Here is a 72,089-nt window from a genome sequence, read left to right as displayed (position 1 = left end):
AATAATATTTGAGAGTTATTTCACTGTAGAACTTTTAACCAGATGATAGCAATAATTTCTTGTGAAAACAAATTTAAAATTAAATATCAAAATTCCATTCTATCAAATTTTGAAGGATTCTGACTAATGAGCAGATCTTCTGATATCTTTCCCTATATGATATATTTGGGAAGTGATTGAAACTTCCTTTTCGTTTCTCTCAGGATGGATGAAGTTACATTGTGGTAACAGGTAATTCCCAAATCACAGTGATTGAAACCTAAAATGAGATCATTTTAGCTTGCACTACATGTCTATCAAGGGGCACAATATGGGACTCAGCTTATCACCATCACCCTAGGTTCCTTACCAATAGAGCCACCCCCGTCACAACTGGTCCTAGTATCTGGAAATATTGCCTGACCACTATTTAGTTACCACCTCCAACCACCCCTTCCCTCCTAGTGAATTCTTTTCTTTCCCCTTTTTTTGCAGTTTTGTGTTCCTGTTTATTTTTTCTTCGTCATTCCCAATATCTCTCCTTATCTTTAACTTTATAGTTCCATCATCCCCAATTTTGAATTTTCTAGTTTACTTGTGATCTCTCCTTCCAGAAGTTTCCAGTTACTACTGAGGATAGAAGTACACCATATTTATGTATGAATCTGAGAGGATACAGAGAGTTCTGAATTTGGTTTCACTATCAATTAAATGTTCAGCCTTAGAATGACATATGCCACTTCTATTCACAATTTATTGCCCCTAGCTAGTTATATGACTGCATGTAGCAACAATAACCTAGGAAATACAGTACTACTGTAAAACTGGAATGAAGAGATACAGAAATATTTAGTGAACAACATCAATGCCAGACAGTCCACTTTATGCCTATCAACTTGGTTCATTTTTGTTTTCAAGGCAAAAGACATTTCCTTCCTTCCAAAAGGAGATAACCCTAAAATTCCATAAATTCAAGACCCATCCCTCAAGCCCATGATCTCTAAGTGATGAGCAGTAGTCACTACAGCAGGTCCAGTTGTGATCCTCTCTTGATCCACAGATATATCAGAAAACTGTATGCCCACTTCCAAAAAATCCACAGTGATTGAAAACAAAGCAAAACAAAACAGGACTATCAAAGTAAGCACTCCCATTCACAAGTAGTAAAAAAAGGAAAGGATGTTAATGGTCCAGAGCAATTCTGAAATCCCATGGTCAAAAGCTCCAAGAAGACCCTATACTGTTGTGGCAAGCATATCTCAGTTGAGCCCTGATTCCAATGTCAGGAAATTCTGGTCATTGGCCTCTTAGATCCTTAGCTCTTTCTCCAAAGATATCTTCTCTCTTCTATTATTCTGGCACTTCTGAAGAGGGTATTGAAAACTTTGATGTCATTAGGGACTGATCTGCTTTCTTAGCCTACCTCTCATCTATAGAAAGCTGAGGACTTCAAATAAGCACAGATATTTTTTAGCCTAGGCTCAGTGGTTACTTTGGCAGGATAACTCTCTCAAGAAGTTAGCTTCAAATCTGTTTGATTCCAGCCAGTCCCATGAGCCATGAGCTATATCCAGAGTTAATTTATCTCTCTTGGTTTAACTATAGGAACCTTGAGCCTCTTCAGGCACAGTGGGAGAGTTGTACCCTTAGACTCGTTCCCTGAACTCTTCTGTCCGATGAAAAGAATATACCTTCTATCACCTTAATCCATCAAGTAGTTTTAACAATGGATGTGACAGCCAAACCATTGATTGCATTCTTGCTGCACGGCTGAGTTTTAATCAACCTTTGTTGTTTGAGGAATTTCTCAATAGTATCTTTTATTGCTTGGAATTGAGAAGCAATTGCTTTTTCCAATCCTATAATTCCTTACATTTTTGGATTCTCTCTATGCTCTCTCGTTTCTGCTTACAAACTGGCCAGTTATTTTTTAATGCATTTCTTCATCTCTTCTTTGTATTTCTCAAATGCAGCCAATGATAGCTAGCACACATTACTAATATTCTATTTTCCAAACACATTCCCTAAAGTGACAAGGTCAGAAGGTTATCTGCATTGCACATTTTACAGCTTTATCATCATGTGTTTCTCCATTGTATATCATGGATGAATATCTTTCTAATCTCTAATAACAGTTTCCTCACTACTAGGCAAATTTCTTATAGCAATGCAAAATATGTTATTTTGTTATTATAGCACTTGTCTTTCAGTTCCAAATTTGCATCAGTTAAGATAGGCTATCTTAGGCCGTGAAAAAAAGAAAGCTTTTTTAGGAAGGAAGGAAGGAAGGAAGGAAGGAAGGAAGGAAGGAAGGAAGGAAGGAAGGAAGGAAGGAAGGAAGGAAAAGGAAGGAAGGAAGGAAGGAAGGAAGGAAGGAAGGAAGGAAGGAAGGAAGGAAGGAAGGAAAGAAGGAAGGAAGGAAGGAAGGAAGGAAGGAAGGAAGGAAGGAAGGAAGGAAGGAAGGAAGGGAAAAAAAGCCCCTAAGTATCAGTACTTAAGGAAACAAAGTTTTAGCTTTTGTTCTCCTTATATGTGCACTGTTGTTTAGCAAGAGTACTGTATACATACATAATCTTAGTTCAGGAAACTAATCTATAACAGCATCTTGTAAATATTGCTGCTTATGTGTTAGGGTTTTTTTTTTTTTATTGCTTTGTAAAAAATTACCACAAGCTCAATGGCCTAAAATAACACTGAAAACAATGTACATTTATTATCTTATAGTTTTTGTGAGTCAGGGCCTGGGCACAATCTAGCTGGGTATTCTCCCATCATATCAAAAAATGGCAATCAGCATTCTTTATGGAACCATGGTCCTCATCCAAAATTACATGGTTGTTGACAGAATTCAGTTCCTCGTGGATGTAGGACAGAGGTCTACTTATGGTTGTTGACTGCTACTCAGGGTTTGCTCTCAGGTTCTAAGAGTCACTCATAGTTCTTTACCACTTACCCCACTCACAGACAACATGTCCGCTCACTCTCTTAAGGTAAGCAGGAGAATTTCTCTTTTAAGGGATTCCCTGATTAAATCAAGCCTGGCCAGAATAATTTTTTTAATTCAAAGTCAACTGATTAGGGATGTTAATTATATCTGTAAAATCTCTTCAGATTTTCCATATAATGTAACCCAATCACAAGAGTGATATCTCAGTGGGTCTTCTCCACTTCAAGGGAGAGGGGATTGTACATGGAATGTATACTAGCAGCAGGAGCTTTAAGGCCATCTCATGCCTACCATGTGTTATAGAAAGAACAAGAGAAAATTTGAGGGTTCTGTCCTGCCATTCAATGCCCAGACCTTAGTTTCCTTCTGCTCACAACCCATTGGCTAGAACTAGCCTCATATCTCTACTGAAACATAAGAGGCCATAAAATCAATCGTATCATATTTCTGAAAATATTAAGTCTTTGATCAATGATTCCCACATAGCCTGCAGATAGAAAAATGTGTATAAATCACTATCTACTAAATCTTTTAGATATCTATAACACAGACTCAAAACCAGTGGTATGAGAAAGCAACATTATACACTTGTTTTTTGTTTTTTTGTTTTGTTTTTTAATCATACATATTAGTCTGAGTGTAGAGCCCAGATCTGGAATATGGAAGAGAAGGAAACAGCCTCTCTGAGGTTAAAGAACTTGCCTTTGGTCATACTAGGTGTTAGTAACAGAGTTAACATTTAACCTAGTTTCTCTATGCTCTGTCCACTGTCCAAGCTATTTTCTATGTACGTGGACTGTGTAGGAACACTGTTCTGTGAATTTCCAGAGTGCTAGAAATTTGAAGTAGAGATTTTTCATGCTTGATAAACAATAATCATCTAGTAATTTTTTTCATTGATTTACTCAAAAACAAGTATTGATCATCCACCACATTTCAGGCATTATCTTTGAAGTAGAAATAAAACAATATTAAGATACAAACCAGTACTTCAAATTTGTTTCATTAAATTTAAAGGTAACTGTGTAGAAGACTCTTCTGAAGTTTCACAGTAAAAAAGTTTCATAGTTTTTAATAGTAAAGGTAGAGACAAGGAGCTATCTTACCTCAGCTGTCCCTTTCCTTCTTAGTATGAGAATTCTTTTATTCTACAATGTAGGAACATAACTACATTCTGCCTGTGAGATGTAAGTATAAGCCTTGGAGTCTGGTTTAACAGCCAAATCTAATACTGACACCCTTCTACCATTCAATGTTCTTGTCATCATTCTTAGAGACTTCAGTACCCATGAAAATGATTTGCACAATATTATGACTTCTCAATTTCTTAGTCTTATCAACCCCAAAGATCTATGTTACTTCCTGATCTCACCCAATCATCCACATCCCCATCTTGATTCATAGTAAGAGTTTATTTCTTAAGCTTCTTTTCATTTATTATTAAAATGTCACATTACTTCCTCCCTGTACCTTACTCTCAGCTGATGACCTGACACACTCATTGAGCCTTTGCACTTACTGTTCCGTCTTCATGAGTGCTTTTCTGTGCATGACTGGTTTGTTCCTGGGACCTTCCCACAGAGTCAGTTAAGAACAGGAGTCTGAACAGGCTGGAGTTACAGTTGAGTGAAGCATGACCAAAAGCCAAAAGTGAGAATTGGCATTATATACAGAAACAAACAAACAAACAAGAAACCCTCAAGTTAAAAAACAATGCAATAGCTTTCTTACAAAGTAAACGATAGTTGAATAAGCAATGCTGGAACTGAAAAGATAAGACATAATAACACCTTTGTCAGAAAGATATTGAGAAAGAAAGGCCTGGAAAATGTAGTTGACCAAGGTCCTTACTCTCCAGCAACAGAGATGAGTTGTGTGAATTCCTCCTCAACTATATAATGGACTGAAATACAAATGTTAAAATATATATAACTATATTTATTGATTTAGAAAAATGTCCCTGATATATTTTTAATGAAAAAGGTTTAAAAAAAAAAAGAATGAAATCTTGCCATTTACAACAATGTGGGTGGAGCTGGAGGGTAATTAAGCTAAGCGAATTAAGTCAGTCAGAGGGAAGCAGATACATGATTTCACTCACATGTGGAATTTGAGAAACACAACAGATGAACAAAGGGGAAGGGAAGGAAAAATAAGATGAAAACAGAGAGGGAGGCAAACCAGAAGAGACTCTTAAATATAGAGAACAAACTGAGAGTTGCTGGAGGAAAGGTGGGTAGGGAGATGGGCTAAATGGGTGATGGGCATTAAGGAAGGCACTTGTTAAGATGAACACAGGATGTCAGATCTAAGAGATGAATCACTGGGTTCTACTTTTGAAGCCAAGACTACACTGTATGTTAGCTAACTTGAATCTATTTTATTTTATTTTATTTTATTTTATTTTTAAGTGTATTTATTTATTTTTCAGAGACAGCATGAGCAGAAGAGGGGCAGAGTGAGAGGGAGAGAAAATCCCAAGCAGGCCCTGCACTGTGAGCTCAGAGCCCAATGTGGGGCTCAAACTCAAGAAACCATGAGATCATGACCTGAGCTGAAACCAGAGTCAGACACTTAACTGACAGAGCCACCCAGGTGCCCCACTAACTTGAATTTTAATTAAAAATAATAATAATAATAAATTTTAAAAAACATTTTTAAAACTACTAAGAAAATAAACAATTATAGAGAAATCAGACTGGCAGTATGTAGTTCAGAGTGCAGGGGAATAGGCAAGGCCAGTCAAGTACAGTGAAAATAGCACTCTAAACTCTCAGGTTGAAGTCTGGCTTCAGCAGTAACTAACCGAACAACCTAAGAAAGCCACTTAATATCTCAGAGCTTCTGTTTCCTCATCATAAAAATGCCTACTTCTCAAGGTTGGTATGAAAACCAAATGAAATGATGTACAGTAAATATTTCACCAACACCCCCCCCCGCACACACACACAAAAGAAATCTGTATAATATACTCTCCTTTTTAAAAAACAATAGGAAGCCATAACCCAATATTAAAACTTAAAAACTTGGAGTAAAATTATGGGTTTTTCATGTCTTTCATATTTTGTTTTATACTGAATATACCAATTATGTAATAAGAAATGATGGAGAATGACTAGTTTGGAATAAATCATCCAAATGGTCCATATGCATCCTTCCATATGAAAAATATACATTGGGACAGCAGATGAGAAGGACAAGACAAGATCAAGAGTCATAATCTTCATTGTATGCATTAGGTATACTCTGATAGAAAATAATATCCATGTGGCCAGCCTGAAATGTAAGAAATAACATGTACAGAACCCTAGAAAGATTCACTAGTATAATGACAACAACAAAAAAGGCATTTTCCTAAATGCCAATATTTCCTAAATGCCAGTTATTTTTATAAGTTCTAAAGCTCAAAATAAGTTTGATAGATCATAGTGTTTGTTTCAGTTCTTTATATTACCAATTCTTAGAGTTTACTTATTGGGAGGTATGTTTCAATGATACCTTCAAAATCTATAAAAATTATATTAGAATTATGTTTTTATTAATTTAATTTTTATTTATGGGTGGAATTAGTATATCTACCTTTTTTTTTCAATAGGACTATTTATAGGATGCCTGGAATATAGGCTATTACTAGGAAAGAATGTGGTGACAAGTCAAGGAACTAAAATTTTTAAAAAAGGGTTTGGTTCCTTGGACAATATGACCTTTGCAGCAGCCCAGTGCTCAGTGGGCATCTGCACTTGATTTAATGCTCTGATGTTGCCATCTTGAAATTCTTAATAATTTTTTAGTAAGAAGCACTTAATTTTATTTTTCCCTGAGCTACACAAATTATATAGCTGATTCTGCTTATAGTATAACTTGTGATTTGCATTGCTCTGAGATGAGATGGGAAAACTCACACCATCAAACATAAAACATTAATTCATTGGATGTCAAATATACAGATACTAGGAATAGTCAACTGACAATTTGGGCAATGACCAAAGGAAATATTGGTTTGGAAGATATCGGGAAGTTTAGTTTTAAAACTTGATAATTACATAAAGATTATCGTTTAAGATTTGTAGAGAGCAGGATATCAAAGCTATGCATGCATTTATGATTAATTTCAAAGGTGTTTTGAAATTGCTTTAACTATTTCCTGGTATAAAAAAAACTCTTTTGCAAAGGATTTAAGGTAACAGAATCAGAAAATAAAGTAGGATTTCTAGAATTACGTAGATTATTTCAGCATGACTTTGTCTATGTCAGGACTTGTTACCATCAGAAGCTGGCAGTTACAGGCAACCCCAGGACCTTGTGAGTGGTAAGAAGCAATTGAACAATTTTATGTTTATTTATTGCCTATAGGATTTACCCAAGTATTGTCCCTGTTGCGTCAGCATTTTTTACAAAGTCTTTGGAAAAACAGGTCATAGGGGACAATGGCAATCTTTAAGAAGAACATTTTTTTTTTAATGTGAAAAGGTGAGAAAGAAGAAATTTTGTTTTTCTAATAAAAACAGAGCACAGCTTGGTGAATATGATACCTTCTCACAAACCCATAAAGAACTTAAAGTTTATGCAATTTTAAAATACCTCAGGAAATGTTCATGAATATCTTTTAATTCCAAGTCATTTAACTTGCATTTAAACATGCTAGCCTAGCAAAATCATATTGGTAATTTCGTTGGTACAAATGAAATAGATCTGAATGGAGTGGGATTTGGGGAAAAGAAAGAAAATTAAAATTATTGCCTTTAGGAAATAACACTTTTATGACATAAGAAAATTTTAATAACTTTAAGTTTATCTACCAAAAAAATCTTTTTAAAGAGTTTGAATCCAAGCAATTAGTTGAGCTGGAGAGACTATTGTAAAAATTCTTACTCCTTTAGTTACAAGCTGACCTAGGGTATGTGATACAACCTTTCTCAAGAGCACACTGTTCATCTGATTATAATGCTTTTTTTTTTCAATGCTATTGGAGACTGAATGTAAAAATATACGCAAAATGGTTGGCCTGTTGATGTACAAAAGATGCAACTTCTTGATCTCCATTTTTATTTAATAAAATTATATATCCATATGCCACATGTATACATATTTGGCAGTCAGTTTGTTGTCTATCCACTCTGTGGGCATAAAAGAGAACCCAGGGTCCATCTTTCTCCCTTCTCAACTATCCTCTTAATTCCTCCAGTCTCCCCCAAGATCTGACTTGTTCTTTTCTCAGCCTCTGGCCTAATGTCAGTCCCATCAGGTACTGGAAGGGTTTAATGGGCTTTAGCAATCCCAGGTGGGAGGGGAAGGAAAAAGATATATATTTTTTTTCCCAATCCAACTTTAAAATGAAACAACTAGCAGGCAAATATATCTTACCATACCTAAGTTTGTTTGGCCACTTAGCATTAACTTTGGTATGTTCCTATGCTAAAAAGAGTTCCGGTTTTTCTTTTCCAACCATCCTAGAGGCTCCCTTCTGCTCTCCTAGATTGATCAGGTGGTGGGTAGGAGGTAGTGTGGTGGTACCCTGCACTGAGAAAGGGATAATCCTGGGAGTCAGAAATTCTGGAAAATAAGTATTTAGAGAAAGGTGCATAGTTAGAGTGTATTTTATATAATCAATTAGTTGGTAAGTGAGATACATCTTTGAACATTTAATGGATAAATGGACTATTCTGAGGGGTTTGGATAGTTTTACTGCAGGAAGATGAACAAAGCAAAGTATGCTCTATAAATACTGATCTCAGTGGAATCAGACACAGACTCCTCACTATTTAAATCTTCATAGGGTCCAAACTTCCTGCAAAAATTACAAATTATTTACATTAGAATATTGGACTAAAAGTAGTAAGGCTTTTTACAAAAAATGATTAAGAAAGCCTGAATGATTAAAAAAAAATAGCAGTGGAAAAGAATAATGATTGTGTGGTAGTTCTCCTCTTTGAATCTAAGGGTGTAAGCACTAAGGAATATAGTAGAAATAAGAAATTTTAATTTGTCCAAAAATGACAGAGAAAAGACAAGCAGTTATATTATTTTAAAAAATTACTTGAACAATTTAAGGTAGGAACACTTCAGTGTGCTTTTGTTTGTCGTTGGGACAGCACAGTTCAGATCATAAATTACAGGCCTGGGAAATGCTATAGTTTAGTGAGATTAATTTTTTTAATGTCACACAATGTTTTGACATTGCAATCTGTGCTTGTGTTTGTGTGTCAAAGGCCTTTACATTACTTTGTACTTACTTTATATAGAGAAACTATGTTTGAACTTTGTCTAGGTGGTTAATTGCCCTGATATTCCTAAAGGAAGAATCTTTATAAAGGAAGCTCCCTTTCCTTCTCATGAACGCTGTATCAGGGACTGTGCTAAGCTACCTAAGTCCATACATTTGGGAATCTCTGTATTCTATCTAAGCCACATGTACTGTCTCTAAGTTGGCAGATTCAGACAACAACTTCTTCCTCCACATCATGGGAAATTAGGAAATAGATGTCTTTCATGGTTAAAGGCTAGTATTTATATGGTTCTCAACAATTAATCAATGAAAATAAATATCAACTTAGAAGTTTAAAAAGCTATGAGATATATCCAAAAAGTGCAATATCTTCCAAAGTAATAATAGTGTGTACCTCTCCATAGGTACATATAACATACACATTAACACATATTCCAAGGCACATACATACACACACCACACTCACACATATAACTGAAATAACATTTTTCAGGAAATCAACAACAGCTATTTTAGATATTAAATATAATATAGTCAAATACACGAGTAGTCTTATAGGACTAAATATATTTTAGGAAACATGTTCAGCTTTATTCTAACTGATTTATGTATGAATTCCTCACATAAATTATATCTATCCTAAGAAATTAGTGTGGTTAATACGCACCTTAAAAATGCTGATGGGAAATACAGAGAAAGTAGTATCTTCCTCTGTCAAAGGATGTGCATTTAAGATTAGAAAGCAATAGGGGCGCCTGGGTGGCGCAGTCGGTTAAGCGTCCGACTTCAGCCAGGTCACGATCTCGCGGTCCGTGAGTTCGAGCCCCGCGTCAGGCTCTGAGCTGATGGCTCAGAGCCTGGAGCCTGTTTCCGATTCTGTGTCTCCCTCTCTCTCTCTGCCCCTCCCCCGTTCATGCTCTGTCTCTCTCTGTCCCAAAAATAAATAAAAAACGTTGAAAAAAAATTTTTTAAAAAAAAGATTAGAAAGCAATAAATAGAATTTTTATAAAATAGAAAATAGTGTTTTTAAAGGGATTGTCAACTGAAGTTCAAAATACTAAATTAAATAACTTGGTAACACTCTTTAAAAATCATTCCTCTGTTTTAAAAAATATTTTTAAAGCAATTACTCATTCATTAATTTTATAAAATTGTTGGTGTAAATCAGTATTAAATCCTGTAACTGATGTAAAGGCCTTTGACACACAAACACAAGTAAGTAATTTATTTTTTTTTTCTTGCACTCGTTTCTATGCAGTGTCTCCACTGTCTGGGGACAAATAGAAATATGTACACCTAGAATATTATTATGAAACTATCTTATCTTAGACAAATACTGTATGGTATCAGCTATATGTGGAATCTAAAAAGTCCGACTCATAGAAACAGAGTAGAATAGAGGTTACCAAGGGCGAGGTATTGGAAGAAATGGGGAAATGTTGGTCAAAGGGTTCAAACTTTCAGTTATATGATAAGTAAGTTGTGGGGATCTAATATATAGCATGGAGATTATAGTTAATAATACTGTACTTGTACTTGAAAGTTGCTAGGAAAGAAGGTTTTAAATGTTCTTATTACAAAAACGAAATGGAAGTTTTGTGAGGTGATAAAGGTGTTACTTAATGCTATGGTCATAATCATTTTACAATATATAAGTGTATCAAATCAACTTGTACACCTTACACTTATATAATGCAATATGTTAATTATGTCCCAATAAGACTGGAAAAATAAAATAGCATATGATTATAATAAAAATTGAAAAGATAGATTGCTTGCATTCATCAGTTATTATGCATAACATGTGGCCCTAAAAGCACTCATTCATTAATGTAGGTGGTGCATCTTTGCATTTTATTCAGCATGTGACATCATGATAGAGTGATACAATTTCATAAAATGTAAAAATATGTAAATTTTACTCCATGCTATAAAAAATACTGTGATTTACTTAGTCTTTCAGAAATTCAAAATATGTTCAAATGTAAGTTTGGTTTGAACTAAATTATAATACAGAATCTAATTCTTTTTTCCTTTGCCAAATCTCAGATCTCCATGTGTGCACCAAGACCCATTTTTAAATCACGTTCAATAAAATAGCTAAATTTATGTTATTTTTCAGTTAAGGATGATGTTTGCAATCTAAGACAATTATCCAAGATGCAAATTGAAAATTTTACATGCTATTATATTAAAACCATTCTGAAGGACTTTCTTTATAATAATACAAAATAAATTGCAAGCATTAACATGGTCTGTGAGATGTTCAATGATATCTCATCTCCCTACTTCTCCATCCTTATCTCAAGTCTCCAGTTAGCACCTGCTTCATTCTTCATATCAGGGGCTACAGAAACAAAAGTCTTAAGAAGTTTGACAACTTACCTAAATGTGTGTCCACAGTTGGTCCCTCTTCCTTAGGTCCACCTCTGAATTCACCTGCGGCTATAGAAAATGGTTCTTGGCATGTCAGTAGCATTTCACTCTAAACACTGCATCTCTTTCCTTTGCTGCATGAGGGCTAATTCTAACCCCATGGAAGCTTGCTGACTAGGGGCAGTTACAACTGAAATTCTTGAGAAGGACTGCTTCAAGGGTGAACCTTCACCCAATGGTGAGTGTGGACAGGTGGAGGTTGGTGAATAAATGCCCGTCTCTCCATCTTCTTGTGAAACAATTCAGAAGGATGTTCTACATGGTTTCTCAGAGGGTCCCCATTTTGAGCTCCAATTGCTGAAAATGGAAACCCACTTATTAACACACACCTATTTGTGTTTCTTTCTGTTTCTTTTTCAGCTCTTTTTCATTTGTGCTTCTTAGGATCATCTCTCAAGCAAGCACCTATTCCCAAGTTCTTGTTCCCAGGTTTGCTTAATTTAACTTAAAAGGAATGGGAAGCATTGTGTTCATCTGAAGAATCAATGACCAACACCAAAACATTTGATTTCTTTTAAGCAAACGAAGGTGGGGAGGAGGGTGTCTTCAGAGGTATAAGTCCTTATGATTAAGCTTTCTGATACTGAATTGCTAGAAGTTCCCTGCATATATTGTTTTACTTCATGTTTCTATGTCTTTTGTGCTATTTTCTGAATGAAATGCCCTTCCTCAGCTTTTCACTCAGGTAATTTCTTACCTTTAAGAAGCAGTTCAGGTATTCTGAGAAACCCAGAGCCAAATTTCTTCCATAGAAACAGGCATGGATTTCATACTCTACACATTATATTGAGATGATCAGGCTAAGTTCTTGGAAAATAGAGGCCACAACTTATTCACCTTTGAGACTCCAGGATAGCACAGTGCCTGGTATGAACTCGGTACCTATAATACTAAATGAGTTAATACCTCCCCCCCCCACAAAAAAAAGCACATAGATGTCAGGCAATGCTTTAAGTGCTTTCCTATATTAACTCATTTAATCCTCATGACAACCTCTTGAAGTCTGTACCATTATTATCACCATATAAAAATGAAAAAGCTGAGGCAAAGCGAGGCCAAGTGACCTGTAGGTCACACAGCTTGCAATTTATGAGCCCAGGACAGACTAAGGCTAGAAGCTATGTTGTTCACAGCTCCTGTCATTGCTTCTCATGAGTTAAATATCAAACTATAACACCTAACCAATATAAAACACCATTTCCCAAGGCGCCTGGGTGGCTCAGTCGGTTAAGCATCTGACTTCGGCTCAGGTCATGATCTCATGGTCCGTGAGTTCGAGCCCCACGTTGGGCTCTGTGCTGACAGCTCAGGGCCAGGAGCCTGTTTTGGATTCTATGTCTCCCTCTCTCTGTGGCCCTCCCCCATTCATGCTCTGTCTCTCCCTGTCTCAAAAGATAAATAAACATTAAAATTTTTTTTAATTAAAAAAACACAATTTCCTATCATTTTTAGAGACCTCTATATCTAATCTGAGATAGTCCTTATTCTGTGTCTCTACCTAGTTTTCAAAAGAAGAAGCAAAAATCCTCTCTCAAAACACAATACTATTTACAAAAGCACTAGTAAAAAAAACATTTGAAATGCAACATTCCTAAACATCATATGATTTGTAAGTAATCATTGTAGATTTCCTTGTGTACCAGAAATTTATTTAAAAAATTTTAACATTCTATGAAAAATTAGATGCTCTGGGTGTTACTGGTTTTTAGAGGTCACTATTCTTTTGAGAAAAGATTCAATGATTATTTCTGAAAAGCGAATGACAAATGATCAATTCTCAATGCATTGTTTTGCTATGTAAATAAAACCAAAATGTTAGGCTCCTGCTACAGATGCTGTTAATGGCAATAGACTTGGTAAATTTCAAAGAACAAGCCTCAAGTGATACTGCAAGTCCTGTTTCACACTGTGTGCATCCTGTTTCCTGTCGACAGTGGCTGTAATGGGCACATAAACTAAAATTTACACACTATTTAGTCTGCAAATGTTCTGTGTCCTTAGCCTTTAGCAATGGAAATATGCCAGTATCTTTTTCTTACATAATACCCTATCTTTATCAGATTTGAGGCAATTTTATCTATCATGGAATTATAAACTGTTAATGTCATTTGTACATTAGGAGGCTCCTAATAAACTTAAATCCAGATAAAGAGTTAAACTTAAATTATACCACAGTTATCTGATCAGAAAAGCCTACAGTACATATCTAAAATATATTGCATTAAAAACAACTTTAAATACATAACCTACATAAACTTGAGAAATTATTTACAAATTTAGGAGTCCTTGGCCAAATCTCCACTGAAGGATGAAACTTATAAAAGCATTAGCTAAATGAATAGGGCAAAGTGAAGAGATTTATTTTGTTAGCCAAATCATATAATTTAACATTGACCTTTACTTTTTTCCTTTCCTAAATTTTCTATAATCTCATTTAAGCCATTATTTTAGGCATATGATTTATTCACCACATTCTTCCTTTCTAAGTAAATCTTAATAAGCAAACAAGATTTTTTAAATGTGATGATTATTTAAAATTTCAAACTCTTTTATTTTTTCTAATAAACATTCTAGTAATAATTTACCAGAAACTACCAAGCAGAATAAAAAGGAAAATTAAATGAAAGGCTATGACCATACGTAGAGTAGGATATTGACTTATTGACAGCTGAGTTTATATATCTCACCAAATACATTATTTTTATTTTTCTAAGAGTTATTTTCCAATTATGTTTGTCATAAAGCATGGTAATCTCTCCAGCATAGAGAACTACTCAATGAAACAATGTACTTTAGGTTTTAGGTAGAAATTTTAGAATTGTTATGAATGCCTTTCTTCATTTGTATGGAATTGGGGTTTATCAAAAGTGGGCGTACTATTTCTTGAAGGCTTAAATCAGGGATGAAATTTGAAGACAGATTTGGCTTAACAATTTTAAAAATTTTATCTGAGAAGTTATGAGGTAATTATCAAGTAGCATTAATGAGTCTATCTTAATTCTGTAAAATAAATGAATTTTAAATTATTTCTTTAATGTTATACTAGACAACTAGTAGATGGGAATAAAAAATCAATTTATTTGCATATTTATGTTTCAGAATTATCAACATGTTTTCCTCGTAAATTTCCAGATTCTTGCTTATTTTGAGGTGTCAAAAATGAGGCAATAGTATTTTGCAATGCTGTGAACAAAAATTGTGTTGTTGATGGAGATTAGGAAGATAGACTTGAAAGGCTTTTGACTTGTAGGAAGTGGTTTGCAATTTGCATTTACCATGTATTTCTGCAGTTCAGAGTTAACTACAAAGGACCTGTGAACTTGAATATCTATGTGTACAAAACTGCATAAAATGAATACATAGATAAATCACACACTTCTTGTTCCATTGCCTAAAACATATGCATGATAAGGAATGTAGATACTTACTTAAAGCCATTAATTAAATCACAGTATTTTTTGTTATGATATATTTCTCGATCAACATATGCTGTAAGTATCACAACTAACTTGGTATAAAATTGCATTGATATTATAAAAAAAAATCTTCATATTCAAAACACTTCGGAAACTTTCCACCAAGGGGAAGACTTGCCACCAAGGAGAAAATTATCTATACGTTCAATTTCAGAGTATTTACTGTTCATATTGACTGATGTAGAGAATAACTTCAGTATGTCATTGTAGTAAAAGAACCACTTTCTACTAGGAGTGAGGAGGTCAAGGACATGAATGGATTGTAGAAACAAAAAATTCCTCTTCATTCCACATTTACATTTTTACTAGAGATCTGAACTGTAATATTTAGGCATAAGTCAAAGAGACCATAGAAGAAAAAACAATTTAAACAATGAAATGTATGCAGACTCAAAATCATTCTTACTTCAAAAGTATACACTGTCATTAAACCAAACTCTCGACTATAAGGATAATTGAAATTTACCCTAATCCTGTTTTATGGGCTTTTCTTGTTGTGAATGTATGTGTGGTAGAGAGACTAATGGTCTTCCAAAAATGTCCGGGCCCTATTCCCTAGAGCTTTTTGATATGTTTCATGGCCAAGGGGAATTAAAATAATAGACAGAATTAAGATTGCTAGTCAGTTGATCTTAAAATAAAGAGATTAGCATGCATTATCCTTATGGTACCAGTGTAATCACAAGGGTACTTAAATGCGGAAGAGGGAGGCAGAAAAGTCAGTGTTAAAGTGATGCCAAGAGAAAAAAAAAAAAAAAAAAAAAAAGACGTGGGGCTCCTGGGTGGCTTAGTCAATTAAGCACCTGACTCCTGCTTTCAGCTCAGGTCATGATCTCACCATTCGTGAAATGGAGCCCCGTGTCAGGCTCTGTGTTGACAGTGTGGGGCCTGTTTCAGATTCTCTTTCTCCCTGTCTCTGTTCCTCTCTCTCTCAAAATAAATAAACATTAAAAAAAAGAAAAAAGGGTCAACTGGACATTGCAGTTTTTGGAGCAGGACCATGAGCACCTTTGGAAGCTGGAAAAGGCAAGAAGATGGATTTACTCCAGAGCCTCCAGAAAGGAATATGGCCCTGCCGACACTTTGATTTTAACCCAGTCAGACACATTTTGGACTTCCAACCTCCAAAACTGTAAGAGAAAAAAATGTGTGTTGTTTTAAGCCACCTGGTTTGTAGTAATTTCATACAGCAGCAATAGGAAACTGATAGAGTATGCTAAGGTCTATGCATTTGATAAATATATAAATTTTCATGAACATAGAAAGAATTCAAGTGAAATAACAATGAATTAGTTTAGCCCTCTCCCAACATAATTGCTTAAAGATAAGGACATTTTTTATATAATGAGAAAAGATGCCCTGCTTGTCCTTAGAAAAGAACATTTGAGCCAGTAGGATGAGGCAGAAATCTGGATAGGTGTAACAAGTTTATGGGGGTGAACAAAGCACTGGGCCAAAAATGTTCAATCAGGGCCATTCCAGGACCACCTGGTGTTTGACTTGATCATCACAGCACTGATTCTGCACAGAGACAGGCAGAACAACTTAATGAAACTACATGATTCATAGGCAAGTGTGAATACTCCACAGGAGATAATGGGACTTTCTGTGGGAGAAGAAATCCCTGGGTAGGGGGAGGTAAAGTTAGAAAGGAAATTATGAATTTATTCTGGAAAAGGCAGAAGCAGCTCTAAGTGTAATTTTATTATTGAAAAGACTTACATACTCAAGGGTAGGAAGGGCTAGGCATTTGATTTACATTTGAACATGTCTCAATGGATTAATTAAGGAGGAAAAAAATGCAAATAATAAACGAGGAATGTAATTTATGTGTTCAAAACCAGAGCACTTCTTCCCTGGGTCTTCTGTCAAGAGCACTTCCTTTACAGTGCCAAGGCAACCAGGTACTTGAAAGCTCGTGTTTGCTTCATGGACAGAGAATAAGAGCAAAAGAAATAGATGTCCTGAAAGAATATTTTATCTGGTCATGAAAAAACACAATGAACTATCCTTGCTCAAAAACCTTGCTCAAAAACTTTCTAGTGAGTCAAACACTAATGTCACTTGAAATACTACAATATTTCTCTCAGTGTCTTGGACTTAGACTGACCTGGAAAGAAAATGTCAAATTTTAGTATTTAAATTGTTAGAATAAGCAGTTAGTTAGGTCTAACAAGATGCCTGGAGGCCAGCAAGGAGGAAGTCATGGCTACTTATGAGAAAGTTAGAGGACTGTCCTGGTAGCATTCCAAAAGAAAGCCACAAGAAACGAGATCAAACCAGACAGGCCCAAAGTAGCTGACAAAGTAGGCTGGAATCCCCTGAATAAACAAGGAAGAAAAGGCACATAACCCACATTCTTGGAAGAGACCACCCTGCTTCAAAGAAATCCCCACCTGAAGTAATGAATATTCCACCCATCTGTTAACAACTGTCTATAAAAATAGAAACTTAAACCAAGCATCCAGCTCTCCCTTGAGCTTGTCTGATCTATGCTTTCACTTTAATAAGTTTTCCTGCTTGTACTGCTTATCCGCTGTGTTGTCTGTCCTTTTAATTCTTGTGACAAGACCAAGAGACTTTGGCAAATCTTTTGGATGGGCTGGGTTGAGGCCTCAGGGTCTAGGTCTCCCAAGTTCACCTAGCAACAGAATCACCTTTATGAACTTATATGAACCATATTTAAACACAAAGTTATGAAAAATGGCTTAAAACAAAAATATAATTTGTTATATTTTATATTTAGTTTTATTTTTGTCCTAAGGGTAAAACCTGGTCAGCTGGAATTTGAGAGTCTCCTGTCTTCATTAGGAATTCAATTATATAAGCAATATTTTAAGTTGGATTTCTAAAGATTGTCTGTCTCTCTTTTTAACTCTTTCTCATTCTTTCTCCCTGGATACATAGGTACTTTGATTATTATCGGTATCCTTTTCAATTTTGACATCAGCTCCATATCCTAGATATTTTATTTTGGCCATCTATATTCTAATATGAAAAAATAAAGCAAACAAACAGCAAAACTTTTTTGACTAATGCTTAGGGAATATGCATATGAAAGTTACCAGGTTCCAAAAGCAGAGTAAAACTAAGACCAAAGAAAGTTTTCATTAAAACTGTTTCTCAGAGGTCATTTCTTTCACACACTTCCTAAGAATGACAACATACTGATCACAGAAGGAAACTTAGAATCATAGGTAATCAGTGATAAATGTCAGCACGTCCAATCAAGACCACAAAGGAAATGTAGAAACATCACCCAAACGGTGGCCATTTTTACCCTTAAAAGAGTGGTGTGAGTAAATATGTGCATGTGGAGCTGGGAGGGAATTTCATTATAAAAACACTCCAGGACTCTGTGTGAAATGTTCATGAAATTAAAAATAACAGAATTATGTGTAAATTTCCAACAGAGATGCCTACAACTACAATATATACTTAGTCATTACTGGCCTCCTCTGACTGAGACACTCAATTATACTAAATGTGAAAAAATCACCACAATCAAGCTAAAACACTTATCCACCCCTCCATATAGTTACCATTGTGTGTGTGTTTGTGTCCATAAGATTTAAGATCTATCCTCTTAACATATGTAAAGCAGACAATGCAGTATTATTAACTATCATCACTATGCGGTTCCTTAGATCTCCAGAACTCATTCATCTTGTATAACTGAAAATGTGTACCTTTGGGAGGTACAATATAATTAACTAAATTATTGACTTCACTCAGATTTCCCCTATAGTTCCCTAAATACCCCTAAATGCTTGTTTAATTTTCCCTCGTCCAATGACTAAGACTGAGCATAGTTTCATGTATTTAAATCCCACTTACATTTATTTTTCTGTGAACTCTTTTTATAGTCTTTTCCATTTTTCCATTGAGTTTAATCTTTTTTATTTTTAGTAGCTCTTTAAATTTAGAGATATTAACCCTTTCTATGTGTTCTATATTTTATTTGTCCCACAGTTTGTTTTTTGGCTTTTGTTTATGGTTTTTCAGTTTATGTTTGAATAAAATTCTGGTTTTATTTTAATATACTCAAATTTATTAAACATTTTAAGAACTAAAACACTTTCAGATTTTGAGTTATTTTTAGGAAGAATTCTATACTCTCCCAGATTTTAATGAAATCTACCCATGTCTTCTTTTAACTTGTAAAGGGTTGTATAGTTTCATTTTTAATATTTAAGTCCTTGGGGCATTTGGAATTTATCATCTTATAAATAGCAAGGTAAGGATCTACATTTATCTTTTTATAATGGTTATACATTTGTCTCACCATAATTGTTTTTAAAACGCCAATCTTTTCCCACTGATGTAAAAGGTACTATTATTAAATATTGATTTTCTCTAATATTTAAGTCTACCTCTAAACTTCAGATTTTTTTCTATCAGTCTATCAAAAAATATAACAAACACATTTTTTTAAACTGTGGAAACTTTATGATTTGTTAAGCATAGGCTTCTTCTCTTTGTTATATGACTTTCTTGACCATTAACATGTATTCTTTTTTGTCTGTGTCATTGTTTAAATAGCACTGGGTTGGGAGGCAGGGGCACTGTTTGGATATAACTGAGATTTTATTAACATCGTGTCCATTTTTTTTAATTAAAAGTAAAGTCTTTATTTGTATTTCAGGAGTGTTTTAAAGTTTTTCCCCAGATATATTTTACATATTTTTATTATTATTTTATGTTATATTTCAAAAGGGAACAAAAAGAATATAGAATGTTTTTCTTGAAAATCATCAGTAGGTGGGAATTTTAGAAATTTTATCACAATGGTAATGCATATATATATACTATACCTCAAAATGGAATTGAATTATTTAAAAAATAAGGACAGGGTGCCTGGGTGACTCAGTCAGTTGTGCATCCAACTCTTGATTTCAGCTCAGTTCATGATCCCAGGGTTATAGGATCAAGCCCCACATCAGGCTCTATGCTTAACATAGAATCTACATAGATTCTCTCTCTCCCTCTTCCCCACTCCCCAGCTTATGCTCTCTCTACAATAATAAATAAATAAATAAATAAATAAATACATACATACATACATACATACAAGGACATAAAGGATAAATAAAGTGTGGCAACACATTGCTAGTTTTAAAACTGAGCATTAAAGTGTATGGGGAATTATGATATTCTAATTCCAAACTATAGCAAACATTGTATGTTTTTTTCTCAAAGTTTTTTTTGTCAGCAAAATCCATCACATTAACTTAAAAAGTTATTTCAAGATTTATTGATATTAAAAAAATTTTTGCTTCCCATAGTAACAGTTAAGAAATGAAGTGTATTTAATTACTTAAAAATCCTGCAACAAGGAACTAATTTGAGTTACCAATGACAAAAGCTGGAACTATTGGATATCAAAATAAATCTGCGGTTACTAGATTGTAACTGAAAATGTAAATACACATGAGTCTGTATTGATGGAATAAATTATTGAATAAATAAATGTAAGAGAAGAGATAAATCTTCCTTACAAAAGAATTAGAAATAATTTGTGTGGATACTTCCTCTTCCAGAGGTCGAACTTAATTCTGCCCCCCTCCCACTTGAAGGCAGGCTGAACTTAGTGACTTGCTTCCTAAGAATAAAGCATAAAAAGTTTGGGAAAAAAACTTTCAGTGGAAAATCCTGGCAAATTCTACCTAAGCCAAATGATCAAGGTTAGCATCACCAATGCAAGTCATGTTGATAGTATATACCCACTGATAGGTTGTGATAAAAAGGCATTCCACTTCTTTGGTATTTTTTTCCTAAACTCATCCAGTCTAGTCCTGGTAAAAACATCAGACAAACCCAAAGTAAGAGATACTTTACAAAATACCTCACCAGTATTCCTCAAAACTGCCAAAGTGATGAAAAACAAGGAAAGACTGAGACAATGTCATGGATAGAGGTAACTAATCAGGGATGACTAGTAAATACAATGTGGAAAAAATAAAATAAGTGCAATGGGGAGTTCTTGATTGGAACTTGGAACAGAAAAATGGCATTAGTGGAAAAAAGTGAAATCCAAATCAAACCTAGTTTAGTTCATCATCTAGGCACCAATAGTGATTTCTTTGTTTTCACAAATATACTATGGTAATGTAAGACATTAACAACGGTGGAAACTGAGGAAAGAATAGGTGGGGAACTCCTATACCTTTGAATATCTTTGCAATATTTCTATAAATCTGATTCTTTCAAAATAAAATGTTTATTAAAAATAAAAATTTCTAATCAAATTGAAAAACTTAAAATATATTGAGTCCTAGTATAATTAGCAATAAAGGATCAGAAAACAAGCCTGTTACAGGTCTGCAGGTGGGGAAGACCACCATCAAACTATGATGTAATAGTAGAGCAAAAAAAGTGGGAGAATTGTCAGAGGACTAGAGGCTAGAAGAGAGGCAGAATAATGGTTGCTCTTTCTTTTAATGTTTCTTTATTTATTTTGAAAGAGAGAGAGAGAACGCACAAGTAGGGGAGGGGCAGAGAGAGAGGGAGAGAGAGAGAATCCCAAGCAGGCTCCATACCACCAGCACAGAGCCCAAAGCAGGACTCGAACTCATGAACAACGAGATGATGACCTTAGCTGAAGTCAGACACTTAACTGACTGAGCCACCCAGGCACCCTGGTAGCTCTTTTTTTAATCTAGCTTTTTTTTTTTTTTAAATCCAGTTGCAGGTTAAAGCCCCAGTGGAAGAAAAAAAGGAATCTTGTAGGAGGCTAGTAAAGTCACAAGCAAACTGGAGTGCTTAGACATGGGACATGAGTAGAGCAATTTCCAAGCCAAAAGCTTTTAGTCACTTTCAGATGAGCTGAGGGAAGGCCCAGGAGTTATAAAAATCTTATTCCATTTTCAACTCTGCCAGTAATATGCTGACAGTGAGCAAGTCATTAAATTTTTCTCATCTTGGTTCTCTCATCTATGGGTTGAAATCCATCCATAGTTTTGATTCTATGAATTTACAAAGACAAGTTTCTTAATCCTTTTGGAAATGTTAAATGAAGTTGTATATTTGACAATGACATAAAAATTAAAATAGGTTGCGATATAAAGAGGAAAAAAAGTTTTGGTCAATATATAAAGGTTTAAATTTTCATTTTGGCAAGTCCTTGGACATGGTCCAAGGTAATTTGTCATACGATTACAGCATAGGCAGGTTTGACCGTAGTCATGCCTTTAATTCCTGAAGTATTCATCATGCTTGCTATAATAATACCTGAAAATATCATTCATAATCAGAAGAATATGTTGAACTGCACCATGAATGTGCAATCAGCAAGATTCAGATAGTGGGGAAAATTATAGCTCAGTTTTTCAACAGATAAATTTTAAGGAAAAGAAGGGGATTGATGAGGGACCTATTAAAAGAGACTTAAAAGTCATAGTACGTTGAAAAAAGGGAGAGGATAAATATAATATCAAAGGATACGTATCTGGGTTACAAAATTAAAAATCAATGATCTTTTTGAAATTCAGAATAATAGTTACCCATGAGAAGATGGAGGGCTGGTAATTGTGGTGTGGCACATGGATGGGGCTTCTGTGTGGCTGGCAAAGTACTGTTTTTTTTTTACCTGAATAATGATTACAAGGGTGTTAACATTTAAATAATTTTTATGGCATGCATTTGTTTTGTGTGGTTTTCAGCACTTTTTGTGTGTATTACAATGTGTGATAAAATGTTCAAAAAGGTAAAATTATGATTCTTTTCCAAATGTAAAATAAACAGACATCTAAGGTTTTATTTAACTCACTAGTTAATGAGGGAATCAGTAAGACATTATAGAGTGTTCAAAAGAGAATTGAAAACATTCGCACATATACTGGTCATCAAGAATACAAAAATGAATTTACAAATGGATGCAAAATTATCAACATCCATAGGGCAATAGTCAAATGCATCTCCTTAGGGCTAATCTGCATATCTGTGAACAGGAATCACAGGCATTGCTATCCGTGTTCATAATTTATAGAACTGTAATATACTTCAAAGACAATGAAAAGGGAAGACAACTCTGAAGGGTGAACTGGGCAGGACACTCCGTAATCTTTTCCCTATTTTAAAGTCTTTTACTATTATTCCTGACAGTATAAATACTAAGTATTGCAAAACAGCACCATCCATTGTAAGAAAGGCAATGATTTTATACAGCTGGGGTTAAAAGGACAGAATGGATGGGGTGAGAAATGAGGCTGGAAAGATGGGCAGGGCCCATATCATGAAGCTGAGTGATGCCTTTTATTTTGTTTGGCACTGGGGAAGAGGTAGAGACAACTCTGGATGGCCCTGCTTGTCCCCTCCTCTTCTTTTTTTCTGTAGGATAGGAATAATTTAGCATAGCAGTTATGAGTTAGCTCAGTAGAAGAGTGTGGTAGACTCTGGAGATTCTTTCTTTCAAATAAGGGCATTTCCTCAACCAGTGCACTCCCATTGATACACAGCTGCTATCTGTCCTCCTTTCCATATAAATATTTTGATGCTTGAGGTAAAGTCTCTGTCTTGAAGCTCTTCTATGAAGTTGTCAAGTGCAGCTATGCCCATGTCAGACCTACTTTTAGGTGAAGCAGTGCAGGTGTGGAAGATCTTTTACACTTTGCTGTTTCTCTGCCTGTGAGCTTCCTCAGTAAAACATAATATATAACATTTGCACTGAGGATGTAGGAACTTTTTCCCCCTTTGCATTAGAGGTACTCAATGAATTTGCTTTCTGTTTGGTTTTTTTATTGCTATTGCTGGTAGTAGAAATATCGTGATTTTTGAATTAGTATAATCCTGTAGAGTATTGGAAGAACTAGTGTGTTCCAGTATTCACCCTGAGCTGCTGTGTTGAAAAATTACCAAATTACTATGATTGAGAGTAGTTGGGGGTAATTATGGAAAGGGAGACTTGATTTATTTTCTGATATGTAAGTTCTTATAGAATTTCCTTACCCCAGGTGTTTATGCAGTTACTCTTAAAATGGCTAGTAAAATCATATGTCAATTTTGACCACGTGATTAGTAGTAGAACATGGGTGTTTTCTAGATAAAAATCAAATAGAGTTTCAGGTCGAACTAATGAAGCAATTAGTTCTTTATTTGAAAATACATATTTGGTTTATAGATTAATATTTTTCAGTCGGTCCACAGATACAATTCTAATTCCCCCTTATTTCAATCACCTTTTCCTTGAAGAAGTGAACTATATAGTTTCCCCCAGTCTGGATCAGTGATTGCACATTCAGGTGCGGTTCAACATGTTCCTCTGTCTTCTCTCATTCCTGCTAACTAGCAACTGGGTCCAGAGACTGGATCAAACTCTGATCTGATCTCTTTGGAAAACTGTAAGTGGGATATGGCAAGGCTATAGGAAACCTATAATGTTTGTCTCTTTTTGTGACCTTAGCAACCATTGAAGCTTAATGCCTATATTTAAATATTTGTTTAAAAAGTTGAAATACTTCTTCTTATCTACTGTTTGATTACTCATCGCAGAATTAATAGGAAAGGCAGGAAAACGGCTTAATTCTTATTTTAAAATTTTTATTTAATTTATTTTTTAAATTTACATTCAAGTTAGTGTATAGTGCAACAATGATTTCAGGAGTAGATTCCTTAGTGCCTCTTACCCATTTACCCCATGCCCCCTCCCACAAACCATCCAGTAACCCTCTATTTGTTCTCCATATTTATGTCTCTTATGTTTTTGTCCCCTTCCCTGTTTTTATGTTATTTTTGCTTCCCTTCCCTTATGTTCATCTGTTTTGTCTCTTAAAGTCCTCATATGAATTAAGTCATATGATGTTTGTCTTTCTCTGACTGACTAATTTCACTTAGCATAATACCCTCTAGCTACATCCACATAGTTGCAAATGGCAAGATTTCATTCTTTTTGATCGCTGAGTAATACTCCATTTTATTTATACACCACATCTTCTTTATCCATTTATCCATCGGTGGACATTTTGGCTCTTTCCATACTTTGGCTATTGTTGATAGTGCTGCTATAAACATTGGGGTGCATGTGCCTCTTCAAAACAGCATACCCGTGTCCCTTAGAGAAATACCTAGTAGTGTAATTGCTGGGTCATAGAGTAGTTCTATTTTTAATTCTTTGAAGAACCTACATACTGTGTTCCAGAATGGCTGCACCAGTTTGCATTCCCACCAGCAGTGCAAAAGAGATATCTTTCTCCACATCCTTGCCAGCATCTGTTGTTGCCTGAGTTGTTAATGTTAGCCATTCTGACAGGTGTGAGGTGATATCTCATTGTGGTTTTGATTTGTTTTTCTCTGATGATGAATGATGAGCATTTTTCATGTGTGGGTTGGTCATCTGAATGTCTTCTTTGTAGAAATGTCTATTCATGTCTTTTTCCCATTTCTTCACTGGATTATCTGGTTTTTTTGGGTGTTGAGTTTGAGAAGTTCTTCATAGATCTTGGATACTAACCCTTTAACTGACATGTCGTTTGCACATATCTTCTCCCATTCGAGCAGTTGCCTTTTAGTTTTTCTGATTGTTTCCTTCACCATGCAGAAGGTTTAAATTTTGATGAGGTCCCAATAGTTCATTTTTGTTTTTGTTTCCCTTGCCTCTGGAGACATGTTGAGTAAGAAGTTGCTGCGGCCAAAGTCAAAGAGATTTTTACTTGTTTTCTCCTCAAGGATTTTGATGGTTTCCTGTCTTACATTTAGGTATTTCATCCATTTTGAGCTTATTTTTGTGTCTGGTGTAAGAAAGTGGTCCAGGTTCATTGTTATGCATGTCACTCTCCAGTTTTCCCAGCACCACTTGCTGAAGAGACTGTCTTCATTCCATTGGATATTCTTTCCTGCTTTGTCAAAGATTAGTTGGCCATACATTTGTGGGTCCATTTCTGGGTTCTCTATTCTGTTCCATAAAAGTCTGGAACGCTTCACGAATTTGCGTGTTATCCTCGCGCGGGGGCCATGCTAATCTTTCCTGTATCGTTCCAATTTTAGTATATATGCTGCCAAAGCGAGCACGAAAACTTCTTAATTCTTTATTATTCCTTTTATTAACAAGTTTTCATGATAATAAGTTAATTTCTATAATCTTCTGAAGGTAGACAATTATTTTTAGATAATATTATGTACCCCACAGATATAAATAAGTTTGATGTGTTCAATCCATTCTAATTATTAAAATTCTTCAAATTCAAAGGATTTCATTTTGTTTAGTGGAAGACTTGCAGTGTCAGCCCTTGAATATCTTTTATATCTATTCTATTTGTCTTTGATAGTTACTTGCTAACTGACATGACAAGATTGACCAGCTCAGCATGTTCATTTCCTGTCTCAGACATCAGCAATATCTCCACTAAACCTAAGCTGCTTTTAGTAAGAGGTGACATTTCAAAACCACAATCTGGGTCTTAATGCTAATGCATTAGTAATTATATATAGGTCTTTATAGTGGAAAGAGGTAGGAAATATTTACAGGTAGGAAAAATAAATATCTTGTGTCCAATATAAAAGACTAGAAACTGTGACCAATCAAGTATCAACTTGCAAAGTTGATACTGATTCTTGCCATCAAATTTCAAGACTAAGGAGATTTTAATTAAACTGTTTCCTATTGCATCTATGTGTCCCTTATTTCACCCTAAGAATTCAGTTTCTCATTGGCACAGGGAATGATAAATTAGAACATCCACTAATTACTCATTTCTTAAATTATTCTCAGAATAATATAAATACTACCTCCACTCTGATTACTGAAATTTAATAAAAATAGAAAAGGTTCCTTGAAACCTGGTCCTTTCTAAAAGCACAAGAAAACTAATTTCACAACAAAAATGTATCAAAAGAAAATAAACAACAGAAATATATCAAATTCAAATTCCATACAAAGTTATAGTAAGGAGAATAAGGAACATAACTGTATAAATTGTGTAAGTTCACAAAAGATAAGTATGAAACCCAGCCTAATTTTAATGGGCCTTAATTTTTCCTAATGCAGTGGAAAAGAAGGTGAGGATTCCAACTATCAACTTACTACACTGAAGTTATAAACCAATCATATTAGACTGGAAAATAAATTAGAGTATAGCAATTTTAAAAGGGTTTGTTGAAACTACTAATATTTACACAGAATCTATTTATTGATAAATTTAAGAAAACTAATTGAAAAAAATCTATGAGTTAATTCTATGAGCAATAATAGAATTCAGTAAGGTAATTGGACATATATATGTCAGGTAAAAGATGGCCAGGATCGTGACTAATTGGCCATGATCATGATGGCCATGGCCATGATTAATTAATAAATACATTACCTTTTGCCAAAAAAAACTACAAAACTGAAAAAATAAATGTAATATAACTGTTTCTAGACACTGAGGAATCTGAGATCCTTAACATATGAGAGACAATGAAATGAACCATACAACATCAATCACTTTCTTAAAAGACTTTAGTGTGGGGAAGAAATATCAGTCTCATTTAGAAACTGAGAAGTTTACAGGGGTATTCCTTAAACAGAAAAAAAAATACGATTTTAAGTTGAGGAAATAGCAAGAGTAAGGGGGGCAGAAATTTGCAAGACAAAGTATTAGAAAGAGTACAAGAAATTTGTGCAAGGTTACCTTTGAGTCTGGCTTATTACCAAGCAGCTCACATGCAGGATAAAACTCCATGAGTATTGGCAAAGAATACTTACCATAAGATATAAGTTAATAATTTTCAGAGCTCATGCAGAGCTGAGGGACATTCAATTTCTTAACATCCAAAATAGGAAAGCTTTAATGAACACCCTGGGAATTCATTATAAATTTAGGTGTCATCATACCTCAGTAATTAAGGCTTATATGCACCCATAATATCAAGCTTTTAAATAAAAGTCTTTAAAGACAAAGCTGATACTTAAATAACTGCTGATCAATGTTAACTCCATCATCATTAATGAAGACCAACAAAATTCTGATATTTAACATCATAAAATTCAAATACCCAGCATCCAATAAATAATTATTGGACATCTGATGGATTGAGAAACTGTGCTGTCATCAGGGAGAAAACAAATATAAAAGCAGACCCAGATCACAGAGATGAATTTTCAGAAATAAACTTCAATATAGGTATTTAAAATATGTTCAAGAACATTAAAAAACATAATGAAGGTAAAATATTCAAATTATAAAAAATCAGATCTCTGGAGGTGAATTAACATTATTGGATAAGCTTAACAACAAATAAGGCATTGTGGCAAAAAAGATCGGCGAAAATTGTTGTGAAGACATAGCGATGAAAAATATCCGTGAAACAGAGACAAAAGAGGCAAAAAACTGAATATTTCCTAAGTGACTAATGGGACAATATCAAGAGGTCAGACATACCTGTAATTTGAGTCTCTGAAGTTGTGAGAAAGGGAAACAAAAAATGGAGAGCTAGTACCTAAAAGTTTCCAATTTTGACAAAAATTATAAACCCACAAATCCAAAAGGCTCAACGAATTCCAAGTAAAATGAACACCTTTCATATCTTAATCAAGTCTTTAAAAACCAGAGATAAAGAAGAAATCTGAAAAGTGGTCACAGTCTTACATTAGGATGTAAGAACTCTTAAACGAATTAGCAGTGACTTCTTAACAGGAATAATGGAGGCCAGAAAACAAAAATACAACATCTTTAAAGTTGCTGAAGGAAGAAAAAACAACTGTCAACCTAGATTCTGTCTTGTGAAAATATCCCTCAAACTGAGAAGGAAAAAAAAAATTTAAGAGACATTTTCAGAATATCAAGAGCTGAGAAAATTCGTTTTCAGCAGACCTTCACGACAACAAATGTTAAAGGTGTTCAGGCTAAGGGACTTGTGCACTTCTGCACAAAGAAGTGAAGAGAACTGGAAATCATTAACTTGTAGGTAAATATAAAAGACTGTTCTCATTTAAAATATATATTTAAGAGATTATTGTGCCCAAGAATGCTGGCCACCGTGCAGCATCCACCCTTTTCTTTCTCTCCTGCTTCCGACTGTTTGCATACAAAAAGAGTAAATCCACACATCTCATAGTTCTCTTTCAGATCTTTTACACAGGCCTTTAATGTAATTTCCTTGTGTCCATATTTTCACAATATCTCTCTCCTTAGTTCTATGAGCTTGCACACAATTTCAACACATCTAATGAAAACACCAGTAAGTTTCTGTCTCTCCTCTGGATATAGTACTTCAAATATAGTCTCATTATAGTCAACAGTCAAGTTGAATTTAAAAATGTGTTCAGGGGCACCAGGGTAGCTCAGTTGGTCAAATGCCTGATTCTTGGTTTCGGCTCAGGTCATGATCTCACTGTTCGTGGGTTCAAGCCCCATGTCAGGCTCTGTGCTGACAGCGCAGAACCTGCTTGGGATTCTTTCTCTCTCCCTCTCTCTTTGCCCCTCCCCTGCTCTCTCTCTCTCTCTCAAAATAAATCAATAAACTTTTTAAAAAATTATAAAAATATGTGCAAAATAAAAGTTATCAAATCAGGAGGGTGTGTGTATAAATATATACTAAATATTCTTTAATTTCAGTTCTGTAAATGTTTTGAGCTCCTAGGTGGCATCCCTGTCAACTATTTTCTTGAAATCAATAATTTGAAAAGACTAAAAATAAAACAGGTTTATTATACATTTGTTAACTTCCTTTTTAATAGACAAAATTTTACAGGAATTAAAGCATCCACTACTGGAGATCAAAGACTTTTCGAAAGACTAAATCACATGCTCCTGGTGATCAAAGGCTCCGATAATTCCAGATCTTTTCTTCCACTGACCTCTGGGGCTTTGCAAGAATAAATCACTTAATATCTATCATTCTTGGTTTCTTTTTCTACAAAATGTAAACTATGGACTACATCAGTATTTCTTAGATATGTAGGTGTCTTAAAACAGTGGAATAAGTGGATGTTTAACCAACTTGGAGTTGTCATTTTTTTTTAATAAGGACGTAAAATAAACAAACACAAAACCTGCCATCTCTAGTTAAAATGTTTCGTCAAAAAGAATTTTTTAACAATCAAAAAGGTAGAAGGGCAACTTCAAAATAAGTAAATTCTTCATATTAATATATATGTAGTTTAAGAAAAAATTTACATATTATCTTTTTATCCCCATTTTTACCATGGACTGCTTAAAAATTTCTTAAATGTCTAAAATCATTCCATGAAACTATGCTTAAAAATTATTGAATTAAATACTTTCTACTGTCTCTTTCAACTATAAAACTCCATGATCTATATTCTTATTTTGATACAATATGTAAATCAAAGGTAATTTACATTACATAGCATTATGTCAAGTAAATGAAATTTACTTAACTCCTTGTAATTAAAATATGCAAAAAAAAAAATTAAGAACAAGGGAAAATATCTCCTAATGTTTGATGTAGTACTTCACCACAACATATTTGAATACACACTATACACATTTAAAGATGTTTTAAAAAGTTCCTGTGGGAAATGACAGTGTCATTTGGGTCGATTAAAGCATCATTCTGGTTGCACAAACTAGAAAGAGAAGTTCCACTGTGGTAATACTAGTCTTTATCTTAGGGACCAAGAGTCATTTTGCAAATTTGTAGTATCATTTCCCTAAACAACTCAGAACCAAATTGTGCTTCAGTTCCTCAGTTCTACTTTTTTGTAGAGGCAGACACACAGCTCTGGACTCTTTTTTTGTTATTGTTTTTTTGGGGGTTTTCTTTGGCACTGCTGACAGAGTTGAGATAACTTTTTATTGTACCATGTATAACTATGAAATACCATTAACAAGTGAAAGATGTAATAAGCTAGACATCTCTTCCTTTTAGAGAAAGAAGATGGAAACATCTTTGGTTTTCTTTTCTCAATTAAATATGTGTGAACCAAAGGAAAAAGCTTTTTTCAAGTTAATACATGGTTTAGGAAAAGAAGAAACCAGCAAAGAAGCCAAAATCAGGTAAAATCAGTTTTATACTTCTAAAAACATGATTGATGTTGAATATTTGTTAGCAGTTGTTTTTAAAATATCTGGTTGAAAGTATATTGAATGTACTGGTAAAACTGGAGGAAAAAGGTCTCTTTGTTAGGCGTAAACAACTGTCAAATCTAAAGTGTTTTTATTTTTTTTAATGCAACAATTTTAACCACACAAAAGAAGTAATAACAATCTTAATTAAAATATAGCCTCAAATACTTCCTAGTCACTGTGGGAAAAAACAAATATATTTCACATATGCTCTCCTAATTCCTCCACAAATTGAATGAAATTCATTAGGAAAACCATTTTGAGTGTGTGGAGAGTGGGTGGTGGATGAGAAGGGATGTTCAGGTGATTACCAATTCCAAATTTGTTCGACAGTCAGAAGGAAAGATTTTAATTGTCATCCAAATAGTCCTGAAGCTAATGCGTTTTCATTTCAGAGCTAAGGAAAAAAGAAATAGGCTAAGTCTTCTTGTGCAGAAACTTGAGTTTCATGAAGAACCCCCCTCCAGCAGATCTGGGAACTTGGCCAAAGAAACAAGGTGAATAACTTTTAATTATTTCAGGGAAGATTTTGCTGATTCTAACATTAAAGGTTTAAGAAAGAGGAAATTAGGGATTTGCATTTTATTGGAAATTACACCGTAACATAAGGAAGGTTAGAGATCTCATTTCAAAAAAACTAGGAATATTCCATAAAACTAAACTATTTTAATAACTCAAATTAAATAACCTTATAAAAATTTAAAGGTGCTCTTTTAAAATTATATACCTGTCAATTTTAAATGATATATTTTACTCCTTATAAACTGATGAAATACTCATTAATTTAAGAGTTTTCACAATGTAATATTGTCATAGAGGAGAGCTATTCATCTCTTCCTTTAGTAGTTTGAAAAAAAAATTCCTCTAGGTATAAAAGAAAGAAAGCACAAAAAGGGATGTTTTGTCACTTTAGGCCATTTCTTCAATTCAAACAGAAAATGAAATAGCCTTATCTACTAGTATAATACAGATTCTTCCAAGAATGAAATATGACCAATAAAAGATCCAAAACAAATATATTATACTCTGTAAATTATAACTCTAAAATACTTGTTGTATTGCAGCTTTTTAAATATATTTCTTATCCCTTTAGAACTTCATTAGCCAAACTTCCTGTATCTGTTTTTTTTTTTTTTTAAATTGCTGCATATTGTGGTAAGAGCTTCAAGGAAATTGCAGTTAAAAAGTTTGACTAAAAGATACCGTCAGTTTATGTTCTTCTAATTGTTGAATTAAACTGGATATGCAGAAATGAATAAATTGTTTTCTTAAAAAAATTAAAAAGATAAGTGACCTGATTTCCTTTCCTTTGTTCTTAACCTAACACATGATTAATTTTAAATAAAATGATTCGTACACTCATGAGAAAATAATGAATGTTATTTTATTATATGTTAAACTTGACCAATGATTTTGAAATTTCCAATGTAAAAACAACTTTCATTGAATAATAATAAAGGAAGAAACCCCATGAAATATGACTGTAAAGAGCAGTGTAATAGCATATGTTAGAGCAGATCCATAAACAGACTTTCTGCATACTCCATTATAAACATTTTGTTTCTTGAACAGAGTCTCCCGTGAAGAAGCAGTGATATGGGGTGAATCATTTGACAAACTGCTTTCCCATAAAGGTTAGTGGTATTTTCCCCAAATGCTTTACATCTTAATGGAAAACTGCACAAAATATGCATGTAACTATACAAAACAGGCTGCAATAAAAATGTAGTCTGATTGGTAATTGACGGCAATCTGAGTTTCTGATCAAGAGAAATAACTAAAAGAATAGTCAACAAATGGAAAGTATTTCTTCAATATTCTAATTTTACTGGGAAATACTTATTGTGGTTGAAATATTACCTCTTTGTGTCATGATTAACAGTTTCAAATTTTTCATTTATTGATTTTTTTAATGAGATCCTTGGGTTTTTTTATTTTTAATATTTATTTATTATTTATTTTGTGTGTGAGAGAGAGAGAGCAGGTGAGGGACAGAAAGAGAGAGGAAGAGAGAATCCCAAGCAGGCTCTGCACTGACAGTGCATAGCCTGATGCAGGGCTGGAACTCACAAACTATGAGATCGCGACCTGAGTTGAGATCAAGGGTCAGACGCTTAACTGACTGAGCCACCCAGGGACCCTAAGATCCTTTTTTTTCTTTATTAAAAAAATTTTTTAATGTTTATTTATTTTGAGAGAGAGAGACAGAGCATGAGTGGGGGAGGGGCAGAGAGAGACAGAGACACAGAATCCGAAGCAGGCTCAGGTCTCCAAGCTGTCAGCACAGAGTCCCACGCTTCAAGATCATGACCTGAACCAACATCAGCTGCTTAACCAACTGAGCCACCCAGGTTTCCCAATCCTTGTTTTTTTTTAAATACTTGATTATCCTATGTTACTTTTATTTTTAAGTGATCTAAAATGTAAAGAAATTCTTTTATTGGAAATTCAGGAAACCCTCATGAAAATACTTATTTTTCCAGATGTTGTAAATATTTCACTCCTCCTATCAATAATCACTTATGATGAGTTTTATAGGTGACATGGAAGGTGAGGACAAATATGGAGTCCTTGTTTGACTATTCAACACTATGATAAAGCATGAGTCAGAAGATAGGCTGCCTAGATTGTTACTCTGTAGTGTCAACTTACATAAAGCAGGGGTGTGAGCATTTTTTGTCTTTACTGAGTCCCTGATTCCTTTCATGAAGCAAAATTGGTAAGTTTAACTGAGTAAACGATGGGCCTATGAACCACAGGGTTGATCATTTTCGGCAACCAAGCAGAGTTGTTTCAGAAACACTTTACCATTACACACTTCCTCAAGTGCACCACTTTTACTTGCATCTCACAATTTCCCTGGTTCCTCAGCTCATTCTTTGTCTAAAACACAAACCCTCCTTGCTCTTGCCCAGACCATTCCAAGATGAGGCTAGCTAAACTACTGTACTGTCACTCTACTGTTTATAGTATTCCTAGTGGAGTTCACATTCTAAAGTTTCTGTTGGAAGAAGAGGTTTCTGTTGCTAGGACAGCTAAGAGTGCACTACTTGTAATTCAGCCTCAAGTACTGTGCTCTGTTTGACGAAACACCAACTTTTCTTGTCTGTCTTCATTTTCTGTATTTTTCTCCTTCCTAGTTGTCCATCTCTGTAAGGTCTTGGTGTTCTGTTAATGCTTCCCTGAATTTATTGACACAAGAATTCTATTTCTGTACACCATCCCTGAATACTTTCTCTCTTCCAATGAAAATACATTCTACCTCTGAATTGTAATATGGACTGAGAGAAAGAAAAATATAGGTAGAAAAACCAAGGCTTGCATTTAAGCAAGAATGTAATCAATGAAAATGACATAAGAAAGAAGTTGATGCTAAAAAAAAAGTAACTTCTTACTCCTTTCTCCTTATTTCACCTTAATACTGTATCAGTCCATATTTTGGAGAAGAGTAATTTAAACATCTTTCCTCAACTGCTCACTTTTCTTCATCCCCGATATCCAATCATTTTTTAACTATTATTCCAATTCTTGCTCAATATATGTCAAATCTGTCTTGTTCTCACTAACTCCACTATCTTGGTTCAAGGAATTTGTCAGTGCTTAAGACTAATTACAACAATCTGTATAAAACTTTCCTCCATCATTAATTATGCTCCCCAAATTTGTTTCTTTTCTTATTTCTTAGTATTTCCAGCATTTGAACACATCCCCCTTTATTCTCTTCACCAGTCACAGCAAGAGAAAAAAGGAATGGAATTCTTTCTTTCTCTTTCTTTCTTTCTTTCTTTCTTCCTTTCTTTCTTTTTCTTTCTTTCTGGAATTTGATAGTTTATTACAAGGAAGCAGATGTCTTTTCATCTGTGGAGGCTCAGCCCAGTCCATCACCTGATAAATATTAAGTTCTTAAATAATGTAACCAATTTTGTTGCGAAAAAAAAGTTAGCCCACGTTTCCTTTGACATTTGAGTTCTGGTTCTCTTCAGCTACATAATGATTGCATAATCTTAGGTAAGCTTCCTAATGTCTCTGACTTTCAGCTTCTTCAACTGTAAATGGAGATAACAGTGTCTTTAACTCCAGTAGGAATGGGTTTCTCTCAGGATTAAATGAGATGATGAATACGAAACCAGTAACTGACACTCCATAAATGTGAATTATTACTGGTATTATGAAAAAATTAGAATTATCAACAATGAATTTAATGATCTTTTTCTATTTTCCACTTCATTCCCAACAGGGTTAAATTTCAATTAAAAGAAATATATAAGCTGTATTTATTTATTGAACTTAATAAATTGGTACATAATAATTTCATCATATTCTCACGACTCAGAGAGAAGAAAGATTTAGCAAGGCTAATTAGTCCTACAGAAAATTCTCCCGGCATTCTGTAATCATTTTGCTTTGCAAGTAGTCAAACCTGAATGGAAAAAATTGAATCTGCTGCTGTCTCTCTTTTCTCTGCTGGTGGAAATATTAAAGAGCTGTAAAATAGCAATTTGAATCAAGAGAGTTCAATATGATAACAAAAGTCAGCACTGACCCACTTGGACATTATTATCATTGTTCATGATCAAAGTGCTAATTAAATTATATGGCATTCACAAAAAAATTATGTTACTAGTATTCGTTTAATCAATCCCTCAAAATCCAATTATTTTTAATTGCAAAGCTTATCATAATATTAAATAATAAAGCTTAAAATAATCAGCTAAAAAGGTCTTTTTGGTTACAATGGTTAAATTCAGCTCAATTCTACTGACTTGACTCCAGACCAAAAAAAAGGAAAGATCTTACTCATTAGTACCCTCCCCCCTCACATACACACATATGCACACACTTTAAGAAAGATCTTACTCTATCAAATTTTATGTAATTCCCCTTTGGTTAAATGAGTAAGTTTCTCAAATTCTATATGTCATGTCTATATAAAGGAAATAGAGATTGTATTAAATTTAGGCAAATAGGAAATGTAGTGATACATAACAAAATGTAAAATCAAAATACGATGGAAATTTGAGTATTTAGTTTGACAAAAATGGCTGATATTTAAAGCACTGTATGCTGATTATTAGTATCTTTAGAAATGGAGCCACAGAGTAGATGGTTCTTACGCTAGATTTTAGGGGATTAATCAAAATTCACCAGCTGGACAAGAAGAGAGAACACCCAAGTGGAGAGTCATCGTTGGCGTGGGGCATTAACCCGTTTAACTTAGGGAATTAAAAAGAAAGTAATTCTCTGCTGAGAAACATAATTTGAAAAAGGAAGCATGGCTTAGAGTGACATACAATAGACAGATAAGACTAAAACAGAAAAAGCATGATTTTTACTATATCTTCCATGGAAGCGACAGAATCCATGGAGTATTTAATAACTCCACTATTTTATCCAAATTTCATTCTTAAAATGTAGTTTTACTCTTTTAAAAAAACAGAAGATAAAATACAAGTAAATCTAAACAAAGTATGCACTTTAGTTAGTAAAAAGTTTCAGTATTTGTTTATTATCATATATGTACCTTACCAACGTAAGATGTTAATAATAAGAGGGAACTGGTTGTGGGATATAAGGAAACTGCACTATCTTCATAACTTTTCTGTAAATTCAAATCTATTCTAAAATAAAATATTCCTCATTTGTTTCTATACAGATATTAGGATACATTTTTTTCCACCATCCCCGTTTATTGACAAATTTGTCTGGAATTGTGAAATGAATCCTAAAAGTCTATAATTTAACTATACATATAAAAATCAGTAATTTTTTTAATGTTTTTAATGTTTATTTATTTTTGAGAGAGAAAGGGAGAGAGAGAGAGAACACAGCAAGGAAGGGGCAGAGAGAGAGGAAGACACAGAATCCAAAGCAGGCTTCAGGCTCTGAGCTGTCAGCACAGAGCCTTGATGTGGGGCTCGAACTCATGAATGGTGAGATCATGACATAAGCCAAAGTTGGACACCCAAATGACTGAGCCACCCAGGCAGCCCTCCAAAAATCAATAATTTCCAAATGCTATTTAATAGAAATAAAATTGATGATTAAATAAAAAACCAATGTCAGATTATATCTAATTCATAATCACCAATTTCATATTTAGTTATCAGTCTCCTCATTCACTGATTGACTTTATAAAAGTAAATGCTATTAATATGAAGTTAGCAAACCAATTAATACCAATAAGATTATATATATACATATATATACATTATACTTACATATATATGTGTGTGTTTGTATGTTTATAGGTATGTTCCATGTAAGACATCTTTGAAAATAAAATCATGATGTTGATCAATATATGTTTGAAAATGATTAGCTAGTTTTATAAATGTTATATAACTTGCAATGTATCATGTAGCCTTTCAAAAAATTTTTAGAGATTGGATAAATGGGTACAAGGTTTCAACAGGCAGAAGAAAAAATAATTCCTGAGCTGAGAAAAAAAGGCAGGAAAAGTGCTAGAGATTTTGTTGTAACTTGGAAAAGCAACCAGTTATCTTTCACTGAGGCAGAGTACTGAAAAAAACACATTGGGAAATCAAGTTGGGGACAAATTTTGGAAGAGTTTGTCAGAAAACTCTGATGGACAGAAAGGTAGAATTCTATACATGTAATATGGACTACCCACAAGGTTGTTACAAATATAAAAGCTAACCTCACAGTAAGTGCTATTTTGGAAAGAAAATGGTAAACTTGGTGATTGATTGAATGTGTATGTGTGTTGTAAAGTGAGATGGTGAAGAGATATGAGACGAAGAAAAAGGATGAGCCAAAGGTCCCTAGATTTTATTCCACATTAAATAGGAAGATGACAGTGCCTTTTAAAGATGAGAAAAAGAGGTGGAAGAACAAGATTTGTGAGAAGATAACAGGTCAGAGTTTGAACTTATTTAGTTCCTGGTAAACTACATCAGAAGTTTTGCAGGGTTTTATAAGCATACACCTAGAATGTGGAAGAGTAATTGATCATAAATAGAGATTTTTCTAACCATCTCACATAATTAATAATTGAGGATGTGAAAGAGGATGTTGCTTCCTGCGGGGAGTCTCTATCAATAAGAAAATCTTTCCACTACATAACTGTATATTTTCCTATGCACCCTTTTTTCCAGTCATTACAAATAATTCCAATATTTTTGACCTTTTCATTAATGAGTATTTGCTTGACTTTTTGCACCCTGAATTGTGGTTCAAATAAACTTAATTCTGGGAATAATTCATAATAGATGAGAGAAATAGAATATATAGGTCATTGCACCCCCTTGATTTAAAAGTATAAACTAATTATACTGTGGAAAATACTTATTACTGACTGAGTAAAGGCTGCAAGGAAATGAGTACTTCACTTTTGGGGAAGGAAATGAGTACTTCTCCTTACACTTTCTACCTTGTGGCTTTTCAACTTGCCCTTCCCGATTTTCAGTTACTGATTTTCTGCAAGATAAGGGATTCCAGTGTTCTGCAAAGTTAAATTTCTGAGTCAAGCTGAATCAAGCTAAACACTCAATTTCTTAATCTGTTTAAGAATAAAAATAAGTAAAATCCAGTTAAAACTAGGAATGGATTACATAAGTAAATCATTATTGCAAAAGTAACCACAACATTCTGTGTAGGGTCAAGAGCTATAAAGCCCAATATTAAAGGGGAAACAATGCAACCTAGTAATACCGTACTTGAGTTTCCAACTTCAGAGTTTCTTGACTTTTTGTTTCATTTGGTTTCTTGGCATCAGAAAAATACTCCAACAGATGCCAGCGTTTCAATTTAGAAACATGCAATCACAAGTGTTTCATATTTGTATGACACATTGAGCCAGCTTCTTCCAGTGTGAATTCTAATCCCAATAGGTTCCATCAGGCACTTATGGCAGCTGCATTCACCACTGCTGCCTTCTAAAGGACTGTTTGGTCACTTACTCCGTCCGTGTGAGCTGTGGTTCCATGGTGACCTGACAACGCAGCTGCCCAGAGTAAGAGAAACAGGAAGTCACTCATGTGCTGGGATAATCTTTCACAACATTGCTTTTTACTTTTTTTTTTTAATTTTTTATTTAAATTCTAGTTAGTTAAGCATATTACTTTTTAAAAAGTAATTTACTTAAACTTTTAAAATGAAATACTTCTCATTCATTTTTTCAAAAAAATTTTTTTAATGTTTATTCATTTCTGAGAGAAAGAGACAGAGCACAAGCCGGGGAGGAGTAGAGAGAGAGGGAGACACAGAATCCAAAGCAGGCTCCAGGCTCTGAGCTGTCAGCACAGAGCCCCACGCAGGGCTCAAACTCACGACTGTGAGATCATGACCTGAGATGAAGTCAGAGGTCCAAGCGACTGAGCCACCCAGCCACCCCTCATTCATTATTAACTCATTTCTTGAATCAGTATTTCTTCTTCTTTATTGTATTCATATATGCCAACAAAATCCATTCACTTTGATTTTCCCACTTATCAGCACTTTTTAGCACATAGCACTTCTCCTATTCAGAGTTGGACTTCACTCTGAGTGTCCATATGAAACTCAAGACCAATCATGGTAACAAAGGCCTTTTGCATGATATTTCAGAGCACAATGGCAGGCACATAGTCAACAATCATATTTTATGAATTACTAAAGGACTATATTTTAAGAAACATTTGTGCTATTTTCTGAAGTCTTCGATTTGAATTCCATACAAGCTGATTTTCCTGGGCTGCTCCAAATAGAATAAATCACCCCACAAATATCCTTCCTTAGTCCTTGGTATATAAGTGCGTGCCTTGTCCATTAACCTTCATATTACTCAACACTAGGGATTTTGTTGTTTTATGGCAGTTTATAACTTTGAACAAAATACACTACAGTTCAGACTTCTGCTCTATATTTTACCAGCTATAAATTTAGGGCAACTTAACTCTTTGATTCTCAACTTCTTTATTTATAAAAATGGGTATAAAAGGACTTACTCCACAAGGTTGACATGAAAATTAAATGGAGCCACACTAATAAAAGTCATATAGCAATGTGCCAAGACCTTAGCAAACACTCAAAACTTCCATTATAATTAATATTATTGCATTTTCAGTATATAATACAGTTCTCGGGCTCATACTAGGTGTTTCATAAATAAAATAGATGAAGAAAGTTATTTTTAATATGTAGCAATTTCAGTTGCCTGGCATATGGATGATCCCTTTTGGATGTTAGTGCAAAAATTGAGATATATTAATAGGAAAAGTAATGATCATATTCTCCCAAAATTATGACATTTATTAACTCACTTTAGGAATAATTTGGCATTTAAAAATTGATCAACCATGCTTATACATGTCATGTGGATAGAATAAATTGAAATCTGAAAAGTTTTTTCCTTCACTTGGGTCAATGTAACTTTATTCACAAACCCAATAAAGCTTATAATTTATTTCCTCTTTCTAAACTAGGTTTAACCTGGAACAGATTATTGTCTCATTGTAAGATAGCAGGATTTTTTTAAAATTTTTTTAACGTTTTATTTATTTTTGAGACAGGGAGAGACAGAGCATGAACAGGGGAGGGTCAGAGAGAGGGAGACACAGAATCCGAAACAGGCTCCAGGCTCTGAGCTGTCAGCACAGAGCCCAACGCGGACTCCAACCCACGGACCGCGAGATCATGACCTGAGCCAAAGTTGGCGGCTTAACAGACTGAGCCACCCAGGCACCCCATGATAGCAGGAATTTTATTTTTAGTCTGAAACGTATACGTTTTAGGTATTTGAGGAAAAGCTTCTGTGTATCAAAATGCTTCAGAGAATCATTACCCATTCATATTTCCCTTGCACCTTCTGAGAAAAGCACACCGCTCAACATGAGAAATAAATCTTGAAAATGAAACACAAAGTGAGCTAAAGAAATTAGGAAAGTGGTTAAATATCACCTATATTGATCATTCTTGCTATTCTCAGTGATAAGAATTTGTTGACTCACTCAGGAACTGCTTAGCACTAAGAGCTTTTTAAGAAAGTTCTGTTTAACCAGGAATTATCTTACCAGCATCTAGTGACTGTAGACAAGTTCTGAGTTGCTTGTCAGTCTTAACTGATACCTTCTCAAATCTTGTAAGCCCGATCTTTGCTTGTCTTCCTCGTTTTTCCACGAACAGTTAACCATCAACATCTGCTCAGTGTTAATTTACTGAGAAAGAAAAATGGCAGAATCTCCCTCTTTATCTCAGTAAAAACGCCAGCGGCAGGAGCAGTGGGTAGAGACATGATTCTTTTGTCATGGTTGTGGTTGGAGTGATGCCATAGTCAATATTTTGGAAATACTTGTAGGTTGTCATTTTCTGTTCCTGTATTTCAAATATATGTTTTAATTGCTTACAACATTAAAAAAAAATGATGCCTCATGACAAAGAGGACAAGTTCTATATATAGGAGAAATAAATGGTGAAATGTAAAGCATCATTTGAGGATTGTATTAGTTTCCCATTGCTACTGTAACAAATTACTGTAACTTTAGTGGCTTCAAACAACACAAATCTCTCTTATAACTTTGTAGGTCAGAAGTATGGTATGGGTCTCATTGAAAAAAAAGTCAAGGTGTGAATAGGCTGCTGTCCCTTCTGGAGGGTCTAGGGGAGAAACCCTTTCCTGCTATTCAGGGTTTTAGCAGAATTCAGTTATTTGTAGTTTTGGACCAAAGTCTCCATTCTCTTGCTGGCTGTAAACTGATGGCCATTCCCACCTTCTAGAAGCCACCACATTTTTTGGCTCATGACCATCTTCTTTCATTTTCAAAGTCATTAACAGTCCTTCTTGTGTTGTATCTCTCTGACCCACTCTTCTGCCTTTTTCTGCTTTTAAGGATTTATGTGCTTAGATTGGACTTGATTATCCATCTGGGTAATCCAGGATACTCTCCCCATCTCATGGTCCTTAACCACACTCACTTTTTCCAGGTAAGGTAATGCATTCACAGGTTTTGGGGATTAGGGCATGGACATCTGTGGAGGGCTGTTGCTCTGCCTACCATAGGAAGTGTTACCTTCCTGAGACAGATACACTTCTACAATTTGTTTTGTTTTGTTGTTTGAAAATGAGATCTGGGGAAATTGAACTTATTTGAAACTCAGTTTCCTCATCTATGAAAATGAATATAAGACATATTCCAAGCAACTGTTGTAAAAGTTAAATGGTAAATGTGGTAGTGCATATAAGCAGCACTTAGCCCTCAGAACCTCTAAACATGTCACAAATGCCAGATCTCTTAACTGCCTTCATTCTACCAATAGATTCATTATTCTTGCTTCACTCAATATGGAACTTTTTTTTTAATTAAAAAAATTCTTAATATTTATTTATTTTTGAGAGAGAGAGACACACACAGTGTGTGTGCCCGTGGGGGCGGGGCTGTGAGAGAGAGACACAGAATCTGAAGCAGGCTCCAGGCTCTGAGCTGCCAGCACAGAGCCCAACGTGTGCCTCAAATCCACAGACCATGATATCGTGACCTGCTTATCCAACTGAGCCACCCAGGTGCCTCAGAACTTTTTATATTAGACACCATCACTGACCATAAGGAATAGTGCTAGACAGAAGTGAGTATAAGAAATTAATATAGGTGAAAATGAGTCGAGGGGAAAAAAAAGCTATCACTTTATTTCACAGTATTTTTTCACCATAATGCTAGAATGCTTGCTTCTTTTAATATATTACTAAATTTAAGTCTTTAATATTTTTTCAGAATCTTTGCATCTGTGATCATGAGGGATCTAGATCTGTAATTTTCTTTTTGCTTTCTTTCTTAATATTTATTTTATTTATTTTGGAGGAGGCAGGTTTTGTTACGAGAGTTATCCTAGCTTCTTAAAATGAGGGGGAAAGTATTCATCCCTCCACTGTTTTAGAATACTTTCTTTTTTTAGGGAGAGAGAGAGAGAGAAAGAGAGAGAGAGTGCACACATGTGAGCACAGGTTGGAGCAGAGAGAAAGAGACAGAGAGAGACAGAATCTTAAGCAGGCTCCACTCTTAGCTCAGAGCCTGACTCAGGGCCCCATCCCATGACCTTGGGATCACTACCAGAGCCAAAATAGAGTCAGATGCTCAACCAACTGAGCCACCCAGGTACCACTAGAACACTTTTTCTTAAATGTTTGATAAAATTCACCAAGTCTGGGCCCAAAATTTTTGGGGAGAAGAGAGAATATTTTTATTATAAAATCTGTTTATTATTTGGATTAGGGCAATCAGATTTTTCACTTCCTCGGCGTCATTTTGGGTAGGTTTTCTTTTTTTAATGATTTTCTCATTTTATTTAAGTTACATTTATTGGTGTGAAGTTGTTCATAATATTTACTGTCTTTTTACTATCTGCCAGATATGTGGTAATATCCCTGATTTGCTTCCTACTATGAAGCAGGCTTACTAAGGGTTCTATTTTATTAACGTTTTCAAGGAACCAACTTTTGGCTTTTGTTAATTTTCTCTATGTTTTTTTTCCCTTCATATAGATTTCTGCTCTGTTTTTAATTATTTTTCCTTTCTACTTACTGTGGTTTTAAATTGTTCTTATTTTCAAGCTTCTTAAAGTAGAAACTTAAATCTTGATTTTCATACCCTTTTTTTATTAGTACAGCTTTACATGTAATGAATTTTCCTCTAAATATTGTTTAAACTCTACCCCACAAATTTTGATGTGCCATATTTTCATTATAATACAATTGTAAATATATCCTAATTTCTCATGTAATTCCATATTGACCTATGAATTTATGTGTGTATTTTATTTTCAAATATATAGAGACTTTTATAGCTATGTTACTAGTTATAATTTTTTATTAAAACCCTTGTGGGCAAAGGAGATACTCTGTAAGGTATCAGTCTTTTGAAGTTTGTTTAGATTTATCTTATACCCTATCTAGCATGTGGTCTGTCTTGGATAATCTTTTCTTGTTCTCTTGAATTTTATAAGTGTTTTATAATTAGCAATTAGGTCAATTTGGTTGATAATGTTTTACGTTACTTTATCAATATTCTGTCTACATGTTCTATAAATTTATACATGAATACAATTAAAATCTACAATTATATTATAATTTTTTTACTTCTTTCAGTTCTTCCAGTTTGCTTCATTTATTAAAGCTCTTCATATGTTAAAGGTCTACAATTAAGATCATGTATATGAAGGATTGTTATTTACTAGTAACAGTTGACCACTTTACAATTACTAAATGGAAAGATGCTATTTTGAAGTCACTGTGTCAGGCCACATCAAATTGTGTTTTTGGGTTTTTGTTTTGTATTGTTTTGTTTTGTTCTGTATTGTTTTGTTTTGTTTTGTTTTGTTTTCTCCTTCCCTCCCTCTCTACTGAGAGAGAGCCATATCAAATTGTTTTTATACAGATTTCTTATGCAAAACACCTTGTGAATCATTTTCATCTTTTTATACTACCTTCCTGGTATTTTATTTTTAGCATGTGTCTCTTATAGCCAATATATAGTCGTTTTAATTTTTAATAAAATCTGACAATCTCTGACTCTTAATCAGAATGTTTAGTCCATTTAAATGTAATGTCATCATTGATATAAATGGAATCTATAGGTTACATCTTATTTCCTGGTTGTCCCATAATTTTGTGTGGTCATTATTCTTTTCCTCCTTTCCTTTTCCTTAGATTAAATAATTTCTATTCAACTCTGTTCTAGTTTACTCGCCCTTTCTTCTTTAATTTGTTGTCATGCCCATTCAATAACTTTTTACCCCAGATATTTTCAAGATTCAGATCTAGAATTTCCATTTGATTCCGTAGTTTCAGTTTCTATGCTGAGTTTTTTGCATTTATTTACTCATTATGCCTTAACTATTATGTTCTTCAACAAATTAATAATAGATTTTTTACTGTCCTTGCATGCTACTTCCAATGTTTTGGATACTTCATGGTCAGTTTCTTTTTTTTTTAATTTCATTTATTTATTTTGAGAGAGAGAAAGAGAGAGGGTGGGAGAGGAACACAGAGAGAAAGAGAGACAGAAAGGGCTCACTTCATATGTTTCTTTTCTCACACTGTTTCCAGTTCCTATTACCAGTTGTGTTATGCTTGAAAACTCCTGCCTTGATACTGGGTCAAGTTTTATGGTTATGTATGGTCAGAGGGCAAATTTGGTTCCTGCTACTCTGTCATGACCCTCTTATTTATAGTTTAATAGTAAATATGTCTTCTAATTAACATGGGGCTCTGTAGATTAAATCAAGAACTTTGTCGACTTTGTTTAGCTAGATTCTTCAGTATTGAGAACAGTGTCTGGGATATAATTAGCACTCAATAAATATGTTTTACTTTTTTTATTTATTTAAAAAAAATTTTTTTAACGTTTATTTATTTTTGAGACAGAGAGAGACAGAACATGAATGGGGGAGGGTCAGAGAGAGGGAGACACAGAATTTGAAACAGTCTCCAGGCTCTGAACTGTCAGCACAGAGCCCGACGCGGGGCTCTAACTCAGACCGCGAGATCATGACCTGACCCGAAGTCGGCTGCTTAACCGACTGAGCCATCCAGGAGCCCCAATAAATATGTTTTAAATAAATTAATGTGTTGCTCACTGGAGAATTTGGGATGAAAACAAACTTATTTAATAAGATAGTTGACCAAAGTTAGGAATACAAAATATAATTAGGAATATGCTTTAATAGCCCACAGTGATATCCAAAAGGGAGCAATGTACCCCCAGAAAAATATTTCAGCTTGTCTGAAATTACATAGTATGGCATTTACCACAAACTCTAACCTTGAAGGTTGTGAATATTGATGTTGTCATCTTGTTAACACACCATGGACCCAATTCTCAGTAGAAGGCTCACATTGGCAAAACTCATGAGGCCAACCTCCAACTTACTAATAGAGATTCAGAAATAAAATTCATCAGTTGCCATTTCTCTCCCTTTCTGTTTGCTCAAACAAGTAAAATTATAATAAAAATTCTGCTTGACAAGCTTGAAATTAGAACATTAATTAAATATTTAATAACATTAGGCTAAGATAAGTTTTGACTTTTAAATGAATATATATTATTAATTTAATACCTTATGTATCCATATTTATAATATGACAAGATTTTTTGTTTTGTTTCTTTGTTTATTGCCTTTTTATACGTACTGGCTTTAACAATTTCTTTCCTAATTATTATAGAATTGATGTTTTATGAAGAACACAAAACATTTTCCAAAACTTTTTTTATTTTTAATGAAATTTTTTCTCATGTATTTAATTATTTGTAGATCATTTATTTCAGTAAGTAATTATTGAATGTTTTCTTCATGTTGGACATTTGGTGGCAAATTAGACAAGGGTCTTCATCTCATGAATCTTAAAAAGTAGCATGAGATATAAAAGCAAGCAAGCAACTGTAGCACAATGTTCTAAGTTCTTGGATCTTAAAATGTGAAAAAGAGAGTGGAAAGAGATGAAGGGCACCTGGAAAATTTTAAACAGTGAAGAAACATGATAAGGTCTATACTAGCAAGATAAGACTAACCAGACTGTGGATAATGAACTAAGAGGTTGTAGGAAGAAATAAGCGAATCCTGGAGCCAGGGTCACTAATTAGAAGGTTGTTATAATAATCCATGGGTAAAATAATTCTAATAAGTAAAATACATTTTAAAAAACCAGCCTCTTTATGTTTTTCAATGGGCAAATAGTTAAACAAATGGTGGCATATTATTATCTTACTTGTGATACTTACTGTATTACACTTGACCCTTGAACAACATGGGTTTGAAATGCACAGGTGTACTTACTCTTGGATTTTTTCAATCAACACAGTGCAATACTATAAATGCATTTTTTCTCTTCCTTATGATTTTCTTAATAATAGTTTCTTTTCTCTAGCATACTTTATTGTAAGAATACAGTATGTGATACACATACATACAAAATGTGTGTTAATCAACAGGTTATATTAGCTGTAAGGCTTCTGGTCAACAGTAAACTATTTGCAGGATAGTTTTTGAGAAGTTAAAACTTACAAGTGGATTTTTGATTGCATGGCACCCCTAACCCTTGTATTGTTCAACAACAACTGTATAGTTTTGGAAGATGTTACCTTGGTGAACACTGGATAAAGAGTACATGGGACCTCTGTTCTCCTACAACAACATGTGAATTTATAATTTTCTAAAATAAAGAAGTTTCATTTTTTAAAATGTATATAGGCCAAAAAATGTAGACTATCAGGGAAACCTGGATGGCTCAGTCAGTTAAGCATCCAACTCTTGATTTCAGCTCAGTTCATGATCTCACAGTTTGTGGTTCAAGCCCCACATCAGGCTCTCTGCTGACAGTGCAGAGCACTCTTTCTCAAAATAAATAAATATATAATCTAAAAAAAAATTTTAAAAAGTAGAATATCATAAAAAGTTGAATGAGCACTAGTTTTAAAGTCAGTTTGTCTTAGAGAGGAATTCTAAGCCTGCCACATTCTAGCTATGAAAACTTAACCTGACTGAACCTTAAATAAATAATAGTCATCAAGACCATTATCATCACCACAACCACTGAAACCCGTACAGTATACATACTATGTGCCAGTCACTGATCTAAGCACCTTGCATGTTTTAACACTTTTAATTCTCTCCTCTCTTGTTTACTTCTCTCGTGGTTTGCTGACTTACTTTAGTGATATACTTGTACTTTGTGTCATAATTTATATCCTTTTATTTTCTTAATCCCTTGACCTATTTTTTATAGATATACTTACTTTTACTGTTTTCATGCTTTCTACTTTTCTTACTTCTACTTATGGTTTTCCTTTCCTTTCATAGAGTTCCTTTTAGCATTTCTTTTTTTTTTTTTTTTTAATTTTTTTTTCAACGTTTTTTCTTTATTTTGGGGACAGAGAGAGACAGAGCATGAACGGGGGAGGGGCAGAGAGAGAGGGAGACACAGAATCGGAAACAGGCTCCAGGCTCCGAGCCATCAGCCCAGAGCCTGACGCGGGGCTCGAACTCATGGACCACGAGATCGTGACCTGGCTGAAGTCGGACGCTTAACCGACTGCGCCACCCAGGCGCCCCTAGCATTTCTTTTAGGGATGGTTTAGTGGTCATGAATTCCTTTAAATTTTGTTTGTTTGGAAATCTCTTTATCTATTCTTCTATTCTGAATGCTAGCCTTCCTGCATGGAGTATTCTTGGTTGCAGGTTTTTGGTTTTTGTTTTTGTTTTTTTTTTTTCTTTTAGCACTTTGAATATATCATGTCACTGCATTCTGACCTCCAAAGTTTCTGCTGAAAAATCAACTGATAGACTTTTAGAGTTTCCCTTGTATGTAACTGTTTTCCTTTTTTTTTTTTTTTTTTTTTTTGATGCTTCTAAAATTCTCTTTTCATCTCTACTTCTTCCCATTTTAATTTCTATGTGTCTTGGTGTGGACCTCCTTGGGTTGATTTTGTTGGGTCTCTCTGTGCTTCCTGGATCTGGGTTTCTGTTTTCTTCCCCAGACTGGCAATTTTTCAGCTATTATTTCTTTAAATAAAATTTCTTCCCCCTTTTCTCTCTCTTTTTCTTCTGGGATCTGTATAATGAAAAAGTTATTATACTTGATGGTATTGCTGAGTTCCCCAAGTCTATTTTTCTATTTTGTCCTGCTCTTTTATTTGGGACATAGCCCCTGTCTCCTCATTTTGTCTAGCTCTATGTATATCTTTCTATGTGTTAGGAAAGTCAGCTAGATCTGCTCTTGAAAGTAATGGCCTTATGAAGAAGTCTTGTGGTTCCCTATAGTGCAATGTTCCCTGTTCAGCAGAACCTGGAACATTAGGGGTGTCTCCTATGTGTGTTATGTGTGTTATACTATTATGGCTGAGCCTGGGGTGCCTGACATGAGGGTCCATTTCTCTCCCCTTTCAGGGCCTTCAGCGTCCCTTCCTCCTACAATCGTATGGATCCATTTGACTCCTAACTATGTCTCTTTCCTTCCTACCTACTTCAATGTGTCCTCTTCCCTACATTCTCTACATTTAGCTGTGGAGTGTCTGTTCTGCCAGTCCTGAGGTCATTCTCTTGGTTATTTACACTGATGTGGTTGCTATTTATGGAGCAAAATGAGCTTAGGGTCCTCCTTCTCCATCTTCACCTGAAATCAATGCTTTTAATTCTCTAAACAGCCCTATCTGGTAGGTATCATCATTATCTTAATTTTAAATATTGAGAAAATGAGGCAATGAAAGAAAAGTATTTCACTCAGGACCACATAGTAACTGGCTGAATATGAACTTGAAACCGGGTTATCTTCCAAAAGGCTTGATACCAATGACTAACTTTGAAGGAGCTCAGGAAAAAAGTAAAAATGGAGACCCCCATACTAAATGTCTAAATGCTTAAGAGCTATAAATCAAGCTAACAAACTGTCAAAAATGTATATATTTCATCCTTCTATTTAGACAAATATACTGTGTAACCATTAAGTTTAAATTTAAAATTCTCAGACTTTTTATAGTTCTACTCTATCAACATGGACTGCCTTTCTTCTCTTTCCACTCATGGTTTGGTTCCACACTGTGAAAGTTCTTTTTGTACATTTTTTTGGACACCCCAGCCTGCAGATCCAAGTTCTGTCCTAAGGCTATACATACCATTGAGTCAGTGTGCCTTTAGTGGATGAATTTAGGGAAGAAGACCGTGCAAACCCTGGTAACACAAAGCTTTTAGAAGGGAATTCCAGGGTCCTGTATACAGAAGCATAGTCTAGAATTGGGGGGATGAACTCCAGATAGAATGGTTTCTTGGCACTGTAGAATAACGCCCACACCCCTGAGAGAGGCGCTGAGAGATCTGAAAGAAACCCAAGCAAGGTCCTGAATAGGGATTCGTCACTCTTACTCAGATCTAAGTGTGTTACCAGCCTCATTTCAACAGGAATGATACTTACCTTTTATAATTGTGAGGATTACAACTTATTTACATGATGTCCCTCATTATATTCTTCAAGATGTGTGTTACTTCACTGCATTAGAGGGAAGAGGTAGTTTTTCTGTTAACATTTGCAATTGTATTTTAATATCAAGTAATACATCACTGGAGGGGAGTTGGGCAGGGGATGGGTTCCATAAGTGATGGATATTCAGGAGGGCACTTGTTGTGATGAGCACTAAGTCTTATATGTAAGTGATGAATAACTAAATTGCACACCAGAAACAATATGACACTGCATGTTAACTAACTGGAATTTAAATAAATATTTGGAGTAAAAAATAATATTATGTAATATAATTTCTCAGCATTTAATTAATATTTTATAGTTAAAATATATCACTTCTTTTCTTGGTAGATGGACTAGAGACTTTTACCAGATTTCTTAAAACTGAATTCAGCGAGGAAAACATTGAATTTTGGATAGCCTGTGAAGATTTCAAAAAAAGCGAAGACCCTCAACAAATTATCCTTAAAGCAAAAGCAATATATGAGAAATTTATACAGAATGATGCTCCACAAGAGGTATAGTAAAGATGATCATAAAAATTTAAAACTGTTTGAAAAATCTTTTGAGAAAGTCTGCCTTGATCAAATTGATATCCTCATACATTCCACCAAAAGGTGAATATTTCACTGAAGTAAAAAATGGGTATTAATGTAAATTCCTACATACAAAAAAATTCACTGTAAGACTTTGCCATGGAAATAAAATTATAATTGAAGTCATTCCTTGGGGTTATTTTTATTCTAGACTAAGAGTCAATGCAATTATTTGCAACATTTAGATTCATTCACTTATCCATATTAATAACCTAAATATAAGCAATGTCTCATCAAAACTAATGATTTCTATAAGTGAGGAAGGCAAGAGAAATTAAGAAATTTGTATAATATGCCATTTTAGTGTGAACTCATCTACCAATGCAAAGTTTTGATTGCCCCAAAATAATTATTCCTCCACTTTAAGATAGACTAAAGAAAATTTCATAATAAATAGTTGAGGGAAACCTAATTTGGCAATGGTTCAAGTAAAAAAAACAGTTGTGATTTTCTTTGACCACAAGCTCAGTGTGAGATAACTGTGTGATACAACTACTAAAACAATAGCTATAAAACTAGCCAATATTACCTGACTACCCTCAAAAGTAATTTAAATAGAGTTTCTATATTTCTGTGTGTTCAAAAAATAGTGTTTCTTCGCTAAAGGAGTAGAACTGGTAGTCTATCACTGGTAAGAGTTCTGTTTTACTATAAATTACTATTGTCCATGAGGTAGCATTGTCTATGTGGATATCATTTCACATGGAATGATGATTGTTTTTCTTGTTTCATCATGTTTCAGTTGGTTCTGTGTTTCAGTGCATTATTCTGTTTTTCCCATGGCCAACCTTATACATGGATTTTTAAAAACAGCTAGTTTTATGGTGCTACCTATGAGGGAAAAGGAAGGACCCTTACCTGAAAACACCTCTACCAGAATCAGATATAGCAGTAGTAGTTTCATAAAACCATTGCAAGATTTTATATCTTTATAAGATCTCCATTTTCAGCACACATTTGCTTGTAAGAAAGCATCATAATAAAATGAAAAGAGCATGGTGATTAAAAAAAAAAAAAAAGCCCCACATTGAAATCCTAGATATGCCCCAAACTCACTGCCCTCACTCAAAATAATTTGATTTCTGTGAAGCTTAGTTTCCACTTTGAAAATGAGTTACCCTGATGGTCTTTATGATATTTACTATGTTTCATTATCTTAAATTAGCAGAAGTGAGAAGGACCAGGAGCATAGGAAGAGAAGAGCCTGATGAAATGCCAACCCAGAGTAAATCATTGGATCCCTAGACCCATAACAAAGAAAATCACCCAAGCATTCAAGTACATTATGCCCACTCCAACACTGGATCAGTCCTGCACTTTGTTTTTCAAAGGTGTTTACTTAAGTAGATTGACCATATTCATGCTTTTTTGTTATTATTATCATCTAGGTTAACCTTGATTTTCACACCAAAGAAGTTATTACTAAGAGCATCACCCAACCCACCCTACACAGCTTTGATGCTGCACAAAGCAGAGTGTATCAGCTTATGGAACAAGACAGTTACACACGTTTTCTGAAATCTGACATCTATTTAGACTTGATAGAAGGAAGACCTCAGAGACCAACAAATCTTAGAAGACGATCACGCTCATTCACCTGTGCTGAGTTCCAGGATGTAAAGTCAGATGTTGCCATTTGGTTATAAAGAAAATTAATTTTGTTCATTTTGATGGCAAATTTGTAATCTGCTTTTAAGATATAGAATATTTTACTTTTTACAAGTGGGTACATCTTTTAAAATAAAATACACCATGTCAATGGATTTTTAAAGTGTAAATCAAAATTTACATTCTAACAACACATACTATATCCGCCAATTTATCCTGTAAAACCTTCCATTTGACTTCATTCCATTCATAATCACAAAAACATTACTTAACTAAAAAGAAGTAAATAAGTAATAATATTTTATGAGACTGTAAAGTTGAATTAAAGTTAAGCTTTTGCAAAATTGTCAATGGTTAGACCCAATATCTACTTGGGATTATTTTTCTAGATTAAACAATTTATTGCTCAGATGTCCATATATTCAAAACACAGTTTCCATACTGATGAAGACTCTTTCTTTCTCTTTCAGTCATAGAGAGTGTAGAAGTGATCTGGTTCTACAATAGGAGAAGACAATCATTTGCTGTTGTGTTACTAACAGTGGCTCATGAATAAGCATTGTATCACCTCTAGTTATAAACCAGAAACGGGAACTTTGGGGAAGACACATTCACATCTATAGAACTTCCAAGTTCAACATAACCCATATTGATAACTGAGAATAGGATCCACATGTGGGCTCATTCCTAAATGAACATGGGCTTACCCAATAAGTGGAGCACATTTCTGGTGGTCACAGAAACATGACCAGGTCATACATAGCTCCAGGTTGAGACTAGGAGCATCTTCTTACCTGCTAACATAAGTAACCTGGTATTAAAATAGTGGCAGTCAGTGGTTTGAATGACGCCCAGAGGAAGTTTACCCCAGCTGTAGTTAGGTTTCATGCTTAGACTTTTAGGATTGGGATGAAAGTTAGAAATGAGAGGAGGTAAAAAAGCAAGGAGTCAAAGGCCCTGGAGACTCATGCATCTGCTACATTGGCTCATAGAAAGAAAGTGTTCCCCATTGATCATGTTCTTATTTCAAGTCTCATTGAATCATTTAATTCTATCTTATTCAAAATAAGATTATGCTAATAAATATATGTCTCTACTTTAGGGAAATATTTAATTTGCAATGTGTGCTGCATGTAAATGCCTATATAATTAAAGATGTCATACATTTGGCTTTGGCAAATGTTATATTAGTTGAAATGTAAAATATAAAAATCATGGATTACCTATAGTAATAAATATTTTTAATTTCTTCTTTTGTACAGTTAATGTTTATTTTACCATTAAGTGTTCTTGCTAATTATTGAATATTCTTTCTGTCATCAAATTACACATAGACATATTTTCTTATTTTAGAATGATAATGGAATAGAAAGAATTAAAATGTTTTGTCACTGATCTTAATGCTATTTCAATTCTTTATACAGTTATAGATATGAAAACAAGGTATCATGCTTTTCAAAAATCAACCAAGAAAGTGATTTTTAATTTTTCTTTGGGTGATTTGTATTTTATTTTTTGTCTGATTGCCTCATGCACAGTTAAGACTTGATACAAGGTACCTTTTTTATGTTTATTTATTTTGAGAGAGAGACAGCACATGTGGGGGGGGGGGAGGGGCAGGGGAGGGACAAAGAGAGAGGGAGAGAAAGAGAATCCTAAGCAGGCTTTGCACTGTCAGCACAGAGCCAGACACAGGAGTCAATCCCATGAACCATGAGACCATGACCTGAACTGAAATCAAGAGTCAGGTGCTTAATCGACTGAGCCACCCAGGCATCCCTGCAAGCTTTCTGATATCATCAGAAAAATCATGGGCAGATTTTAACAGCATTGTTCTAGGACTACAAATACATATTATGTAGGGGTTTTTTTTATTTGTAATACTTCACAGATGTGTCCAATATCTTGTTTAAAATATTCAATGGGACCCTTCAAAAACATACCAAGGATAATGTGGCCACAAACAGAAAACAAAATAAACGTTTGGAGAAGTGAAAGAAGCCAAGTAAAACTGTGCAGACAGTACTGAGCAATGGCTGAAGGAATTGCAGAAATATATAATAAAAGTCTGAGATCTTGAGAACCTCAGTGCCTGGGCTCCCTAAACAGATGTATAAGCCTCAGAAATTCATTTAACTTCTAAACATATCTATCTTAACCATGTTTTGTTTAATAAAAGGGCTCAGCATTTCTAATTCTAATCTTCTTTATGGTCCCTACATTTACTGATTCTAAGTACATCACCTGATATTCTCCAAAGCACCTCTTGATTAATGCCCAAGGAAGGAAAAGAGGCAAATATGTATAGTTAATGAAGGAAAACTTCAGACTAAAAGTTAATATGGGATATTGGTCTAATAGTAAGGAATAATTTTATAGAAAACTTAGAAATACATGAAAGGAAAGAAACCACAGGAAATGTAGCTTACATTTTTTTGACTGATCATATGTATAAAACAGAATGTCTTTAAATGGCTTGAATAAGATAATTTGGAATATCTTGAAGTCCATAGACAAAAGTCAATACCTATGCTGCCATATTTTGTACATAATAGAAATTCAATACGTGAATATGGAATCAAATGGAAGCAAAAGGAAGCATGATGAGGAAAATTCACATTTCAGCAAAGAATAAAGGCACACTTTAATTGAATGTGGCATATTTTATTTGAATCCTGGGTCTGCCACTTATCAAGTGTAGTATGTTGGGAAAGTTACCTAAATATACCTAAATATTTTGAACTTCAATTTCTCATTTGTGATATTGAAATAAACATTCACAGTGATCTTAAGATGATTAAATTTTAAAATATTTGTAAAGTGCCAAGTATAGATTCATTGAGTTAGTGCATGAACATTAAAATATCAGAATTATTCTCAATATTTACATAATACATTTTAATTATGATATAAATTTTCCTAATGTTTATGTTAAAAACAAATATATGTCCCTTGAGAATAAGGAGATTTTTCTTGAATAAAATACGGGGGCGGGAGAACAGTTCTTGCTCTCACCTAATCTTTTATAAATTTGCCCTCCATTGAAAAGTAAGTAATGACATTTTAGTCATATAAAAATATTGGAAAATTATAAGTTAAAATATTCTTCTAAAGAAAAGCTGAAAAAAACTTAACTTACTAATTATGTGCAATGAAGTCCTTCTCTAGGAGGAAAAAAAGGACAAAGCATATTAAAGATACATACTTCCAAAAGTGCTCACAGACTTAACAATAACATCAGCTAAAATTTAAACACATTAATTTTATTTTCACTGTGTTACATTGATTGGTCTTCTATTTAATTTCCTTGCTTTTTAATTATTATCTATCTATAAAAGAGAACAAATACAAAGATCCTTGCCAATTTAACCATGGGTTTATTCATAAACATTAACTGGAATCTTTTCAATAATGAAAATTAAAGATAATATAACATAGCCAAGCCCAGCTTCTGTTGCATGTTGAATGAATGAACAAATATTTATTGAACACTTTGTGTTTGACTGGTACAGTTAACCGCTGGACATTCAGAAGTGAATCAAGCAGAGTGAAAGGGAGAGAGAAAGAAACTTTCTTCATGGTATGTTCTCTGATAAAATTTGTATAATACAATATTCAGCTAAAAGCCATGCTTTACACAAGATGTTCCTTCATATTTATACCAGATAGTAAATCCATCCATGACTGATGATGCAGATATCATTTATCTTTTGAAGCTAAGAGTTGGATAGCTGATTTCTTCACTTGTTTAAGAGAAACACAGTAGTCCCACTAACTTGTACAAATTTCGTGCACCTTTTATAAAATGAAAGCGGAACTAAAAGCATACACATATCTAAGAATACATTTTATTTAAGACTGAGGGATTATGTTAATTTCATGTGTTTTTACTTTATAAACAACCAATTGTACAAAAGTCCTTTGTAGAGTATAAAAAAAAATCTAAACAACATTTTAAAAAATCATATCATTTGAGGAACAATAGAGAAAAATGAACAGCATAAGTAGAAAAATATTGCATATGAAAAATAATGAGCCAGTATTAACTGTGCTTTTAAAAGATATGACCATTTTACAGAAAATGCAAATATTTTTTGAGGAACCTTACCTTCAAATTGAATTTTGTAGAGTGGAAATGAAACTTTTAGAAGTAGTAACAAAGGGAAATATTTAAAATATCACGAATTTAGTAAAAACAACAGTATTAACTTTCAGATAGTCTGTTTACAGTCCATTTCTGATATCACTAGCAATACACAGAAAATAAATAATCAAAATAAATATTCTTTTTGCTAGAGCAAGGAAGGAGATAGAATATATTTGGAAAGATGGCCGTCAACATGTAAAACCCAATAATTATCTTCTGAACATTGAACTATTGTTACCTGTAGAGAAATTAGAATATTTAAATATGAATTCAAATGATGTCAAATCAGTATTAACAATATCTGTAATACATTTATTTAATAACCTATAGTTTGGAATACTCTATACCTAATTTATCCTTATTTTATCATACAGAACCCCTGAAGTTCAGTAAGTATTGGCTATACTTCACCTTTGTTCCAGTCACTGTACTGGATGGTAGGAATGCAAAAGTGAAAAACATAGTGTAGAGTATATTGTTGAGGATATTACACCTGATGATACTCCTATGTAGGCAAACACATAAACTAGTCATTTCAATCCAACATGCAAAACAGTCACAGATACCTTGCTATCCCTATCTCTAAAAAATTGCCAGACATTTTCATGTGATGTAACAAAACACCGGAGTCATATCTTTGTGTCTTCACAATACGTCTGAATATATTTTGTAGTATGAGGTGAGATATTGAATTGTTATCTTGCCATTGAAACTTGCTTTAAAATGCTTGTCTCTATAAACCTGAGATCTCATGAAAGAGATAAATGGACTTCATTCACATTATGATTTGATTCATTAAAGGCTACCTTTAAGTAGGAGATTTCAGAAAAGTATTTAGGTTTTATTGACAAAAAATTACTTAACATAGAGGCTTTGGAAGTAGATCTTTAATAGAAAGTGACAAGCAGAGTATTGAGACTCTGGTAAATGAATATCAACCAAAAAATCAGATGAATGATATCTGAAATTATGAAATATTCATTGAAAAATCATTATTGAAACCATAACATTTTACTTATTTATATTATTTGTAAGCATATTTATTGTGAAATAAAATTAACATTCTCTAAAAGGAATCACATGCTTATGAAGGAAACAATAACCTTGCAATTTGGTCCACTAACATTATTTGCTAGCCATTTATAGTGTATTGTCTTGTTTGTTTTTTCTCCAGATGGCTATTTTGCCAAGAATTTGTAAGTAAAAGATGATTTCAGGATGGTATACACATATATATAAATACACCAGTAGTGTGATTTTTTAAAAAAAATAATAATAATTACCATTATTTTTCAGTCTTCTGGGTAAACTGTATTCTCTCTGCCACACAGTATCACAGTTTCTTCATCATTGAAGAAAGTCTTATAGGCAAATGTTTGGGGTGATATAAGACAATATTTACACTTTGCAAAAAATTTTGACTTGAAAATTAGAATATTTAAACAGATAAAAATAGAGAGAAATCAATAAAATAGTAATTTTTGTGCTTTAAAAATCATATAAAAAGAAGCATTTTTTAAATCCCTGAATATTGCAAATAGTATTGTGTTTAGCAACTGTATCTGCCTAAGAAAGGAAATGATATCATTTAATCTTCATTTTTTCACTTTTCATACAGAATCTATGAATCTTTTAGAAATTTAGGAATAACTTAGATTGGGGCCTCCATTTTCTTGAATGGCTGAGTCAGAAAGATTACATAAGATTACATAATTATCATAGAACATATCATATTCTCAGCTAATAAATATCTTTCTCAGCTAATTTTCCAGCAAATATTTGAAACATGTCCAAGTGATCTTGAAGTCATCGGCAAAGGTTAAATGGGGGGAAAATATCTTAATTTTAAGAACATGCATATTGGCAACAAAAGCAATGTATACATTATGGAAAACAAGAATGCATTATAGAAAACTGAAAATCATCATAATCTGAATCACAATCTCTGATATCACATCATGGTTTTAAAAAGTACTATAAACATATCTAAGAGAAACAGTTTTTAATTCTACATATGATTTGAAGACAAATATAATGTATGAAGAAAATAAATTGAAGAAAAAAGACCTAATCTTTCAATTCAGAACAAGCATTTTAGTGCATGTGTATGTTTCCTTCTAATTGTTGTAAAATCTATTTACTATTGTCATCATTCTAATGATGGATTATAAACATGAATATTAATTAAGAGAATTCTGTTTGTTGATAACAAAAAATTAAATTTTCAAAATAGTATTGAAGTTTGGAAAGAATAAATTCTCTTTATTTTAAAAATATAATTTATAATATCAATTTGAACTAGAGCAATAAAGCCATGAACAAAATATAGCCAAATCTCAAACATGACAGGTGATAATAAACTTGAGGTAAATCCTAAAAGCAGTATGTGAAAAAAATTAATGGATTACAAGGTATAAAGATAAGGGATGAGGAAGAGTAAAGGAAGTCCAAAAGCAGAAAGATAGACATGAGGTATACAATAATGGCTTTTAAAAGTTAGTATATTTTTAGTTATAATGCTCTGGAGAGGCACCTGCCTGGCTCAGTCTGTGGAGCATGTGACTCTGGATCTCGGGGTGGTGAGTTCCAGCCCCACGTTGGGAGGAGAGATTACTTAAAAATAAAATCTTTGGAGCACCTGGATGACTCAGTCAATTGAGTGCCTGACTTCAGCTCAGGTCATGATCTCATGGTTCATGAATTTGAGCCCCACATCAGCCGGCTGCTGTCAACACAGAACCTGCTTCAGATCTTCTGCACTTCTCCCTCTGCCCCTCCCCCACTTGTGCTCTCTTTCTCAAAAAAAATTTTTTTTTTAAAGAAAGAAAACATTGCATGTTGTTTTTGAACAAGGACAAATTGGCAAGACTTGAAATTTTCTATTCAAAGCATGACATTGTTCTGGTAAGGGAAATCCACTCCCTTATGGGGAAACTGCATTGGACAATTTGCAGATTTCTTACATTTTATTCCAACACTTAACACTAGTGCTGAAAGGAGATTTAGAGATTGTGTCCATCAATTTTCACATTTTATAAGTCAGGATAGTAAAGTCATCTCTAGAACAGTTAGAACAATAATAAAGAATTTGTGTGAAAACAAGATTCTGATATCAACCAATATAATTTATTTATTCATCTCATCAATAAAAATTTATCAGTACCTACTATCAGGATTTTCTTCTGATATAAAATACGTTATCAGATGAGTATACCAAATACACCATCCTTTCAAAGAAGTCATCTAGTTTGCTTTACTGAAAATTAAACCTTAATCAAAAATCAAAAAAAAACTAGATTCTACTCTTCAAATCTATTTTTGATGATTTATATAAATATATAAGTAAATATAAGTATATAAATATATACATAAATTTTAGTGAATACACACATGTACATATATAATTGTTTAAAGACATATTAAATTAATTATTTTTGTTTTATTTAAAAATTCTAAAGACATAATTAAATTGAATGGCAATTTTTGAAGCAATGAAAATTCACAGAAGTTTATTTTATGGAAGAAATGAAGTAAATTAATTGCCAGGCATACCTCAGAGATATTGCTGGTTCAGTTCCAGACTAGTTCAATAAAGAGAATATCACAATAAAGCAAGTCAAGTGAACTTTTGGTTTCCCAGTCATATAATACTATGCTCACACACTTCTGTATTCTATTAAGTGTGCAATAGTGTTTTAAAAAAAAAACAATGTACATATCTTAATTAAAAAATACTTTATTGTTAAAAAATGCTAACAATCATCTGAGCTTTTATCAAGTTATAACTATGGATCATGGATTACCATAACAAATAGAATAATATAATGAAAAAGTTTGAAGTATTGCAAGAATTATCAAAATGTGACACAGAGATAAAGTAAGCAAGCACTCTTGGAACAATGGTGCTGGTAACTTGCTCAAGCAGGGTTTCCACAAGCCTTCAAATTCTAAAAAATGCGATATCTGCAAAGCATAATAAAGTCAAGTTCAATAAAATAAGGCATGTGTGTGCATTTATTAGCATAGTACCTGATTTTTTAGTCATAATTCATAACAGTATTATAATTTTAATCATATGTATAGATAGATAGATAGAGATATATACGTGCAATTCCCAACTTCTTGACCTTTGTAACCACTGAAATACTTACTGTTATGCTTTACATTAAAATTGTATATTTAGTTTATGTGACTACTCAGTTATAACATAATAAGCTAAGTAGTTTGGTATTTGGCTCTTATACTGAGGACGTGTGTCATATATTAAATGGGCTAATCGCTTAAATTAATTTTTAAATAGAAACTACCTTAATTTTTAAATATTTGGTCGAATAATTTTAATAAAACATAACTGGAGCTCTGCTGATTTATTATTTTGTTTTATAAAAAATCTCATTCCTTCTTTCATACTTTATATATACTACATATACTTAAATGCTAGAATGAGTAATGCCAGTTAAAATTAATAATATAAAAAGTGAACATTTAAATTATAAGTTTTGGAGCACCTGGGTGGCTCAGTCGGTTAAGCGTTCAATTTCGGCTTAGGTCATTATTTCATGATTTGTGCTTCAAGCCCCATATTGGGCTCTGTGCTGACAGCTCAGAGCCTGGAGCCTGCCTCAGATTCTGTGTCTCCATCTCTCTTTGCCCCTCTCCCTCCTGTGCTCTGTGTGTCTCTCTCTCAAAAATAAATAAACATTAAAAAATTAAAAAAAATAAATTGTAAGTTTTGACCATAGACATTAATTTTTCTCTTCCATATTATAAGGCTAAGTCTTTAGCAAAGATATAAAATGGGTTGTTTGCTCAAGTCTCCTCAAAGGGTAAGTGATAATTCTGACCAGACTTGACCTCAATGAGGAAAAAAAAGGGCGGGTTCAGATACTAAATGTAAAATCACAATTATACATTTGAAAATTTGTGATTAAATATTCTTTTTAAAACCTCTAATTATGCTACATAAAGTAAAGGAGCACGTAAAGTCATAGTAAAACAATGGATTGTATAGAAGAAAATGTAGGATTGGACAAAAATGGCAAGGAGGAGAAGGGAAGTTCTGGGAGAAATGACAATTAATCTCTATGAAAAGTTCCTCAAGTGGGAAAGAATTTTGTACATGTATTGATATATGTAGCTGAATCATACAATTTATTAAACAATTATGGAATCTACTTATATGTTTTTTGTTTCTCAACCCCTAACGTCAACAAGCTTGACAATTTTACCACTTCATATATGGCTATTCTTTCTTCTACTTCTTTTAAAATTAAAATTCCTAAAAAAATAAACTGGATCTCTTGATTTTATAGATTTGGTTATTTTATCTCTCAGACTTCATCTTCCTAAACTAAGTAATAATTGAGATTATTCTAAAATATGTAAACTCTCTTTTTATAGGTGTGTTCCCTTTAAACCTGGCTTACAAACAAAACTTTCTGGGTGCACAAGTAAACACCAACGCTTCTATTTTTGATGCCATGCATGATGTTACATTAAAAAATACTTTAATATGAAAATTGAATCAGGATGTTTGGATAAAAGAAATAAAGTCCATGTAATATGATTTCAGAGTGTTGAAAACAAGATGCTATGTGAATTTAAAATAAATGGTGCATAGGAAGCTCAAAGTTTTTCTCCTTCTTTAGTATACAAGACATCACTGCTGCCAGGCATCATGAGGTTACGTTTGCAAATTTTAGGAGAAAGCTGAGATTTTGTGCATAGAAAACACACATCCTGTAGTTTTATTTTCCTCAGAAATCATCGAGATTTAACAAATATTTTGAAAGCACTCTCAGATAAAACAGAAAACAGTTTATTATTTGTAGTAACATGGAAAATAGTATATCTTTTTTGTTTCTAGGTATTTAAGGTATTTTTTATTTCTTAATATGTGAATATGTTATTGGAAGTAAAAATTGAGGATTTTTAAATATTTTCAGAATTGAATGTCTTTGTTTCAATATGTGTTTTATCAATTTCAAGCAGCCTGAGAAAAATGTCAGCTATGCCAGTATATGGGTTGAAAAGCACCTTCAAATCCTGAAAATATTAAGAGCTAATTGTTGCAGTTACTCTTTTTCTTATCTACTAAATTCTAATATTTTAAACACTGTTATTTCATTTTCATCTTGAGAAAAGCAAAGTATTTTAGTTTTTTATCAATTATCTCAAATTTCATTTCATTATATAATAGGATTGATGACTTGGAAGGCTAAAGGCTTCTGTTAAACCTCAACAATGTAGAGCAAGAGACATTTTTTTGAAAAAGATTTTCCTAAGCAGATTCACTTTACAATTTAATTTCCTTCAATGAGGTAAAGGTCAGTGTGAGGCTATAAGAAAGTTAATTTGCATGAGGTATGCACATGGAATATGAAAATAATATAATATGAAATATTCATAATTCAAGCTTTAAAAACCAACCTCAGGGCTAAAAAAGCAATTATTATAGGAAATGGCTCAACAATTACAACAAACTTTTTGTGATGATGTCAACTAGCATACTTTCATTCTGAGAGACACGAAGAGACGATCCTGTAGGATAAAAACAAAGTCTGAGAATTAGCCATTGTTTTCATTGTCTCTTTCATTTATTCATTGGCCTTAGAAAATGTTTATCAATGCTATTTGTCAACTACTAACATAATTCTCTATGCAATTCTACTAATCATGTAAGTCTATGTCCATTTTACATTTATGCTGATTGTCTCTTCGTCTCTCATTAAACCTATATTAGTATTTTTTCAACCATGGCAGCCAGCACATACATCTTTATTGACTATGTTCCATGTTTATCGATTTGAACAAGATTAAAATTGCATTCTTATTCACAGAAGTGCGGCAGATGTCTGTTGATCTGTTACTTCTTTATCTTAAAATCAGTTTGAATAGAAGTTTCACAAAATTACAGTCTCTCTCCAGGTCACTCAACTGATTCCTATCCTGTTCCCTTTAAATCAGAATAACTAATAATTCTCTACATTTCTTGATAAAGAAGTCTGATTTTCATGAACCTTACTGAGTATGCAGATGAGTTTCTTGAAATTATATAAAGGGTCCTGCAAAATATTAATTCAGTAACATGATCCTGTGTTTCTGTTGATCAGAATGAGCATAATGCCTAAAAAACACATTGCATGACTTGTCTTATTCCTAGGTTTCTTCCTGTAGCATTGGGCTCTTGGGTATTAAACTTTTTAAAATGCCTCTTTGCCTCCTGCGGCCTCCTTTGTCCTTCCATAGCCACCTCCACCTGCTAGAGCAACTGTGACATAGAATCTGATTCCTAGTTGCTTGTTAGGCTTTGTAGTCTGTGCTGATGGGAAAAATAAAAGCTTCAGGGGCAGAGTGCACGGTAATAAGAGATGAGGAAAAGGCACGGTACTGTTGTTACCTACAATCAACCGTGGGGAGCTGGAGAGGTCATTACCTAGATTTCTGCTGGCACAGCCAAAATCAGACTTTGAGAGAAACACATCATCTTCTTGCATGACCTTAGCTTCTTTACCATGAGGTCAAAGTTAGGATACACCAGTAAATGAAACCTGGATTAAATGCTTTCCATTCACTATCTTTTTTTTTTAATGTTTATTTATTTTTCAGAGAGAGAGAGAGAGAGAGAGAGAGAGAGAACATGAGCAGGGTAGGGGCAGAGAGAGAGGGAGACACAGAATTCGAAGCAGGCTTCAGGCTCCGAGCTGTCAGCACACAGCCCGATGTGGGGCTCGAACTCACAGAGTGTGAGATCATGACCTGAGCCAAAGTCGGACGTTCAACCGACTGAGCCACCCAGGATCCCCTTACTATGTTTTTTTTTAAAACTAGTGCAGATCCTATCCTGGTTTATTTATATTATATAGCAAACTATGATAGGATAGCCACTTCCATAAATACACAACCCTGACAATTCCCTTGATTTCAGCATGGCGAGACCCTAAGTAGAAAACCCAAGTTGAGCCCTACCCAGAGTCCTCACCCATGGCTAAGTTTGTTGTAGTTTGTCATGCAATAATAAAAACACTAATACATTTCTTTAAACTTCCAAACGCTTATGTATACACATTTATGACACTTACAGAGTCATCATCTGATATGAATGAAGATATTAAGTATTTATTGAACAACTATTTTATATCATAAACATGCAAGAAAGATTTGGGATACATGAATTGATAAATTAGACAGGATCAATTACTCCTTTTTAATGTTTTAATGTGTTAAAACATTAGACCTAAAATTGGTTAAATACATTAGATTATTTCAGACCAGTGCAAAGTTCAATGAGACCATTGATCTGACTGTACACTTTGAGGGAGACAAAGGGAGCAATAGATTTTCAGGAGCTATTTATTCAACGTTAGGTCATTTATTCCCATAGAGAAAATTCTTTTTAAAATGACATTTTTTAAAGAGATCTGTTTCATTTTTCACAGAGTTACCGTGAAGCAGTACAAAGATATTTAAAACATACTTTCAGCCTTTTGAAGGAAGCACACTTTACAAATGCAAAAGATTACTGTTAACAAAAGCCATTTTCATGATCTTATATATAGAGACATACTTATCTAAATATTTTGGATATATAATGTACTATTTATTTAAGAACAGACTTAATTTTTAGTTATTGAATCAGGTCAAGTATCCTCCATCATGTTAAAAAAATATTTATTTATTGTTGGGGAGGACAGCATAAGCTGTCCCTCAGCAGAGAGAGGGAAACAGAGGATCTGAAGCGGGCTCTCTACTGACAGGCTGACAACAGCAACCGCAATATGGGGCTCAAACTCACAACTGTAAGATCATGACCTGAGCTTAAGTCGGACTCTCAACCAACTGAGCCACCCAGGTGCCTTGTCTTCCTCCATCTTTTAAAATGTTAAGCAATGATTAGTGCTAGAAATGAATATTAAATTACATTTTTACAAGCATAATTTTAACTTTAATTTCCACAGAATCAGACTCAGTTGATTATGGCTTCATAATTTCACATAGTAAAGTAGATTAAAATGCAAGGTTATATTTAATCCTAGCATTAGTATTCACATTTAGAATTTTTGAGATGAATGTCAGACTACAATATTGTCTAACCTAACCACTTTATTATTATTTTACCACCAACCCTTGTAAGCCTCCAAAAGAGACAATTATAATGTCCCATTGCCTGCTGCCACACTTACTGACTACAGGAAGCGAAAGCTTTCAGTCATGTTGCAACTAGAGATGGAAAAAAGGAGCACTATGGAAGAGAAGACAAACACTTTTTCAAAAAGCCCAATGAAACCTATGATTTACTTTGAAAAAGAATGTTGGTAAAAAAATGCTTGCTTTTCATATCACATATGTACACACTTACCTGTCTTTAGCTTGTAGCAGAATAGTAAAATACCAATTAGAAGTTACTATTGGTGTCATGGAGTGAATCTAAACCTGAAAGCAGTGGACATTTCTGGAAACATCTATTGTAATTGTTTGGAGATTGACACATAGTAAAAATGTTTTATAAACAGCTTGCATAATACTATATATTGAACTTCTGAACACACTTTAATGTACATTAAAACTACTAACATTTATGGGGTGCCTGGGTGGCGCAGTCGGTTAAGCGTCCGACTTCAGCCAGGTCACGATCTCGCGGTCCGTGAGTTCGAGCCCCGCGTCAGGCTCTGGGCCGATGGCTCAGAGCCTGGAGCCTGCTTCCGATTCTGTGTCTCCCTCTCTCTCTGCCCCTCCCCCGTTCATGCTCTGTCTCTCTCTGTCCCAAAAATAAATTAAAAACGTTGAAAAAAAAATTAAAAAAAAAAACTACTAACATTTAAAATAATTTTATGACCTCTGAAAATAAATATACAAGAAAAACCAGGCATGAATTTAGGAAATAAATATGTTTCATGTAAAGCCCTATGTTTTTTCTAGCCTTTTTGAGTATTTTCCCTCTTTATCTTGTGACCAAATTTTATCTCGCTCCCTGGGACACACATTACAGGAGGATGAGGGGAAGGTTTAGAAGATTGTAGGAGAGCAAATGAATTATTCTGAGGTTAGTTCTCCAAAATACAGGAGGCTGTCAAAAAGGATCCTATATGGGGGAAAAACAAGTGTTTATGAAACTCTGCTTATAATAGAACAGCAATATCTGGGCCATAATAACTCTGACCATTCACTTGCCTGTCTTCCTTGAAATCTAGGAATTCCTTAAGGATATCAACACAGTTTGGAAAACAGAAAAACATACTGCTGTTGGAGTTGTTCAGGCCCGTGTTTTGTGCTAGCCTTTCACGTTCTACCTGTGTGATTTTATTAGTCAGAAACTAGCAGTAGCTTTAAAAAAAAATTACAGCCTTGTTTTTCCTCACATAATAAGCAGGCCAGGACTGGTCTGTTGGCTCAATCTGACAAATCTATGAGCTAGGGTTCCTCTAATTGCTCTGTTCTTTTTTTAAGGCCTTTTGTCCTCATGATGGCAGTATGCTGCAGCAATAGTAGGCCTGAGGTCTGCTTGTCCAACAAAGAGAAGAGAAAGTGAAGAAAGTGCTAGGGGCTTCCTCTGATCACAGCAGGACCCTCTTTTCTGAAAGGACACCCTCCCAAAGGGCCTCTGCCTATCCACCTGAACCAGAACTGTGTTTCATGGCCACAGTGGTTTAGAGACCTGAAATTTCAATTTTATAATTTTAAAATGGGTGAAAATTAAATGATATAATATATATGAAAAACCTATCACAGCACCTGACTCATACTGATACTGATACAAAATAAATATCAATTGCATAAATTAATACATAGAACATATTTATTTAAAAATAAAAATATATATTTGCTGAATTACTATTGGTTTTTTTTCCATGTGGTGAAGGTGGGAGGTGTCAGGACAGGGTATGGTGGTTTGTATTTCAGTATTTCATTAGAAACCTGAGTTTTAGAACTAAAAGTAGATTTTCCCAATCACATAATTCATTGAGTAGCCTATTTAACACAAAATATGCATACTTCTATTTTACCTATAGTATACTTGAACTGTGTCTGCAGAATTATGTACATGTTGTTCTGACTCATTGGTAACTGAGTTAAAATGAACCACATCCACATGGGGGGAGGTATCTTGGAATGTATATATTGAGATACTTATACATTTGTCCATGGAAATATTTATATAATTTGTATGACATTTTTATATATGGTGTATACGTATGTGTTTATATGTATTTACCCATTTAAATGGCAGTATCTAGGGTTTTGTTTTTAATTAAAAATGTGAATTCTATTTGCCTCAATTTATTTTTATATTACCTTTTGAAAGTCATGAGTCAGAATAAATTAATAGATTTATAACTAGTAGACGGATTCTAACATGTCAGTTAAGGGTAGATTGAACAGACCAGGTAAGGAGAACTCTTTATAGAATAATGACTCAAACATCCATTCTTTTATACAAATTAACTCACTTAATGAGTATACTGTGAATTTTTGGATAACAAAATTATGGAAGCAACCTGTGTCCATCGATAGACAAATGGATAAAGAAGATGCAGTGGATATATGATAGATGATAGATGATAGATAGATAGATGATGGATAGATGATAGATAGATGGTAGATAGATAGATAGATAGATAGATAGATAAAAGATAGATGATAGATGATAGATAGATAGACAGATGATAGATATTATTAACCCATAAAAATAATAAAATCTTTCCACTTGCAACAACATGGATGGGGCTGCAGACTTAAAAATATATGCATAAGTAATGCTACAATAAGTACAATAAGCATATAGTATTCTAACTAATAGTATATAGTATATATGTATAATAGTATATAGTATAATAAGTATTAAGAGGTATATAGTATAATAAGTATAAGTATAATAAGTATAAGGGAAAGACAAACACTATATGATTTCACTCATACATAGAATTTAAGAAACAAAACAAAGGGAAAAAGAGAGAGAAAGAAACCAAGATATCACTCTTAAATATAGAGAAGAAATAAACAGTTACCAGAGGGGAGGTGGGTGGGGCGAGGGTGACATAGGTGAAGGGGATAATGAGTACACTTATGATGAGAACTGAGTAATGTATAGAATTGTTGTTATATCGTATACCTGAAACTAATATAAACTGTATATTAACTATAATGAAATTAAAATAAAAATGTAATTTAAAGAAGTAATTTTGGCCATTCTAATTACCTATCTACCTTACAGTCCCAGCCCAGAGCTTAACTATAAATATCAGGTGTACTACAACCTCAGGTCAGTGAATTACCAACCCCACATTAAATCATTCTTGTGGTAGATCAGAAAATGACTTTGGTACATCATTGGCCTCACTTGATTTCTCTACTTTACACTCTAGTTCTTTAGTGACAAATACAGCTTCCAACCTATAAGTATTACAGTATTTTAATTGTCTTCCTGGGGTACACAAAAATGTATACTGGTTACAAGTGCAGAAACTGAAATACAATGAAGCCAACTTTAAATCTCTGTTCTAAAACTTAATTGTTGTATAGATTTGCCCAAGTTGCTAATGACTTTTTACTCGTAAGTTTCCTCATCTATAAAATGAAAATAATTATTCCTCCTTTATTAGTTGTTTGGAGAACTAAAAGAGATAATGTATTTATCCAATTAATATTTTTTAATATCCATTATGTTCATGGCTCATTTTTACTTACTTAGTATAGGGAAGCTTTTTTAGTTTATCATCAATACTGTTTTTTAATCATCTGTCCTACTCAATGTCTCTTGATTTTGGTTTTTGCTGTATATTGGTGGAAGCTTCATAATCTTTCTAGTCTTATATCAACATTTTGATGCAATCATATTCTACACATATGTTTTCATAAATTTTTTAAAGTTTATTCATTTTTGAGAGACAGAGACAGAGCATGAGTGAGGAAGGGGCAGAGAGAGAGGGAGACACTGAATCCAAAGCAGGCTCCAGGCTCTGAGCTATCAGCACAGAGCCCGACACGGGGCTCGAACTCACAAACTGTGAGATCACGACCTCAGCCAAAGTCAGATGCTCAACCGACTATGCCACCCAGGCGCCCATCTTCTACACATATTTATGGTTCTTTTTTTTAACGTTTAATTTTATTTTTTGAGTAATGGAGAGAGACAGAGTGCAAGCAGGGGAGGGGCAGAGAGATAGAGGGAAACACAGAATCCAAAACAGTCTCCAGGCTCTGAGCTCTCAGTACAGAGACTGATGTGGGTCTAGAACTCATGAGTGCAAAATAATGAGCTGAGCCAAAGTGAGACACTCAACTGACTGAGCCACCCAGGCGACCCATATTTATGGTTATTTCTATTACATCTTCTCATTCTCTATATAAAAATCTAATTTATGGTTTATTCATCTTTATATTCTATATAGGGTATCATATAGAGTAGAAACTGAAAAAAGTTTCAATGAATGAATGAATGTCTGGACTTAAAACAGAAACAAACTTTTTAAAAACTTTACACTAAAAATTTTTAAATATCCATCCCTGTTTTAACTTAAGACGATAGTGGTTAAAATGGGATTCAAAATCAGATTCCAACTCAAATCCAATTACAATGTCCCTCCCTATGACTTTCCTAATCAAAACAATAAGTGCGAAGTACAACAATGGAAACATTTAAAGCTATAATTATACCATTGGTGGAAGGGCTTATTTGGGGTTTTAAATTCAAATTAATTTATATTAAATACTTTTCGTCTTGTATTAAATTAAAACTACAGAAAAAAATATAGCTATAACTTTTTTAAAAAAAGGGAAAAAAGTAATAGGTAATTTCATATGCATTGTCATACATCAGACCCAGCATATTTTGTTTTTGAGACTTTTATAATGTGGAGGTGTCTGATATTCTTGTTCGGATTCTGCCCAAACAGCTGCCATTCACCACCTGCTGTGCAAATCCCACTCATACTTTTAAAAGCCTCTAGAATTATGTAAAAAAAAACCTCTTCTTCCAAATCAGTTAACCATACTTCAAATGTCACCCACACCTTTGCTTGGCAGTCAAAAAAAGTATCAAAGTGAGAAGGTAAATAACACTAAGATTTACTTCTTACTCTCATCCAAACCCACAAAATCTTTCACATGCTAGCATAATTTACTTTGAATTATTCTGAAGAGTTAAAGAGTGAAATGGGCCCAGGACAAAAATGTGTACAAGGAGCTACCTATATTTTCATAGTCATGTCTACCTGGAAGCCAAGTTGTTAATCCACAGAAGACAATTTAACAATTGTTAAAATGTCTTTGTATTTGGTTTTGGATATGTATGTGTCTGTAAAAGCACAAGTGAAAAGATGATTTTCTATTCAAACCAATCTTGAGAAACTTTGTTTTATAATAGTAAAGTATAAAGTAAAGTATAAAGTATAAATTTGTTTTTATCCTGATTACTATTTGGGTTGGTTATATTTCAATTCTTTCTATTTTTGTCTGTGTTTTCTATATGTTGTGTTTCTATAATATGGGAATTAATCTATTTTCTATGCAAAAATAATCTGTGAAGTAGATATCATTTAATTTATCATTTTCTCCTTTAAAATAATTGTATTTTAAGACTTTTAAAAGTTTTTTTCTTTTAAAATTTTATAAGCATATTTACATTTATTTAATCTCATATTTAATATTGTGGAGATGTTAAGGTCGGCTAGATTTTAATCTTGTGAAAGAGAACTCTAAGGTCAATCTCATTTTTACTTTTGTGAATATTTTTTTTCTTTTTGCTTTTTTCACTTCTAGAATTTTTAAAAAATAATTCTTAGGAAGCAAAATATTTCCACTACACAGTCACAGTGAACTAGGTAATTCAGAAAACTTCTGAGAACATTTAGAAAATATAGAAATATAAAAAGCATCTTCCTTAGAAGAAAAGCCTCACAAGGCAGTAAAAATTATGTGGCCAACATCCATGAAAAGAAGAAATCCTAGAGAGATAAATTAAACATTTTAGGGTCTTTTCTTGTACTAACTTCAAGCCTGGTGTGATGTTCAAATACTAGAGATGTTTTTAAGGAACTGTACAGACAGAAACTGAATCGAGGGCACCAAAGGAGGAAATGCTTGATAAAACTGATCTCACAGAGTTTGTACCCTGAAGGCTTATGCCCAATGGTAAGGGTTAAGGTTGAGCTAGGAATCAAGTGAATGCTGGCTTCTAGATGCCACAATCCCAAAAACTGAATTATGAACATCTGAGATTACCAGTCCTTTAGCCTCAGATCAGAAGCAAAAATTAAGGGGCATCTGGGAGGCTCAGTTCACTGAGTGTCTGACTTCAGCTCAGGTCATGATTCCCTGGTCTGTGGGTTCAAGCTCTGCATCAAGCTCTGTGCTGACAGGTTAGAGCCTGGAGCCTACTTTGGATTCTGTGTCTTCCTCTCTCTCTGCCCATCCCCCACTTGCACACACACACACTCTCTCTCTCTTTTTCTTTCTCTCAAAAATAAATAAACATACAAAAAATTTTTTTAAAGAAGCAAAAATAAATCTTCTCTATGGGCAGATAACATCATCTTAACTCAAATTATCTTGACAAGTTTTGACATAAACTTTCCAAAACTCAATTCAAAATAAGAGGATGTTGTTAATATAATAAAAGGATAAAAAAACAGATCAAGAAACACCACCAAAAATTGAGATACTGTACACAATGATTTCATGAGTATTTTCACCATGCTCCAACAAGCTCCAAAATATTTTTTAAAAAAAGAAA

The 72,089-nt window shown here is 33.8% G+C and overlaps 1 protein-coding gene and 1 non-coding gene across 2 annotated transcripts; one reads left to right on the top strand and one right to left on the bottom strand.

Annotated features, from left to right (window-relative positions):
* Positions 1–25,961: 25,961 nt before the first annotated feature.
* LOC131496701 (U6 spliceosomal RNA) lies at positions 25,962–26,068 on the bottom strand. Its single transcript, XR_009254629.1, has one exon. It is a non-coding gene; the product is annotated as a U6 spliceosomal RNA (small nuclear RNA).
* Positions 26,069–30,605: 4,537 nt separating this feature from the next.
* Positions 30,606–53,461, top strand: RGS18 (regulator of G protein signaling 18). The gene is made up of 5 exons (XM_058700101.1): positions 30,606–30,999; positions 31,464–31,565; positions 32,641–32,702; positions 50,360–50,526; positions 51,993–53,461. Exons 1-5 carry the CDS (start codon positions 30,881–30,883, stop codon positions 52,248–52,250), a joined length of 708 nt encoding a protein of 235 aa, XP_058556084.1. The 5' UTR covers positions 30,606–30,880; the 3' UTR covers positions 52,251–53,461.
* The last annotated feature ends 18,628 nt before the right edge of the window (positions 53,462–72,089 follow it).

The sequence above is a fragment of the Neofelis nebulosa genome, chromosome 15 (genome assembly GCF_028018385.1).
Source record: "Neofelis nebulosa isolate mNeoNeb1 chromosome 15, mNeoNeb1.pri, whole genome shotgun sequence".
Lineage (NCBI taxonomy): Eukaryota > Metazoa > Chordata > Mammalia > Carnivora > Felidae > Neofelis > Neofelis nebulosa.
The sequence above is the reverse complement of the archived record's forward strand: the minus strand, read 5'-3'. Positions and strand labels throughout refer to the sequence as shown.

Coding starts and splice junctions, on each gene's coding strand:
- RGS18 (XM_058700101.1), top strand. CDS start 30,881: ATGGAAACATCTTTGGTTTTCTTTTCTCAATTAAATATGTGTGAACCA. Junction 31,566..32,640: donor AACTTGGCCAAAGAAACAAG/GTGAATAACTTT, acceptor TTTCTTGAACAG/AGTCTCCCGTGAAGAAGCAG. Junction 32,703..50,359: donor CAAACTGCTTTCCCATAAAG/GTTAGTGGTATT, acceptor TTTTCTTGGTAG/ATGGACTAGAGACTTTTACC.